General features: G+C 37.9%; 1 protein-coding gene across 1 annotated transcript; it reads left to right on the top strand.

Moving 5' to 3' along the window:
- The first annotated feature begins 28,235 nt into the window (after nt 1–28,235).
- RIPK2 (receptor interacting serine/threonine kinase 2) lies at nt 28,236–59,861 on the top strand. The gene is made up of 11 exons (XM_057735471.1): nt 28,236–29,041; nt 35,287–35,440; nt 37,833–37,988; nt 45,640–45,797; nt 46,632–46,681; nt 47,509–47,670; nt 51,962–52,047; nt 55,402–55,491; nt 56,648–56,741; nt 58,339–58,494; nt 59,059–59,861. The coding sequence occupies exons 1-11, from the start codon at nt 28,869–28,871 to the stop codon at nt 59,394–59,396; spliced, it is 1,617 nt and encodes a 538-aa protein (XP_057591454.1). The 5' UTR covers nt 28,236–28,868; the 3' UTR covers nt 59,397–59,861.
- The last annotated feature ends 12,228 nt before the right edge of the window (nt 59,862–72,089 follow it).

Below are 72,089 nucleotides of genomic sequence, written 5' to 3'. Positions count from 1 at the left end.
TGGATACCCTTTACCAGCTTTTCTTTGCTTGTCCTTGGAGCCGGATGGGCCATGAGGATCCTACACTGTCCCTTGCCTATTTGCACAGAGCCAAACCCAAGGAGGCAGCTGAAAGGCAATTTGCAACCAGCAATCTTTGTATGGAAACTGGTCTGTGTGCCTGGGGGTCCCTGTCACCACTCAGTACACAGCTCTAACCACAGGAAGCTCTAGAGTACCCTCCACAGGCCATCCCACCCTGAAGGTGAGCCATTTTAACTCACAGAGGGTGCAGAGCTTTCCTGAGGTCATCTTAACTCCATAGTCTCTGGAAAAAACCTTTCTTAAAGTTTTCATCATACAATCCAAAACAGTCAGCTTAGAGGAACATCCCCCCATGTTGACAAGTGTAATCTACCCCTTTGACCGGGGAAGAGAGGGGCACACAAGGGAAGGGTCTTGTCTTAGGGCCTTATAACCCAGGTAGTGCTGATTTCACTACTCCTGGAAAGCCCAGTATTCCCAGACAGCACAAGTACGTGCCTCCTTAAAGATGGCCCTGATTGTTAAATGTCTCAGGGAGACAGGGCTGTAAGGAGGCGGTCTCTTGTAATGGGGTTTGTGGAGGAATAACTTCAGGTGGGGCTCTGGGGGGGGGGGTTTGGGGTGATTGACCCTCTTGTGGGCACTGAGCAGGCAGAGGAAGCAAGTATGCGTACTCTTTGCCGAAGTGAAGAGCCTGAAATCCTTGGGGAATCAGGGGATTATGAAGGAAAGGTGACAGAGGAAAGCAGCCTAGTAATGTGAATTCCAAAGTATATAAGAACAAGTCAGAGTGTGCCGCTCTGCACGGAGTGGTCCAGGGGACCAAGAGGGAGGGAGGTACAGATCTGTCTGGCAAATGGGGAAAGTCTTTCAGGGAAAACCTAATTTCTCAATAAGTCAGCTCAAAGAGTCAGCTGACGGAAGGGGAGAGTGAGCTGTAAAATTTTAAGAAAATAATCTTGGCAGAGGGCCCTAGGGCAAAAGGGCCATTTGGACATACACAATTGCTAAATCAAATCAGTAATCAATTGTCTCCCCTCCCCCCCCGTCTATCCCACCCTGTGTCAGTGTCGCAAAAACAAACAAGGGTGGGTGCCCCCTCAGAAGAGAAGATCATTCAGGTGCCTGCCTGGCTGTGTCCCTGTGGGGAACTTAGGTGCCTCTTAGCTTCAACGGGTGGTATAGAGTCCCAACTTGAATCTGACTTGCAGGGAGGGACTGGGTCCCCCAGAGACAGACACCACCCTGAGCCGTATGAGGTCACCACAGAACCGCAACTTAGGGCCCACTCGGACTCCGTAGCCACGAAGGCCATGTTGCCACACAATTGCCCTGTAATGAGGACCAACCAGGGCGCTCACTCACAGACACATTCACACCAGAGTTTATCACAGTGTCTCCCCCCTCTGGGAAGGTCCCTAACTGGTGGGTGCCTCCCACCTCTGGGAAGGTCCCTAACTGGTGGTCTTCTTACTGAAAACCATAGGAGATGATCAAGCTCCTCTTCCATCTGGAGACAGGACCTGACTGGGTTCAGTGTCCTGGGGCCTTACCTGATCCTGTGGCCGTTCCTGGTGAGGTGGTCCATCCCTCCAATGACTCTGGTTGGGGCCCGGCCGTCCAGAGTCAGAGCACCGGTCCGAAAGAGAACCTGGAATACTATCAGGTGGTGCACCTCCTTGTTCTTCTCGGAGCTCCTTTGCTCTGACTGGGCCAAGCCACCGGTCTGGCGGCTCAAGGGGCTGGCATGGTTGAAATCTAGGTGGGGCCTCCAGAAATGTTGCAGAAATCTGTCCATCAAGAAACCAAGCACCACACTTGGAGGGTTGGAGAACTCAGGTTTATTAAGCCAGCGGCCCCAGACGAGCTAACACTCCAAAGTTCTGGGCCCCGAACTCAGGGTGAGCTTTACTTTTATAGTGCACGTGTTTACAGAGCATGGAAGTTTCCAAACAGAAACTTACAAGAGCAGGTGCAGAACATTCCATTTTTTAGCAAAACATCTTAAAGTTACATTGAATTGTTAGGTCATCCTGTTTTTCTGTTTTTCTCAGCACAGCAAGCATATTTCACAAAAGCAAAACAAGCATGGAGTTGTTTTTAGCTGAGTGTAGGTTTCTAATTTTCCCCTTCAAATGGACTCTGAATGATTATGATGTGTCAATGTAGGTTAATCTGTTATAAGAAATGAACCACTCTGGTGGGGGGATGCTGATAATAGGGGAGGCTATGCATGTGTGGGGGCAGTGAGTATACGCGAAATTCCTGTATTTCCCCCTCAGGTTTACTGTGAACCTCAAACTACTCTTTTAAAAATTATAAATAAGTAGTAAAAGAGAAATCATATTCTTCAAGAACAAAGAAGCAGGGGAAGTAGGGGTACGTATCTGTCAGAGAATTATTAGCACTACTTTCCCTTCTACTTAGAGCTCTAAGGCATTAGGGCTGTATGCTACAAAAAGCAGTCAAACGAAAATATTAAATGAAAGATCACCACTACTAAGATAAGGAAATGAATGTGTTGAGATGGGGCAGGGGTGCTGACTATATCTCCTTCCTTTCCCTGATGGTTCCTTTTAGGTGTATTAATTTTATGGTACCCCATTGTAAATTTTTATGTGAGTCACCAGTTTGTTCTATATGTCAAACAATTTAGTGTGTTCCACATATTCTTCTCCTTAAACTCAGAGCAGAACAAGTCAGGAAACCTGTACTCTCCCAGAGACTAGAGTCTGTCAACATAGGCCAACCTCCTGAGAAGATGAGGGTCCCCATATTTTTAATTTACTGGTAACTTATTGTAAGGGGAGGTTTATTTTGTTCTTTGTTTGTTTTGAGAGAACACCTAAGTTAGCATGAAACTGGCTTTGATTTCAAACTCAAGACTATTATCAGAGAGTACAGGAATCTGCCCAGTTCTGCTACTCGCTAACCATGTAACATTGGGAAAGATTAACTGAGTGTTTGCTACCAAAGCACTGTTCAAACTGCTTTATTTGGATTCATCCATTTAATCCTCAAAAAAACCTATGAGGTGAGACCCAAGGAGGTGAGGTAACTGAGTGACAGAAAAAGTAACCCACTCAAGATCACAGAGCTGGTAAAATAAAGAACTGGGATTAAACCAAAGTAATCTTTTTTGCTAGAGCTTGTACTCTTAACGACTTTATTGGTGGGTTTAAATTTTTTTTAATGTAACCCGCTATAAGAGATATTTTTACTATGACCCATAATAAGAAATAAGTTCTACAACACCACACAGTACATACACATTTTATCAAGATAAACTTGAGAGTCACTATCACTTGCATAAGTGAAACTAAAATTTTATGAAACTATACTTACTCATTTCATGCAGTAAACCAGTATTTTTCTATTGTAATTTATTGTTTAAAATTGCTTGTCAATCCTCCCCAAACTGATTTCAATTTCCATTGAGAATCATGACCTGAACTTTAAAAAACAAGGCACTATATTTCTTTTTACTACCATAGGAATTTTGTGAGGATTAAATATGACAATGTATACAAAAACATATACCACAATGCCCAGCACAGACTGTGTACTCAATACATGGTAGTGATTATTAATGATCTTATAAATTAGCAGTAATTAAGGGAGGCAAGAACATCAAGGGGGAAAATCTGACTGGGCTATAGATGAATTTATGGCCTGTTGGGATCTGCAGATCAGTCCCGGGCAGTGAGATAGGGTATTTTCCCAGTATTTTTAATTTATATTGCAATGGAAATCCACATTTAGAAAGAGACCTGGCTTGTGGCTAACTCTGATTTCCTCTTCTCTACTGAAAAGAACAATTTACAAGTTGCTGTGCCTCTCTGCTGGAACCCTCAGTTAAACCCACTTTATTCATTCATGTTCCCATCCCACGCTACTCTGGGCACTACGAGCTTTACAAACTTGGTCTTCAGCTGGGGAGGTACACTCATTTCCTATTGATGCTTTATTAATTGCCACTAACTTACAGTAAGCTTAGGGAAGTCACTCAGGATCCTTCTGAAAACCCCGCCCTTTTCCAGGCCTGGCTGGCAGACATCATGGGGAAATATACTAATCCAGACCCAGATACAGATGAAAGAAGGGCTATTCTTGCCAGTTCACTTCACAAGCCAGTCAACCCCTGACAGCAGACATAAGCTACAAAAACTAGAACAGGGTCCTCAGACTCCATTTCCTGTGCTACTTGATACAGCCTTCAAGGTCTTTAAAAACAGGGAAGAAATATCCAGGAAATGGAAGGAACAGAGAGAGGATGAAAAATTAAGAAAATAGGCCCAATACATGGCTCTTGATCTCTCCCAACCCCGCCCATGGCAGGGTACAATGGGGGCTCCTCCTACCAGTCAGAGGCCACTGATAACTTGTTATCAATGTGGCCAGCCAGGGCACATCATCAAAAATTGTCACACCCCACCACCTAACACCCTTTGTCCCATTTGCCAACAGATGGGCCTCTGGAAAAGGAGCTGTCCTTCTCACCCTCAAGTGAGTAGGCCAACACCTAAGGCTCCCAGTGGCAGAGGTATGATGGGACTCAATGCTCAGGGCAAAGGTCAGGCCCAATCATCATTATCAGTGATAGTTGATTACCAAGAACAGGAGCCAGACAGTCTCCTGGGTCTCGACCTCCTGGAGGCAGATGACTGATGGTGCCTGGGACTCAATATACAGGACCCCATGGTCCCCATAAGACTAGAGGAGCCCCGGGTGACCCTGGATGTGGCAGGGCCCCTATAACTTTCCTAATTGACACTGGGGCTACTCGTTGTTCCTTGATCCTCTTAACAGGAATAGATGTTGACAACCTAGGTTTGGCCATTTTACTGCCCCACTGCCATGCTCCCTTGAGAACACCCTGTTTACACATTCCTTCCTGGTCCTCCTGGCTTGCTCCATTCCCCTACTAGCAGGGACCTCCTAACAAGGCTCAGAGCCCCCCTATCTTTCACCCCAATAACTATGGCTCTCAATGTTGAATCTATTTCAGATACTATGCCACCCCATATCTACCATCAGGTACCTCCAATGGTGTGGGACACTTCTACCCCTGGCAGATCACTACTGCCCCCCCCGGTAATTATTAAAATAAAAGATCTCACCTCCTTTCCCCGAGTCCCACAATACCCTCCTGAGAAGGAAGCTTTAAATGGACTGCAGCCTCTGATCTCAAAATTTCTCAAAAACGGTCGTTTAATTCCCTGCAGCTCCCCATGCAACACTCTGATCCTGGCAGTAAAGAAATCTGATGGTACATACTGTCTAGTACAACCAGTCAGGCTGTGGTCCCCATCCGCCCTATCATCCCAAACTGCTACACCCTCCTAATTCAAGTGCCACCAGGAACCCAATGGTATTCAGTGCTAGATTTAGAAGATGCTTTTTTTTGCATCCCAGTCCACTCAAATTCTCAATTCCTATTTGCCTTCAAATGGAGCAACCCAGACACTAAACATACCCAACAGCTTACATGGACAGTGTTACACCAGGGATTTAGAGATAGTCCCCACTTATTTGGCCAAGCGTTAGCAAAAGATCTCTTACCCTTACAGTTAGAAGGCAAAAGTTGCCTACTCTAATACATAGACCATCTCCTGAACTGTAGCCCAGATGAACAAACCTCAGATAACAATACCATTTTAGTTCTCAAGCATTTAGCAGAACGAGGATATTGAGTATCCCCATCCAAAGCCCAGATTACTTCCCAACACGACACCTTCCTTGGATTAATACCGACCCCAGGAAAAAGGAGTATTGCCCCACACCGAAGGACTTTAATCCTAAATATGACTCTGCTGACCACTAAACAACAGCTCAGGACTTTCCTGGGTATGACTGGCTTCTGCCAAATCTGGATCCCAACCTATGGCCTCATGGCAAAACCACTCTATGAGGCTCTTAAAGGACCAGAAGATCTCCCTCTTGAGTGGACCACTGAGATGGAAATGGCCTTTAGACAAATCAAAGAGGCCCTCGTCACAGCCTCAGTCTTAGCCCTGCCAGACCTGACCAAGCCTTTTTCTCTTTTCACTCATGGAAGAAAGGGAATAGCTCTTGGAGTACTAATTCAATCTCTGGGGCCATCCCAGCACCCTGTGGAATACTTGTCTAAATCCTTAGATGTGACATCCCAGGGTTGGCCTCCCTGTCTTAGGGCACTAGCAGCCACAGCACTACTGACAGAAGTTACTATGAGACAACCCCTTACAGTTTATACTCCCCATCAAGGTCCTAGATATCCTCAATTCTAAAGCCTACCACTGGGTCTCAGACAACAAGATCCCCAAATACGAAGCTTTATTTCTAGAAGGATCTGAAATATCAATCAAACCCTGTAACACAATAAACCCTGCTAGCTTTTTGCCCAGCCCAGAACCTGATGCCCTCCCATTACACTCCTGCCTAGAGACATTAGACCAAAATTACAGTGCTAGAGTAGATCTTAAGGACACACCTTTGCCCAATCTAGATGTAGAATTGTTTACGGATGGTAGTAGTTTCATAACGGAGGGACACAGAGTTTCAGGCTATGCCATTGTCAGTCAAAACGAAGTAATAGAATCTGGTCCACTCCATGGGGCCACCACCTCAGCCCAAAAGGCAGAAAATATGGCTTTAAGCAGGGCTTTAACACTAGCAAAGGGACTCTGAGTTAACATTTACATAGACTCAGCTTATGCCTTCCTTTTAGTCCAACCACATGCCGCTATCTGGAAGGAAAGACGACTTTAACACATAATACCCCAATTAAACGTGGACCAGAAATTTTAGACCTGCTAGAAGTGATAAAACTACCAAAGGAAGCAGCAATCATCCACTATGCGGCACATCAAAAGGATTCCTCATAGGTAGCTAAGGGCAACAATAAGGCTGATGGGGGAAGCAAAAAACACTGCCCAGAAGATCCTGCAAGCTCCCTTGATTCCAAATTTAAATGCTACCCCACCCTGGTACTCAGACTCAGGATTAGAAGATGGAAAAAAAGTCGGGGGTTCACCTTAACTCCTGAAGGATGGTTGCAAGGCCCAGACAATAAGTTCCTTAAGCATCTCAATGGAAGGTCTTAAACCATCTCCACCAAGCCACCCACCTAGGAGCCAAATCTCTTTTTAAACTAGTTGAGACCATCTTCTCTGGAAAGGGAATCCTTTTAACCCTTCAGTCCATATCACAGTCCTGCCCAATATGTTGCCAGGTTAACCCAGAGGAAGCCATAAAAGCCCCTATGCTATTACAGCCAGTCCAAAGATGGGAAAACCAGCCAGGAAAAGACTGGCACATAGATTTCACTCACATGCCCACCTGCAAAGGTTACAAATACCTTCTGGTTATGGTAGACACTTTTACTGAGTGGATAGAGGCCTTTCTAACTAAGACAGAGAGAGCATCTGAAGTCACCATGGCCTTAGCAGAACACATGATACCTAGATTTGGACTCCCCTGGTCTCTACAGTCTGATAATGGGCCCGCTTTTATTTCCAGTTTAACCCAGGGAGTAAGCGAAGCTTTGCAAATTAAATATCTCCTCCATTCAAACGGGCACCCCCAATTGTCCGGAAAAGTAGGAAAAGCCAATTAAACCCTCAAAAGATATTTAACCAAACTAGCTATGGAGACCCACCAAACATGGCTCTCTCTTCTCTCTATCACCCTCTTAAGAGCCCGAATAACCCCAAAGTCTAGGACCCATCTGATCCCATGTGAAATCCTATACAGAAGGCCCCTTTTTAACTACAGATATCTTAGTCTATCCGGAAACCCAGATATTGATATCTAGCTCAATATCTCCCAGTGTTAGGACTAACCCTCAAATATGTATGGGAATACCAAGACCAAAATAGTCCCAAATCTGGCCCTGAATTTATAGAGACACACAGAGACTAACTGCCTGGTAATTGGGTATATGTTAAGTCTCTTCCATTGGACCGAAAGCCGCTCAGCGCAGTTTGGACAGGACCACACCAAGTTCTACTGACCACCCCTGCAGCAGCAAAGGTCAAGGCTTCACCCCTTGGATACACATATCTAGACTAAAAACAGCTCCTCTTCCCCCTGAAAGACAAAGGCTTCAAGAGACAGAAAAATTGCCAGACCCAGAGTACAGCTGTGAACCTCTGGAAGGCCTCCGATACATTTTCAAAAAATAATCAAGTGATACCCCCTCCTTGCAGCCTGAGGCTCGACAAGCTGATTTTCAACTTTGTTATTTTTCTTGATAACCTCTGGGCCATTTCATTTTTAATTACACCTATTGCCCTTCCCTGTGGCGGGATCCCCTGGTACTACAGAGACTGTTTTGCTAAAATACTCCAAAAGTGGCACCGAAGGGGGTACAGGTCTGATCCTAAGAATTTCACTAACATACACCTAACACAACTACTGAACTTACTCTTTCCACAGACTCCCATACATGAACTTTCCATTTCACCTTTCGGATCCGACTTCTACAGGGCATTACTGAAAGACATAAATTCCCAAGAGCCCCAACTATATTTATGGCCCCCACACCACCAAAGACAACACATATTACAGCTAACATGAGACAAGATCCTCCAAGGGGACTTCCAAGACTACACACCACAACCGGTCTGCTTCCTTCTAAATTTAGGTCCTCAAAAATCCTGATTTTCATATTAATGATTATAACAAACTGCCAGAAAAGACACTAGGAAAATGGGCAACTAATTCCTTAGTGAATATTTCTACCATTATAACACAGGGAGGACACCCCAAGAATTGCTGAGTATTTCATCAACACCCACAAAGGGGCCCACAAATTCTTTCTTATTGCCCAGCTTCACCAGGGGCCCACTATCTAAATCTGAGTTTTTCAGTTTTTCACCTGGTCCTTCCCCCGACACCTCCCCCACCCCACCCCGGGCTTCTTTTCATGAACCAGAGACTTTCCCTTGTCTACAATTAACTCCACAACTTAACAGGAAGCCAAAGGGAGGTCTATTAAAGTGCACCCAAGAGGGCAGTTGCTCCCACTGTTATGGCCCAGGGCCCAGCGGAGGTCCATGTAACAACTCTCTTACATACAAACACAAGTTCGACGCTTCCCAGATTTCACCTCTATCCTTTAATCATACACACTGTAAAAAAGGGTTTGGGTACAGTAATCTGACTCATTGGTGCCCAGTGTCTACTACCCTCACACTGTTATCCACCACCCCTTACAATCAGTGTACTTATTGGGGAGGAACACTCAGGGTTGCCTGGCACCTAGCCTACAAAGTCCCCAAGGCCTATGGAAAAGATTCAAACCCACAGGCCCGCTTCTCGTTTGGACATCTTTTGTACCGTGGCAACAGCTCTCCAACTCGGGAAAGCCAAATACTGCATTGGTTTAACTCCTCACAAGTAAGACAGGTTTGTGCTCCAGCCAGTTCTGTCTTTCTCTGCAGTCTCCCCATTTAATCAATTGCCACATGATGGACATCCACAGCACCCATCTCCGCCCCCCCCTCCCCAAGAAGACCATGATGCTCAAGTGTCTTGATAACGCATGGTGTCAGGAGCAATACACGCTGGGAATTATACAAGAACACTCCATAAGTGTAACTATTTACGATGCCACCGTAACACACTCTGAAAGAGCCAGAGGGCTTATTTTGGCAGGCGTGGGAGCTGCCACTGGATTGGCAGCACGATGAGGAGGCTTCACCTGTCATGAAATGACAACATGTAATTTATCGGATACTTTATATGATCTCAGCCAATCAACCAAAAGATCATTAGGAAGACTATCTCAATCTTTAGATTCCCTAGCAGGAGTGGTAATGGACAACTGACAGGCCTTGGACTATCTCTTGGCTGAACAAGAGGGAGTATGCACAGTTATTAATAAAACGTGTACATATATCAACAACAGCGGGCTGGTGGAAGAGGACATAAAAAATACATAGGAATGAGCTAAATGGCTACATTGTATACAAACACCATCTGGCAAACTATAAAAGGGGCTCTACCTAGTGTTACATGGTTTTTGCCCCTCCTCCGACCTGAAATCACTCTCCTCTTCATATTACTATTTGGCCCTTCCATTATTAACATATTATCTAAGTTCATCTACTGACAGGTTCAAAAGATTCAATTTCAGATGGTGCTACAACAAGGATACCAGCCACCAGCCAGTTGGCACACAAACTACTTTGGAACAAGCCACCTTATCATTCGGTAGGCTCTCATCTCCCTCCAAGAATACACCCTGACAGAGACCAGGCATTGGGACCCAGGACCCCATGATGCCCCTATCCAACCTGAAGAAGCCAGAGGGGTCATTGCCCCTTTCCCCAATGACCTGCGTCCCCGAGAAGGGGATAGGTAGATAGTTACTCATCAGCGGGGTATAAAGGGGCCAAAGATTTGGCCCATAAATAAAAAGAGGGGGGAATGTGGAGCCCTATCCCAGTCACAAGACAGAATTCCGGAGTTAACCTGACCCTCATAGCAACCAAATTCAGGAGTTATCTCGATCTGCATAGCAATCTTTGACTCATGACTTGGGCTAGCTGATAACCCAACCCCATATTAGGGAAGGTATCCACCATACAAGGCCCTAGCCTGTTACCTAACACTACCTTTCACCTTATGGCACACTGACCAAACAATTAACATCATTTTCTTTGCAGCAATTTTCCTTGTCTTGAGGTTATAAAAGTTGGCTGCGAGCCCACGAAAGGATAGGCTCTCCCTGGTCTGCCAGCAAGTCGGCCTGCTATTTTCCTCAGCACCCTTCCCACAATCTCTGTTCTTTGTTCTCAATAAACTTGCTCTTTCCTACACTAGCTTGTGTCTGGAAATTCTTTTCCAACTCATACTTGGACCACGACATGTACATTTAGTGATTTGCAATGCCTCCCCAGCTAGTACTCCTTTTTCTCTTTCTCTCCAGGGGCCATATTTTGAAAATTTTTGTATGTTAATTTTTTTTCACTAATCAAAGATAATTGTAACAGTTGATGGCTTTGAGCTAAACTCTTTGCCTCTTTGGATTTATATAGTTCCAGCCAAATAATGCAAATTAATATTTTTTTTTCCAAGCTTTCTTTATTTTATTTTGGGGGGGGGGGTACACCAGGTTCAATCATCTGTTTTTATACACATATCCCCATAATCCCTCCCTTCCTTGACTCCCCCCGCCTCGAGTCCCCCCCACCCTCCCCACCCCAGTCCTCTAAGGCATCTTCCATCCTCGAGTTGGACTCCCTTTGTTATACAACAACTTCCCACTGACTATTTTACAGTTGCTACTCTCTCACTTCGTCTCAGTTTCCCCTTCACCCCCCGCCCCCTCCCATACCTCGAGTTCTCCAGTCCATTCTCTGTATCTGCATCCTTGTTCTTGTCACTGAGTTCATCAGTACCATTTTTAGATTCCGTATATGTGAGTTAGCATACAATATTTGTCCTTCTCTTTCTGACTTACTTTACTATGTATGACAGACTGTAGTTCTATCCACCTCATTACATATAGCTCCATCTCATCCCTTTTTATAGCTGAGTAATATTCCATTGTATATATATGCCACATCTTCTGTATCCATTCATTTGTTGATGGGCATTTCGGTTGCTTCCATGTCCTGGCTATTGTAAATAGTGCTGTAATAAACATGATGGTACAAATTTCTTTTGGGATTATGGTTTTCTTTGGGTATATGCCCAGTAGTGGGATTACTGGATCATATGGTAGTTCTATTTATAGTTTTTTAAGGAACCTCCAAATTGTTTTCCATAGTGGCTGTACCAACTTACAGTCCCACCAACAGTGCAGGAGAGTTCCCTTTTCTCCACACCCTCTCCAACATTTGTGGTTTCCAGACTTTGTGATGATGGCCATTCTGATTGGTGTGAGGTGATATGGAAACGCAATAGACCCCGAATAGCCAAAGCAATCTTGAGAAGGAAAACTGGAGTTGGTGGAATCAGGCTTCCTGACTTCAAACTATACTACAAGGCCATAGTGATCAAGACAGTATGGTACTGGCACAAAAAGAGAAAGGAAGATCAATGGAATAGAATAGAGAACTCAGAAGTAAGCCCAAGCACATACGGGCACCTTCTCTTTGACAAAGGAGGCATGCGTATACAATAGAAAAAAGACAGCCTCTTCAATAAGTGGTGCTGGGAAAACTGGACAGCAACATGTAAAAGAATGAAATTAGAACACTTCCTAACACCATACACAAAAATAAACTCCAAATGGATTAAAGACCTACATGGAAGGCCAGACACTATAAAACTCCTAGAGGAAAACATAGGCAGAACACTCTATGACATCCATCAAAGCAAGATCCTTTTGGACCCACCTCCTAGAATCATGGAAATAAAATCGAGAATAAACAAATGGGACCTCATGAAACTTAAAAGCTTTTGCACAGCAAAAGAAACCATAAACAAGACTAAAAGGCAACCCTCAGAATGGGAAAAAATAATTGCCTATGAAACAACGGACAAAGGATTAACCTCCAAAATTTACAAGCAGCTCATGAAGCTTAATACCAAAAAAGCAAATAAACCAATCCACAAATGAGTAGAAGACCTAAATAGACATTTCTCCAAAGAAGACATACAGATGGCCAACAAACACATGAAAAGATGCTCAACATCACTAATCATCAGAGAAATGCAAGTCAAAGCCACAATGAGGTATCACCTCACACCAAGCAAATTAATATTTTGCTTACCATATTTTGGCATCATTTTGGAACACTGAGGCAGATAACCCACTTTGTAGATGCCTAGGAATGCAGAGAAGAAGGAAAGGGACTGGGTGGAGCAGTCAGAAGAAATAGGGCCTGACTTCCGTCTCAAAGAAGCAGAAATTTCAAATGGACTAAAATAGAGTGAAGATCATGAATGAGAAGTGAAAACAAGTACATATAGGAATGAGATATAGGAATTTTCTCAGGGAAAACTGGAGAAAAAGAGATTAAAGGAGAATAAACAAAGCATTGAGGCTTTGAAACACAGGTAAGTAAAGTTAAATTTAACCAGACAGGAAAATGCAGAGGCTGGAAAATTTCTGAGCAGGAGTTCTTGGGCTTCGGGAGGTTAGTCAGCTAGAACAAAGAGCATGAAAGGAGGAAGTGAGAGACCTGCCAGTGTAATTCACATTTCAGGAGGGAAATTGATGGCTGGGAGGCATAGAAAGGGGTAGAGACTAACTTTTCACTCTACCCTTTTTGATTCTTCCAAATTTTATACAATGTACATGTATGAGCTAATGTAACATAGAGATACATATATGTACTATGTATATATTATACAAATGTAACATATAGAAACAGACAAGTAAAAGACTATCATTACTGACCCAAAATACCATACAATAAAACCATGCTGGGTAGAGTATTCTTGGCTGTAGCTTTTTCTCTTTCAGGACTTTCAGTATATCCTGCCACTCCCTTCTGGCCTGCAGAGTTTCTGCAGAAAGATCAACTCTTATCCTTATGGGTTTTCCCTTATATGTTATTTGTTGCTTTTCTCCTGCTGCTTTTAATATTTTTTTTCTTTGTGTTTAATTTTCATTCGTTTGATTAATATGTGCCTCAGTGTATTTCTCCTTGGGTTTATTCTGTATGGGACCCTCTGCACTTCTTGGACTTGATTAATTATTTCCTTTTCTATGTTGGGTAAGTTTTCCACTGTAACCTCTCCAAATATTTTCTCAGACCGTTTCCTTTTTTCTTCTTCTTCTGGGATGCCTATGATTTGAATGTTGGTGCACTTATTGTTGTGACCAAGGTCTCTGAGACTGTCTTCCATTCTTTTTATTCTTTTTCTTTTTCCTGCTCTGTGGCAGTTATTTCCCCCATTCTATCTTCCAACTCACTTCTTCGTTGTTCTGCCTCAGTTATTCTGCTGTTTATACCATCTAGAGTATTTTCAATTTCAGTTATTTTGTTATCTATTACTGTTTGTTTGCTCTTTAGTTCTTCTGAGTCCTTATTAACTATTTCTTGTATTTTCTCTATTTTGTTATCGAGATTTTTGGATCATCTTTACTATCATTACTGTTAATTCTTTTTCAGGTAATTTTCCTATTTCCTCCTCATTTATTTGGTCTTGTGTATTTTTATTTTATTCCTTCAACTGTGACATATTTTTTTGTCATCTCATTTTCTTCGCACTTTGGATGGATGGGATTCTGTTCCTGTCCCACTGGGTGTTCGGCCTGAGGTTTCAAGCACTGGAGTTTGTAGCCTGTTGAGTATAGCTGAGGCCTGGTGTTGAGGTGAGAACCTCTGGGAGACCTCACTCTGAGGAATATTCCCTGGAAACTGGGTTTCCCTTTTGCTCCAATGTTTTGGACTCAGAGCTTCCACCTCAGGAGTTCAGGCCTGACCCTGGGCTTGTGAATGAAGATCCCACAAGCTGTGTGGAGCAGGAAAACAACAAAAAAAAAAATTAAAAATTAAAAAAAAAAAAGTAGAAGAACAGCAGAACAATAGCAAAAATATATATATGATAATAGGAAACTAAAAAATGTGTTAGAAAAAATTAAAAAAAAAAAAGATGGAGCAACAACTGGAAGGTAAAATAACTGCTATAGCCTAAGTGAGGAGGTGGGAAGAAAAAAAAGAAAAAGAAAAAAAAAAGCCAGAAAAAGCCTTGGCTGTAGGGGTGGGGCTTAGACAAGGAGCGGGGCTGATGTTAGGCAATGGGCAGGGCCTATGCTTAGAAAAGGCCCCGGGGGTGGTGGGAATTGGGCTTAGGCCCAGTGAGGCAGAGGGGCCCAGGAATGCCTCTGGTCCAGAGGGCAAAGGACTAGGTCGAGGTACCAAATGGGCTCCCTGGGCCCAAGTTGGTGGGAGAAATGTTAGGCACCTCCCCTAGTCCTCCAATCTCGGAGATTCAGATTTGACAGAGAAATCAAAAGCTTTCCAGACAAGCAAAAGTTAAGAGAATTCAGCACCACCAAACCAGCCTTACAACAATTGCTAAAGGAACTTTTCTAAACCAGAAACACAAGAGAATGAAAAGACCTACAAAAGAAACCCAAAACAATTAACAAAATGGTAATATGAACATACATGTCAATAATCACCTTAAATGTAAATGGATTAAATGCTCCAACCAAAAGACACAGACTGGCTGAATGGATACAAAAACAAGACCCTTACATATGCTGTCTACAAGAAACCCACTTCAGACCAAGGGACACATACAGACTGAAAGTAAAGGGATGGAAAAAGATATTCCATGCAAATGGAAGTCAAAAGAAAGCTGGAGTAGCAATATTTATATCAGACAAATTAAACTTTAAAGTAAAGACTATTACAAGAGACAAGGAACAACATTACATAATGATCAATAGATCCAGCCAAGAAGAACATATAACAATTGTACATATCTATACACCCAACATAGGAGCACTTCCATACACAAGGCAAATGCTAACAGCCATAAAAGGGGAAGTGGACAGTAACACAATAATAGTGGGAGACTTGAACACCCCACTTACATCAATGGACAGATGATGCAAACAGAAAATAAATAAGGAAACACAAGCTTTAAATGACACAATAGACCATCTCGACTTCATTGATATTTATAGGACATTCCATCCAAAAACTACAGAATACACTTTCTTCTCAAGTGCACAGGGAACATTTTCCAGGATAGATCACATCTTGGGTCGCAAATCAAGCCTTGGTAAATTCAAAAAAATTGAAATTGTATCAAGCATGTTCTCTGACCACAACGCCATGAGACTAGATATCAATTACAGGAAAAAAACTGTAAAAAACACAAACACACTAAACAATACACTATTAAACAACCAACAAATCACTGAAGAAATAAAAGAGGAAACCAAAAACTACCTAGAAACACATGAAAATGAAAACACAACAACCCAAAACCTATGGGATGCAGCAAAAGCAGTTCGAAGAGGGAAGTTTATAGGAATACAATCCTACCGCAAGAAACAAGAAATGTTTCGAATAAACAACCTAAACTTACACCTAAAACAATTACAGAAAGAAGAACAAAAAAACCCCAAAGTGAGCAGAAGAAAAGAAATCATAAAGATCAGATCAGAAATAAATGAAAAAGAAAGGAAGGAAACAATAGCAAAGATCAATGAAACTAAAAGCTGGTTCTTTGAGACGATAAACAAAATTGATAAACCATTAGCCAAACTTATCAGGAAAAAAAGGGAGAAGATGCAAATCAACAGAATGAGACATGAAAAAGGAGAAGTAACAACGGACACCACAGAAATACAAAAGATCATGAGAGACCGCTACAAGCAACTATATGCCAATAAATTGCATAACCTGGAAGAAATGGATAAATTCTTAGAAAAGTTCAATCTTCTAAGACTGAACTAGGAAGAAATACAAAATATGAACAGACCAATCACAAGTACGGAAATTGAGACTGTGAGTAAAATCTCCCAACAAACAAAAGCCCAGGACCAGATGGATTCATAGGCGAATTCTATCAAACATTTAGAGAAGTGTTAACTCCTATCCTTCTCAAACTCTTCCAAAATATAGCAGAAGGAGGAACACTCCCAAACTCATTCTACAAGGTCACCATCACCCTGATACCAAATCCAGAAAAGATGTCACAAAAAAAGAAAATTACAGATCAATATCACTGATGAATATAGATGCAAAAATCCTCAACAATATATTAGCAAACAGAATTCAACAGCACATTAAAAAGATCATACACCATGATCAAGTGGGGTTTATCCCTGGAATACAAGGATTCTTCAATATACAATAATCAATGTGATACAGCATATTAACAAACTGAAGGATAAAAACCATATGATAATCTCAATATATGCGGAAAAAGCTTTTGACAAAATTCAACATCCATTTATGATAAAAACTCTCCAGAAAATGGGCATTGAAGGAAATTGCATCAACATAATAAAAGCCATATATGAGAAACCAAAAGCCAACATCGTTTTAAATGGTGAGAAAGAGAAAGCATTCCTTCTAAGGACAGGAACAAGACAAGGGTGCCCACTCTCACCATTATTATTCAACATAGTTTTGGAAGTTTTAGCCACAGCAATCAGAGAAGGAAATGAAATAAGAGGAATCCAAATTGGAAAAGAAGGAAAATTGTCACTCTTTGCAGATGACATGATATTATACATAGAAAACCCTAAAGATTCTACCAGAAAACTTCTAGCACTAATCAATGAATTTAGTAAAGTAGCAGGTTACAAAATTAATGCACAGAAATCGCTTGCATTCCTATACACTAACAATGAAAGAGCAGAAAGAGAAATTAAGGAAACTCTCCCATTTACCATTGCAACAAAAAGAATAAAATACCTAGGAATAAACCTGCCTAAGGAGGCAAAAGACCTGTGCACAGAAAACTATAAGACACTGAAGAAAGAAATCAAAGACAACACAAACAGATGGAGGGACATACCATGTTCTTGCATTGGAAGGATCAATATTATGAAAATGACTATCTTACCCAAAGCAATTTACAGATTCAATGCAATCCCGATCAAATTACCAATGGCATTTTTCACAGAACTAGAACAAGAAATCTTATGACTTGTATGGAAATGCAAAAGACCCCGAATAGCCAAAGCAATCTTGAGAAGGAAAGATGGAGTTGGTGGAATTAGGCTTCCTGACTTCAAACTATACTACAAGGCTACAGTGATCAAGACAGTATGGTACTGGCACAAAAATAGAAAGGATGATCAATGGAATAGAATAGAGAACCCAGAGGTAAACCCACACACATATGGGCACCTTATCTTTGACAAAGGAGGCTAGAATGTGCAATGGAAAAAAGACAGCCTCTTCAATAAGTGGTGCTGGGAAAATTGGACAGCTACGTGTAAAAAAATGAAATTAGTACACTTCCTAACACCATACACAAAAATAAACTCCAAATGGATTAAAGACCTACATGTAAGGCCAGACACTATAAAATTCCTAGAGGAAAACACAGGCAGAACACTCTATGACATACATCAAAGCAACATCCTTTTTGACCCTCCTCCTACCATAATGGAAATAAAATCAAGAATAAACAAATGGGACCTCATGAAACTTAAAAGCTTTCACACAGCAAAAGAAACCATATACAAGACAAAAAGACAACCCTCAGAGTGGGAAAAATTCTTGCCAACGAAGCAACTGACAAAGGATTAATCTCCAAAATATACAAGCAGCTCATGCAGCTTAATACTAAAAAGAAATAACCCAATCCACAAATGGGCAGAAGACCTAAATAGACATTTCTGTAAAGAAGACATGCAGATGGCTAACAAACACATGAAAAGATGCTCAATATCACTAATCATTAGAGAAATGCAAATCAAAGCCACAATGAGGTATCACTTCACTCCGGTCAGAATAGCCATCATCAAAAAATCTAGAAACAACAAATGTTGGAGAGGGTGTGGAGAAAAAGGAACTCTCCTGCACTGTTGGTGGGAATGTAAGCTGGTACAGCCACTATGGAAAACAGTTTGGAGGTTCCTTAAAAAACTACAAATGGAACTACCATATGACCCAGTAATCCCACTACCGGGCATATACCCAGAGAAAACCATAATCCCAAAAGAAACATGTACCATAATGTTCATTGCAGCACTATTTACAATAGCCAGGACATGGAAGCAACCTAAATGCCCATCAACAGATGAATGGATAAAGAAGATGTGGCACATATATACAATGGAATATTACTCAGCCATAAAAAGGAATGAAATTGAACTATATGTAATGAGGTGGATAGATATAGAGACTGTCATACAGAGTGAAGTAAGCCAGAAAGAGGAAAACAAATATCGTATGCTAACTCATATATATGGAATCTGAAGAAATGGTACTGATGAACCCATTGACAGGGCAAGAGTGGAGATGCAGATGTAGGGAATGGACTTGAGGACACGGGGCTGGGGGTGGGGATGGGGGCGAAGGGGGAGCTGGGATGAAGTGAGAGAGTAGCATAGACATAGATATACTACAAAATGTATAATAGATATCTAGTGGGAAGTTGCTGTATAACAAAGGAAGATCAACTCCATGATGGGTGATGCTTTAGAGGCCAGGACAGGGAGGGTGGGAGGGAGTCACGGGAGGGAGGGGATATAGGGATATATGTATAAATACAGGTGATTCACTTTGGTGTACCTCAAAAACTGGCACAAGAGTGAAAAGCAATTATATTCCAATAAAGAGCTTAAAAAAAAACAAAAACAAGCATCTACTTTTACAACACTTAAGAACTAAGGATAAAGCACTCCTCAGTTTGGCTCCCTTACCCCTAACCCCTGCCCTGAGTAGAGTAACATCAGCAATTTTCTCATTAGTTTAAAAAATTGCTCCTTTGGTCTCTGTCTACTTACCTCTCATCCTAAGCATCAACTCCAGGTTGGGCTGGTGCTCAAGCATTTTATATAGCTCTTATATGTTTGCCCAACTTTGATGAGAACCTACTTCAGAACTGACTCAGAAATCTCACAGGATGCTGTCATTCACCCCTAGAATCAATGATCAGTAATAGGTCTATACCTCCCGACCCAGCTCAAGGTCCTGCCTCAGACAATGCCTGCCAGCTGCCCTCATTCCCACACCCTAGGCTCCATTTCATCAACAGTGTATTGGCATCAATATTTATCTTTTCAAAGGAAATTTTTTATCTCATAGATCAACAGGTATCTTACTGTTTCCCAGTTGTTTTGTTTTTAAGAGCTAATTAATGAAATAACTGCATCAACATTTTTGTGGGAAGATGTTGAATCTTTGTACTTTCTGAATATTCCATATTTTATTTGTAATTTTAGAAAGCTCAACAGTCAAAGGAAGTACCCAATAATGCCTAGGTACCCAACCTGCTGCATTAGTGCTCTGAGCGGTAACTGAGGCAAATGGAGGACTTTAGAATTCTTTAAATGTTTTGAGGTTTAAGGAGAGTTGCATTAGAAAACAATTCCTTAATCATATTGTGACTTAATTACATGCAAAGCCATAGTGCCTAGCTCCTGCAAACAGTTTGGAAGTTATACATAAAGATTACATAAATAAATGCAAGTTATAGCAGGCAGAGGAGAGATAATAAACCAAAACTTACTGGCACAGCTAGATCCTAAAAGCCAGTTTGGTTACTCTGAACATTTTGCCAATTTTCATGGCTAGGATGACATGCTATATTGTATGAATGAAAGTGTTACATCTAATTACTTGAGTTGCCTGTGTTATGTTAGTCAGTGGAGAGATATTTACTGAGCTCCACACAGATGAAAAATTTTAGAAACCATGTTAGCAGGAAAACATCCAAGTGTTAAGCCTCTAAAAACTGTTCTCTTCTCTTAAAACTCCTCATTAACAAGGGCCCTCCGATGTAATAAACCTAAAATAAAGCATCTGGTTTACTCCCAGCTCTATCACCTTTTATTTGTAATGCTTAAGAATAATCAATCTACTCAGACTCAGTTTTCCCATTTTTAAAATGGAAATTATTGGGGAGAACACTTACCACCATCCCCTCATTCTAGATATTTTCTTCCTGGAGGAGTTCTTTAACTTTAAGAAAGTTCTTTCACCTTAAGAAAAGTATTACTTTCACTATTTAATAGATGAAGGAAGTGAGACTCACTGAGATTACAAAATACCAAAGAGGTCAAAACCCCATGTTTTTCTGCTGGAATCAGATCAGTTAATGCCAATTATATCCCAATTCCAAGTTGCTATTATAATAAGGAAGATTTCTAAAGGATAAAAATGATGTATATAAAGACTTTAGTCGTCACTTTGGTAGATAGCAATATAGAGCTTATTTATCTTGTGTGTCCCAAACTATATAACAAAGAGCTATTCACATCATAGACAGTCAGTAAATGCTGAGTTAAATGTTAATATGTAAAAGAAAAAGCAAATTATAGCCAATGGAGTTAGTTCCATAAAGTTTAAATTATTCCTAACAGACACCATTATTAAAGAGACACATCAACACTTTTAAGATTGCAAAACTGGACTTCAAGATATCCTTGCTCATATATAAAATAACTCTTCATATAAAAGTGTGTTGAGTGGTGCCAAATCATTCACAATCCATCTGTCAGTACTCTATTCCTTTGTGAGAACAGTTGAACTGATTTAGAATACAGCAATATAATTTCTTTGCTTCAATTGCTGGCTCTGCCTGCCTCTTAATAGCTGTGGGACCTTACACAAGTAATTAACATCTCTGTGCCTCAGTTTCTACATCTGCAAAGTGATAGTGATAATAGCATCTATTGCATAGTGTTGTTGTACTAAATGAGTTACTCAATGGAAATTGCTGAGAAGAGTCCCTGACACATAGCAAGCATTATATGTGTTAGCTGTCATTGCTGTTGTTGTTGTTGCTGTTTTAGAAATTCAGTACCTCGTGTCCATATCCCCATAATCCACAAAGGACTTCAAGGATGAGATTATGGTCAACCAGAATCTCTTCCTCAGGAGTTCTGGGCTATGAAACAGAACCGACACCACAGACAAGACCCTACAGAAGTTAGAGTCGTCAGCTTTTTATCTGAGATGCAGATAGTGAGAGTTCCAGGCTGAGCAATAACTACTCTATAAACCTGCCAATGTCCTCTATCCAAAGACCACCAGGAACACATCTGCAGTTCTATAAAGCTGGGTTTACTGACTCATTGCAAGCAGGATTTATGTGTACCATGAGGAATCATAGGACATCTCAGTAAGAAGATGTTAGAAATAATTTATTATAGGATTTGGGATTGTTGTAGGTGATTTTGAGGAGCATTTAAGTAAACAGTATCTTCCTTGCAATGGATGCTGTCTGGAAGCAGGAGTGATTCTCTGATCAGGTACCTTAATAATTTATATCTAGGCAGTGAGAATAGTGAAATCAAGTTAAAGCTGTAACTGGTAAAGAAACAGCAGGCACTCATTATTAGCCAGGAAAGGGCAACGTTTGCTCATTTTTGTGGTTTGAACAATGTTTTTACCTCCGTCTGTTCAAACATGATCATGAAGTGGTCTTATCTTTTCTTGTCCATTACACTGACAAAGTTGTCTAGTCTGAGGTTGGTATTCTATGAAATTGTTTATATTGAACAGGAGAATGTCACAGACTCACTAGGAGTGTCAGGCCAGCTCCCAGCTAATAGGGACTGCTTTTCTTTCTCAAACTAGGAAAGAATGTTTTGCCTGAAGGGCCAGGAAAATAACTATTATTATTATTTACATAGATTGACAGGTTTATAATTTCTAAAGTTCTTTTACATTCATTTTATAATTTGAGTCTCGCAGAACAATCCTGGGAGATAGGTAGGCTATAGGGCCTCCTCAATGCACAACTCTAGGGGGCCCATTCATAATGTATTCCATGTGAACGGCACCTCCTCAGTGTGAATAGTGTCCCCTGGAGTTGTGCAATAAGGTTTCCCTAGCAGAGCAGACATTTCTACTCCTTTTCACAATTATAAAAACTGAGTCAAGGAAGCTTCCTGAGTGTTCCTTAGTTCCCAATAAACCTTAGAGTTCTCTCTGACAACCTGTTCAGCTGCTGACATTGGATCCCTGCTTCAGTCATAGTTTCAGATTCCACACAATTGCACCAGCGGGCACTGTTATGACCTAGACCAGGGGTCCCCGACCCCCAACCCCAGTCTGTGGCTCGTTAGGAACAAGGTTACTTAGCAGGAGGTGAGCGGCTGGTGAGAAAGCAAAGCTTCATCGTCACTCCCCATCGCTCACATTACTGCCAGAACCATTCTCTCACCCCCCCGCCCCCTGCCCCGCTATCTGTGGAAAAATTGTCTTCCATGAAACCTGTCCCTGGTGCCAAAAAGGTTGGGGACCATTGAGTGCTAGACTATATTGGCTACTACAATAAGAAAAACTCTGCCTTCTTCCACCATTTTGCGCCTGCCCAAAAACAGGATGCTAAAAAGGGTACTGAACTTATAATCTTTCATATAGCCACTGCCTAAAGCAAAAAAAAAAAAAGAGCGTGTGTGTGTGTGTGTGTGTGTGTGTGTATACCTTAGTATATTCTGCATACAAGCTAGGAGTGACAGATGAAGAAAATGATTTTGTGTTTTGAAGACATTTTAAAAAGCAAAATATCCTGCTTAATTCAGGGGTTAAAATTTTTAAACGCAGACAGAACTACTAGTAACATATCCTTCCACACTCTTGGAAACCAGCCAAGTAAAATGTCAAAAGAAAATGGAATTTCCCATGAAATGTCCATTAATAATAAATTTTTGTCCCCCAAGGTCTATTTGTAGCTGGGAAATTCCCTCTTGCAACTAAATTCCTTTCTTGAGACATCATATAAAGTGAAACTGAAAATGGAATACCCTAGTGATACAGAAAGCAGTTCCTGGAAAGAATATGAGCTTTAATTCAAATAGATTTGTGCAGGAATCATATCTCTGTAATTTAAAAACGCTATGACTTTGGGCAGTTTGCCTTATCTCTCTTCATTAAATTATCACGGATGCTTGTTCCCCTAATATTTAATGTACCCTGGATTTCACTATCAGATTCTGGACTTTCCTATCAGAACATTTATCACACTCTACTATAATTGTATGCTCAGGTTTATCTCCCTTAGAACACTAAAAGCATTTTAAGGACAGAGACCACACTTTTGTTATCCTTGTATTTCCAGAACCTAGGATTATGGCACATAATGTTTGTTCAATTTATTTGTTGCCTTAGGGGGAGGTGGACTGGAGATCTGAAGAAACAGGAAGGCTTACTTCTCATTTACATACGTTTTTATAACTCTTGTGGTTCTTTGTTATGGCAGTCCCAGGAAACTAATACACCTAGGTACAACTTTTTAAAACTCTTTATTTGGAGATAAAATAGACTCACAGGAAGTTGCAAAGATAATACTGAGCGGTCCCACTTATCCTTCACCCAGTTTTCCCCAGTGGTTACCAGATGCTTTTAGACAAAAAATAGAAAACCTTAGAATATGAGATGTTCTTAATTCTTGCATTTATACTTTTTTAAGTGGTTTATTTTTCAACTTTTCTGTCTTGTTTTTATTTAAGAAGACTATGTGATATACCCCCTCTTTTTTTGGATTTCCTTCCCATTTAGGTCACCACAGAGCATTGAGTAGAATACCTTGAGCTATACAGTAGGTTCTCATTAGTTATCTATTTTATACATTGTATCAATAGTGTATATATGTCAATCCCAATCTCTCAATTCATCCCACCCCCCCATCCCCCTTTGGTGTCCATAAATTTATTCTTTACACCTGTGTCTCTATTTCTGCTTTGCAAATAAGATCATCTATACCATTTTTCTAGATTCCACATATGTGCATTAATATATGATATTTGTTCTTTTGTTACTGTATGACAGTCTTTAGGTCCATCCACATCTCTGCAAATGACCTAATTTTGTTCCTTTATATAGCTGAGTAATATTCCATTGTATATATGTACCACATCTTCTTTATCCATTCCTCTGTTAATGGACATTATATGTGTATGTATAGTTGATTTACTTTGCTGTACAGTAGAAACTAACACAACATAGTAAAGCAACTATACTCCAATAAAAATTAATTTAAAAAATAAAATAAAATTAGAAAAATAAATAAATAAATAAATAAATAAAGAGCACTTACAGGAATAAAAGGCATTGAAACTTAAAAAAAAAAAAAAACACAAAAATCCCAAGAGACTGAGATTTCAAGCATGTCATTTCAAGCTACCATGTCCCTAAAATACCACATGCAAGTATAAATAACCTTTATTCTCTGTAAATGGAAAATATGTCAATATTATTTTACAGAATTTTGAATAAATTCAACATACAGATGTGATGCTTATTTTTTAGCCTAATTTACATAATTATTCTCATTTTTTTGTTTCTCATTTAGTTGATGTACTTTAGCATCAGTATTCTTTAGGTTTTCGGTCTTTAGCCATTCATTATGGGCATTAATTAAACAATATACGTATCACTAAGAATACATATTTTTTAAAGTGTACAATGGTGAAACTATCATGAAAGCTAAAAGTCTGAGGTTGTGATAAGTAATTTGAAACCAGATATTTAGAAGATTTGCAATAAAAAGAATCTTAAAATTTAAATGAGCTTAGAAGCACTGAAATCCAGGAATCAGCAGACCAACATCATACTATCTATCTCAAAAAGAAATAAAAGAAAGTGTGTGGAGAAACAGCACTCTCATTTGTCTGCAGAAAAAAAAAAATGGAACAACCTCAGTGAAGATCAATTCAACAATATAAACCAAAATTACAAATGAACATAACTCTTTGGTCCAGCAATTCAGCTTCTAGGACATATATATGTGGATAAACTTGCACACATATGAAACAACATATGTAATGATTATATATTGCAGCATAATTTGTAATAGCAAATAGGTGGAAACCAGCTAGGTGTCCACCAATGAGGGATAAATTATGGTATATCCCTCATTTAAAAAAAGAAAAAGATGAGAAAGCTTTTTATGCATTCATATGAAAAGATATCCAAAACAGATTGCTAAGCAAGGTGAACAAGTGTATAGTATAATACTAATTAAATAAAAGTAAGAGACACAATATATATCCATATATTATTTATGTATTTAAACCTATTAACCTTTTATTGAAGTACAACATACATGCATAGAAAAGTGCACATTGTGTAACCTCAAAGAAGTTTCATAACTGAACATATTCATGAAACTGGCACCAAGAGTCTAGGTCCTTGATCAAGAAAAAGAACATTTCTATCACCCCAGAAGCCTCACCATATCCCTTCTAGTCACTATGACCACCCTATAAGAGTAGCCATTATCTTGATTTCCAAAACCATAGGCTAGTTTTATTTATTTTTGTACTGAACAGAAATTAACTCGTAAAATATATACTCTTCTGTCTAGCTTTTTTCATCTAATATTATATTTGTGTGATTCATCAGTATTGTACATTGTTCAATATCATTGCTGTTTAGTATTCCATTGTGTAAATGTGCAACAGATCATTTACCCATTCTACTATTTATGGCTATTTGGGTAATTTCCAGTTTGAAGCTATTATGAGTAGCACTACTATGAACATTCTAGTATATGCATATGCATGTCCATATATCTAGGCAAGGAATTGCTGAGGATCTTTTTAATTTTAGTTATTTTTGTATTTGTATAGTGATATTGCACTGTGGTTTTAACTTGTAGTTCTCTAATGACTAATGATGTCGAACACCTTTTCACATTCATTTCCTATTTGCTATTTAGATATCCCCTTTCATGAAGCATCTAGGTCTTCTGCCTAATTTTGTCTTGGATTATCTGTCATACTTTTAAATTTTGAACCATGTGAATATAATACTAATTTTTAAGAATTTAAAAGTAATGTACTTAAAAATATAAATAAATTTTATAGCATTCTATGCTGCATGTTCTCTCCTTCTTAGAGATTTATAATATACTAGTATTTCAGAAGCTCTAAAAAGTCTTGAACTTTTCACCACCACAGAACAGTTTGGAGAAATGCTGTTTCCATTCTTGTATATTTTTTATTTTTTATGGAAATAATAATTGCTTCTTTTTCACTTGCTTATATTTTTTAAGTTCTCTCTCAAACTGTATCACATATTTCATTAGATCTACCAAATACCTATCACTATAACTACCCAAATACTCTAAATTAATCTAAATAAATTCAATTATTTTTACTAGTTTTCTTGGAGTCTGCCATCTTCCTGCTTCAGTGAAAACAATTGCTAATTCTGCCACATATCTTTCACCCTGGCATTTCCCTTCACATTTTCCTGCTCCTGTTTTCTGGATCCCACGTCCTTCTCTTCCGTCTTGCTCTCTTCTTTTGTTGGAGCACATCCTCTAGCAGCTTTCTTAACAAAAACAAACAAACAAAAAAGGTGGATGAATGGATGGAAGATAAATGTTTGCATCCTTGTGTATGTGAAAATGTTTTTATTATGCTCTTATACTTGATGGATTGTTTGACTATGGAATTCTAGGTTGGAAGTTATTGCCCTCAAAACTTGAAATTTCACTGTAGTGTTTTAGCATAAAAGTGTTATTGTTGAGAAACCCAATGCCATTCTAATTCCCATCCATTTATTCTTGCTTCTTCCCTCTGAAAACTTTTAGAATCTTCTCTTTATTCTTAGTGTTCTGATCATTTTAATGGTGTGCTTTAATATAGGTCTTGTTGCATTCATTGTGGGTAGCTGGTGGGCCCTTTCAATATGAAGACCTCTGTCTTTCGGTCTTGGCAAAATTTCTTGAATTATTATTTTGATCATTTCCTGCCTACTTATTTTTTGTTCTCTTTCTCTAGAACTCAGTTTGCAAACTGACTGGATGAATGAATGAATGAATGAACGGGAAAAGTTTTCTGAGCACTTTTTGTAGCAAAAAGCTTATTAAGGAATAAACCACAGATTATCAGACCGTATCTTTAAAGCTAAGCGTTTTATTTTAAATTTATCAGGTTTTAAAACACTTTCATTACAGCTTCCATTTATTATAAAATGTAACATTGCTACTCTCAATTCAAGCAATACAAAAATACAGGAAGCACTGATTTTCCATAGGCAGAAATCCCTGATTCAAGTCAGGCATTCCCTGTTATTTTTGGTTTACAATCCATTAAATGCCTAGCATGGACTTGCTATTGCGTATAATACTGGCACCACACTTTGCAAAATAGTCATTTCAGGTGTAGAAAGGTGTTTGTTTAAGGTAAAACGTTAAAAAGATGTTTGCAGTCTTTTTTGGTTGGCATTAAACACTGTATTCTTCCCAGACCTATAAGAAAGAAATGTTTGCAGTCTTACCTGGAATCAGAGGCAGGGACTCTCTCAAGGTTATTTTTCAATATCTGTCTATAATTATGGACGTCCAGAAAGAAAAAAAAAAAAGAGGGAGAAAAATACTTCCCTTGTAGAGAAGCACTCAACAGGAACTAAGCTAAACATCTGAACATTTAGACAGGGTTAACCTCTGACAGGGTTCATCATCCACCCCGATACGACTCACGCAGCTGGAAGTGAGGAAAGACTGGAGTCCAGGTGAGCAAGTGAACTTACACGCCTACGTGACCTGCTGGGCTCAGAAGCACGGAGACCGCCTAAATGCCCCCGCACGCCGCGCAGGCGCGAAGTCGGGACTCGGCGGCCGCCACACCCACCCCGCAGCCTCTGGGGTTTGGCGGCTCCCGGAAGGAGAGCGGGCCCCACCAGAGGAGATTCGTCCGGGTCGGAGGGCCCGCACCCTGTGTGTGAGGCTGCGGAGAGGAAATCTCCACAAAAGATAACTTTCCAAACCTAGCGGGTGGGGAGAGAGAAGACAAATTGAGAGCTCCTGGCCCGCTTCCCCACTGCCGGCACCCCGCCCGAGCCGCGCCGGCGGGGCACACGTCGTCGGCGGGGCGCCGCCAGGTGGAGCCCTCGGGTCTCAGGCCGAGGCGTGAGCCAGCCGCGAGGACCGCGGCCCCGTGGGCCTCATCCCCGCCTCTGCGTCAGCCGCTGACGTCGCCTGAGAAATCTAGGAAGGGAGGAGCTCCGAAAGGCGGGCCCGAGCTGCTGGCAGCGCCCGGGAGGGCCAGGTCGGAGAGGGGAAGCTCCTCTTCCGCGCGCCCCGCCGCCGCAGCGTTGACCCGTCTCGAGAAGAGAAGAGTCCGCTCCGGCCCCGATAAGCAGTGGCTTGGCTAGCGCTGCGCAGGGGATGGACGGCCTCGTGACCTAGGGTCCGGCAGCCGGGAGGGCCGGCCAGCCCGGCTAGAGCAGGGGTGGGGCCGCGGGATCGGCGGGCACTTCCGGAACCGACCGGCGGCCCGAGTGCCCGCGCCGCCGGCCACCATGAACGAGGGGGCCATCTGCAGCGCCCTGCCCGCCATCCCGTACCACAAGCTGGGCGACTTGCGCTACCTGAGCCGCGGCGCGTCCGGCACCGTGTCTTGCGCCCGCCACGCAGACTGGCGCGTTCAGGTGGCCGTGAAACACCTGCACATCCACACCCCGCTGCTCGACAGGTAGGGCGTCCCGGCGGTTCCCCCGCGGAGCCCCGAAATCTGCGTCCACCCACCCGCACTGGCTCTCACCCCAGGCAGGCGGGCTCTGAAACCCAAACGACGGTGACCGCTTGGGGTCGGCCCCACCCCGCGTCATCTCTAGGCAGCCCTTCAAGTTTTGGGCTAAGATGGTGGAGAGAGCTGGCTTCTCTGGAGATGCAGCAATCGCGCTTTTCACTGCCCACCCCTTATTTCTTACTCCTGGGCTTCCTTTCTCAAGACACCAGAAGTCAGCAATCACAGCCCAACTCTAAACGTCCTCTTTTTTTAAATTGGGTTTTGTTTGCTTTGTTTTTTACTTTTTTTTTTGAAATCGAACTCTAGGGCTGCATTACCCAGTAGGTAGCTCTTAGCCACAGGTGGCTACTGAGCGCTTGAAATGTGGCTGTCTGAACTGAAATGTGTTATAAGTGTAAAATACACATCAGATTTCTAGCACTTACTATTTAAAAAATTATAATATCTTATTAATACTTTTATAGGATATGCTGAGATGATATTTTTGATATATTGGGATAAATGTGTTGTTAAAGTTCACGTTTCTTTTTAGTTTTTTTTAAAGTGGCTACTAGAAGATTGCAAATTGTATATGTGGTTCACATATTTTTATTGAACAGCACTGCTCTAGAGTCTGTGATGGTTTGGTTTGGGCTTTCTGTTGTTTGCGGTTTACTACATGTAGTCGTGAAAGTTTAGATATCAAACTCAACTCAATTTAGTTTCTTCTCTTAGTCTCACAGGGAAGGAGGCCTGTCTCTAGAGGAAATTGTATTATTTTTGCTAGCAATAAACTGAAATCAGAAGACTGTTAAATGACCAAAAATTTTGAATATCTCTCCCATCCTGGAACAATATTAGTGCAATGTCCAGATTTCAAGGGAAGGCTAGCATTAGTTTCTGTTTCCAGAAAAATCTTTCAACCATGTGTATTAGTCAGTGAGTCTAGTCACTAGTCTTGTGTATTTTTCTTCCAATAGGAATTTAACCAGGCCCTGCTTTCAGTTCTTAGTGAGTTAACATCCATGATTGCAACATTGTCCTCTCCTCCCACTATATCTAAAGTGAAAATACATCATTCTAGATGCCCGATTAGCTAGAGGCCGACAGTATCAAACAGCAGATAAATTCCTCAGCTTCAGCCCTGCTAATGTTACTGACTTTCATCTGCCTGTGGCTTTTATTTGCTCTCTTGCTATCAGGCTTGGATGGGCTAGATCTCACAGTAAGTTTGAGACACCTCTAGAGATTGTTCCCATTTCTTGTGTGCCATAATCCTGATTTAGTAATATACAGGGTATATTTACCCTGAGTCTTGAATTCTTTGGAGTAAGTACTGGCCAATTATATATATGTAGTCAACTTTGAAGGGTGGTGGTTGATTAGAGAAGATGGATGTATTTTAGAATCAACTATTAAAATACACGGAAATCTAGCACTGATGGACTCATTAGGTATTTTAAAGCAAATTGATCCTCCCATTTTGGATGCTGCTACTCCAGATTTTAATTTACATAAGTTTTGTGCCATTTGGGACCAAGAAATGAAGAAGGAGTTCCCTTTCCATGCTCATTAACAATTTTCATAATCTAAAATTCTTCACTAAATCAGGTAAGAAATTAATTCTGCTACCAAAGAAGCCATAAGGACCAATGCAACACTCTGACATTACTGCATCACATTTTTCTCTAGGTAACAAGTGTTACCTAGAATGTTAACATTAGAAGTATTTATTTATGTAGTCTGAGCATAGGACTGGGCTATGCAGTTGACTCACAGGGTGTCTATGTCCTCACGTATAAAGTGGGAATAACAGATACGTGTACTTCTTGGGCTCTTGTGTGGAGAATGTTTGCATTGTTCTTTGGGATCACGAAAGAAATAATACGTGTATGTGCTATTACATGTTCTTATTTTAGTGATTGGTGAGTCATTCTCTATTAACCTGACTTCTGCCCAATGAGTGGACCCTCTCCAACAATCTCCCAACTCCTTATGAATAGATGAGTCTGATTGGTTGTTCAAACACCTTGTGTAAACAACGTAACTGTTTTGTGACTAGAATTTGCTATGGCTAATTTTAGTGATATGTCTGTAGAAGCTGTATTTTACATTTTTAATTTTTAAAATATAAAAACCTACTTTTAAACTATTTTTGGCTTTTTCTGTTTTCCCACTCACTCATTCTTCCCAAAATCTGACTTTAAGAATTTTACTTCTCTGATTAAGCAGTGAATGGAAAAAACAAAGGCTTTGGAGTCCCACAATTGCAATTCAAATCTGACTCCAAACCTGCCACTTACTGTTGTCGTGACCATTGGAAAATTATTAATTTATCTGAGCCTTAGTGTTCTCATATATAAAGTAGGGATAATGAAACCAACTTTAGTAAAGCGGCTGACACATAATAGGATCACAAAAGAAGGAAGAATGCCTCATACTCTTTTTTTTTTTTTCCTTCTTTTTTTTTTTTTTATTATTTTTTTTTTGGGGGGGGTACACCAGGTTCAATCAACTGTTTTTATACACATATCCCCATATTCCCTCCCTTCCTTGACGCCCCCCCCTCGAGTCCCCCCCACCCTCTCTGCCCCAGTCCTCTAAGGCATCTTCCATCCTCGAGTTGGACTCCCTTTGTTATACAACAACTTCCCACTGACTATTTTACAGTTGGTAGTATATATATGTCTGTGCTACTCTCTCGCTTCTTCTCAGTTTCCCCTTCACCCCCCGCCCCCTCCCATACCTCGAGTTCTCCAGTCCATTCTCTGTATCTGCTTCCTTGTTCTTGTCACTGAGTTCATCAGTACCATTTTTAGATTCCGTATATGTGAGTTAGCATACAATATTTGTCCTTCTCTTTCTGACTTACTTCACTATGTATGACAGATTGTACTTCTATCCACCTCATTACATATAGCTCCATCTCATCCCTTTTTATAGCTGAGTAATATTCCATTGTATATATATGCCACATCTTCTGTATCCATTCATTTGTTGATGGGCATTTAGGTTGCTTCCATGTCCTGGCTATTGTAAAGAGTGCTGCAATAAACATTATGGTACAAGTTTCTTTTGGGATTATGGTTTTCTTTGGGTATATGCCCAGGAGTGGGATGACTGGATCATATGGTAGTTCTATTTGTAGTTTTTTAAGGAACCTCCAAATTGTTTTCCATAGTGGCTGTACCAACTTACAGTCCCACCAACAGTGCAGGAGAGTTCCCTTTTCTCCACACCCTCTCCAACATTTGTTGTTTCCAGATTTTGTGATGATGGCCATTCTGATTGGTGTGAGGTGATACCTCATTGTGGCTTTGACTTGCATTTCTCTGATGATTAGTGATGTTGAGCATCTTTTCATGTGTTTGTTGGCCATCTGTATGTCTTCTTTGGAGAAATGTCTATTTAGGTCTTCTGCCCATTTGTGGATTGGGTTATTTGCTTTTTTGGTATGAAGCTGCATTGAGCTGCTTGTATATTTTGGAGGTTAATCCTTTGTCCGTTGTTTCATAGGCAATTATTTTTTCCCATTCTGAGGGTTGCCTTTTAGTCTTGTTTGTGGTTTGTTTCGCTGTGCAAAAGCTTTTAAGTTTCATGAGGTCCCATTTGTTTATTCTCGATTTTATTTCCATGATTCTAGGAGGTGGGTCAAAAAGGATGTTGCTTTGATGTATGTCAAAGAGTGTTCTGCCTATGTTTTCCTCTAGGAGTTTTATAGTGTCTGGCCTTACATGTAGGTCTTTAATCCATTTGGAGTTTATTTTTGTGTATGGTGTTAGGAAGTGTTCTAATTTCATTCTTTTACATGTTGCTGTCCAATTTTCCCAGCACCACTTATTGAAGAGGCTGTCTTTTTTCCATTGTATACTCATACTCTTAATGGAGGAGGAATTAGTATATTAAGTATCACTAAGATTTACCCTAGCATGCCCTCTCTATAATTCTTTCTCAGAGTATCCAGGAACCTTCCCTGCAAAGTTGGTACTCAATAACTGTCCTGTTGATCTACATCGTATGAGGCAAATACAAAATACAGATCTGTTTCAACTTAGGAAATATAAATTTAATTAAAGCTGGTCTCACAAACTGGTATAATTGGTTGCCTCACAGTTGTGATATTAAGTGGCTGATAAACAAGGAGAGATGTTCTTTACTATATGCATTCTTGTAACTCTTGAGTTTTGAAACATGTAGGTATGTTACCTATTCAAAACATAGATGACTAAGTTTTTTTTGCTTTATTTTGCTTATTGTTTGTTTTTAAAGGAGGCCACATAGTCTGGTCTGGAATGTTTGTTGCTTTTCTTATTTCAGCAGCGAATCATCAAGAGCTTGGGTGGTTTAAGCACCAACTAATCATCAATTACCTAATAAGTTTCTCCTAGAGACAATTCTCTTTCTGTTACTGCTGCTACCAACACCAGATCACCCATGGTAAAAGTTGATGACAAATCCAATTCCTTTCATACACACACACACATACATACATGTATGTATATACACACACACATATATACCTCCCTTAGTCAATCAGGTCAGTCAGTCAGTCACCACAGCCTGGGCATTCTATTCAGCTAGTGTTTTTCTTAATGTTTCCACTGCAACCTTTATAGTTTCAGACTCTACATTGCTTCACATCTTAACTACAATTATAATCTCCTGGCTTTCAAACTCTACCTCCTTCTGCCAAGTTAATCATCCTAAAAGTTTGTTCCACTCATGTCATTCTTGTGCTCAGTAACCTATAGTCACAACTCAGTGACTACCAAATAAAGTATAAACACCCTCACCTGGCTTTAAGGCTCTGAGATGAGGCCCTGCCCTACCCTATTCACCTTCACTGCCTTTACACACTCTGTTAAACATCCTGATTTGTATTAAACAATTTGTCATTTTCCAAATATAGCCTGCACTTTAACTTCCTTGAATTCATTTAATACATATCTATTAGGTATATTTTGTTTGCCAGGTACTGTTCCAGATCCTAAGGATACACAGATGATAAAGAAAGGCAAAATCTTCCCCTCTTGGAGGCCACAACCATCTTGGATGCCCTCTTTCCAATGGTTGAAATTCTCTCCATCCTTAATGTACTGTTGACATCTCTCTCTAAAGGCTGTAGTAACTCTCTTAGCCCAAATTTACTAGTTCTCTGAGCTCCCTATAGTTATTTATGTATTTATTTATTTGTTTGCTTGTTTATTTACTTGTTTTTGATGGCACTTATCACATTTTGCCTTATATTTTAAGTATTTGGTTTTCTTTTTTATTTGCTTATTTTTTAATTTTATTGAGGAATACTTGACAAATATAATTATATATATTTAAAGTGCACAACATGATTATTTGCTGTACATAAACATCATCATGGAATAATTACCAAGATCAATATAATTAGCACATCCAAATACATACAAATGACCAATAGGTATGTGAAAAGGTGCTCAACATCACTAATAGTTGGAGAAGTGCAAATCAAGACCACAATGAGTATTTATTTTTCTTAAAAGGATTTCTGGACAGCTTGAGGTCACAGACTTTTTTTTTTAATTTAATAGTCTGTAATGCTGAGCACAGTTCTTTACTCATAATAAAAGTTCAATATTTATTCGTTATATGAATGGCTAAGCAAATGAACCTGGGATCCGTTATAAGCATTTACCTGTTTTCAGTGTTGTTTCCCTCAGTTCCAGTGTATAATTTCTAAGCATTATTGACCCTTATGCAACTATTATCATCTAGTCATTAAAATCCACAACATTTAAGTGTTTTAATATTGAGGATATTTAGAAAATTTTTGTTATGCAACCATAAGGTTTAATATAACAGTCTAATCAAATTTGATCATTTTAATACAACATAAACTTAATGTAATTTAGTTCAAGCACCTATCATTCTAATATAGATAGACTTTATAAACTTAAACATTGTGTTCTTTCCCTTTCCTAGGAAGAGTGCAATAATAATATGTATGTAGCACTTTTTTCTATCAGTAGTTTATGTAAGTTATTTTGGTCTCTAAACAGACCTATGGGCTATATAGGGTAGCTATTATACCTACTTTAAATACAAAGAAACTAAGAGAAATTACATAATTTACGTGGGGTCAAAAGCTAATGAATGAAAAAATCCAGGATTAATATTTATAGGCATGATAATTATGTATTTTCATTACTTTGAAATAATTATGAATTTTCTTTCTTTAGTGAAAGATATGATGTCTTAAGAGAAGCTGAAATTTTACACAAAGCTAGATTTAGTTACATTCTTCCAATTTTGGGAATTTGCAATGAGCCTGAATTTTTGGGAATAGTTACTGAATACATGCCAAATGGATCATTAAATGAACTCCTACATAGGGTAAGTATCATGTTACACATTTTCAGTGGCTGTAATTCTGTTATTCAGCCTATACAGTGCTTTGGTTTTACATATGATCAGATTATTTGGGGATATTATAGATGAATCAAAATAAGAATAACGAAAAACAATTGCAGTGGTAAAGTTTCACCATTTATGGCTTCTTTTGTGTTGTTAAAAATACTGTGGAGTTAGCCCCTGCATTCTAAGTGACCTAGATTATTTTGCTTAGGTTACTGTTCCTGAGGTTTATACTGAATTCCGTTATCCACATGTATGTATATGTGTGGGTGAGGAATAGGAGAGAGAAAAGATAAACTCTGCACACTATACAATTTATTGTTAGTTTAAGCCAGATTTCATTTTATGTTGAAGACAATTTAGGACTCAAATTAACTGTTAATGATACCAGTTCATGAAGTTCTGAATTAATAGGCCAAATCTATCTCTGAGTATCAAATACATGAGCTTTTCCAGTAACAGACAATGGCATGAGCCATGTACCTTTTTCGCAAGGCATCAGTTACTCTGGCTTTAATTGTGAATCCCATCAATAAACAGATTTGGGAGGGGGTTCTCATTCTCAAAATATGTATATTCATCTAGTGTTGTTTGCTTGATCTTACATCATTATCTCTCGCCTGCAGTTTCTGTCAAGAAATATTTTTAAATAACTTGGTCTATTTTGTGAGGGTTGCTTTTTAGTTAAAACTCAATAGTAACATAATCTATAAAATCCAATCACTGGACACTCCTAACTTCTGATACATCACAGTGTTCCATAAGCAAACAAGGAAGAATGGGTGCCACTGTCAGCACTCATGGAGTGACTTCCTCTTTATTTCAGGATACAACACATTCTGTTTGTGACAGGGCCGTCTGAAACAAGGGCAGAGTAAAGTAACTAGTGTCAGTGTATAAGATTTATGTAACCATCACAGCAGTGAAGATACAAATACTAAATAAACACAATTTCCTTTTTTTAAATGAATACAGTATAAGCATAAATTCTAATATTTTCTTCCCATACCCCAGCACCCCAGTAGATGCTCTAATACCCAAATTTGAAGCCCATTAGAAATTCTAGAGCCTCCTGCAGGGGGATTGCTAGCTCCTGGAAGGAAATGATAAAATACAAAGTGAGTGCTCATCAACTGTCCTCTCCATGATCAAAAGCTTCCATATAACACTATGCTGCAGAGAGGCCTTGTTACTTCTTTAAACTATATAATTTTCAGAAAAAAGTTTTCTTTTTACAGATTAAAAGATTCAGTTACTCAAAGGGTTGGGAATCTGTATACAAGAGGCAGTAATGCTCAACATTTGTGTTTCTTTTGGTGTCCTGTATTATTACGTTAGGATTTGTCTTGAAACACCCTCCCCCAACCTCACAAAGGATTGTTGAAAAAAATCAAAATACTATGTAAAAGCAAAGTATTTTGAGCCATTCCCCTGCCAGATTAATCAGGAAACTATAAGCTGATCCATTTGCAGAAAAATATTCTCAAGAGCAGTTTAGAGCTTTCAGTAGAAGCATACTTTTTCATATTATTTAGTAAAATGTACCCAGTGGCATGGTGCCTGAAGATTCATTGCTGAATTTTCCCAAATTATCTAATTTTTCTGGGTATGTTCATTCTTCTGGGAAGCTGTATTAACTTTTATGTTTAGAAAACATTTCTTAAGAAAGTTCAGATGATTATTACTTATAAGTACCAGGAAATAGAAAGCATTACATTTTTAATGTTTCTATGCTGTATATATTTAGAAATGAAGATGATTTTTGTTGCCTTCACAAAAGCAAAGCTCCCAAAGGCTAATTTTTCAAGCTGAAATGCAAATAAATATATGATTTAAAAATATGAAGTATTAATGCTTAGTAAATAAATATAATGTAAAAATTTAACTGATGCAGTGATTATCATCATAATAAAGTATGGTTTTATATTAATAGAAATTTAAAATATAAATTTTGAATAGAAATAAATTGCGTGTGTACACATTCATGGGCACAAGTTATTTGATAGAAGCCATAGAATGGCAAGATGGATATGGGTATAAATATATGTCTGGGTATTATGCAGATAAAAAAATTAAAAACTGTCTCAACTGAAGAAAGACCCCATACCATGTAGTTGCATTACCAGAATAAACTAAAAGGAAGTATCAGTACTGTAAAGTTATTATTTTCTCTAAAAATTGAGGAAAATAAGATGCAAGGATGTTAATGTCAAATTTATACTATATAATAAAATGAGTATAATTTTTGCCCTATATTTAGTTATACTGGATATTTAGTTTAATACCATATTTCCTCATGGAATATTTCATTTCTAAGTGGAAATAAATGTGGCCACTAATTTTGGTTTTGTTTCTTTCCATATACATGAAGAAAAATGAATATCCTGATGTTCCTTGGCCATTGAGATTTCGTATTCTGCATGAAATTGCACTAGGTGTAAATTACCTGCACAATATGAATCCTCCTCTACTTCATCATGACCTGAAGACACAAAATATCTTATTGGATAATGAATTTCATGTTAAGGTAATTACTTTGAAAAAAAAAAAAACTTATCTGCATCCTGTGTTTAATAGTTTTAAAGACTCTTTAGTTATTTCTTCTACCTTGCCAATTTAATATCTCTGCCTTTTCCATAGCCCCTAATTCAGTGCCACTTCTTCCTGCTGCAGTGGGTTAGTTATTCCTAGACTACAGAGATTGATAAAATTATGGTTCAAAATACAAAGTCATTATGTTCTTAATTTAAATTGTCAATAATACCTTTGTTTACTTTTTATTTTGAAATTATTATAGATCATAGGTGGTTGCAAAGAAGTCCCATGTACCCTTCACCCAGTTTCTGCCAGTGGTTACATCATGTATAATTATAGTACTATATTAAGACTAGGAATTTGACATTGGAACAATGCACGTATGTAGTTCTGTATCGCTTTATCATGTGTAAATTTGTGTAACCACCATAGCAATCAAGATATAACACTATTCTATAATGGAAATAAAATCTAGAATAAACAAATGGGACCTCATGAAACTTAAAAGCTTTTGCACAGCAAAAGAAACCATAAACAAGACAAAAAGACAACCCTCAGAATGGGAGAAATTACCTGCCAACGAAGCAACGGACAAAGGATTAATCTCCAGAATATTCAAGCAGCTCATGCAGCTTAATAACAAAAAAAGCAAATAACTCCACAAATAGGCAAAAGGCCTAAATAGACATTTCTCCAAAGAAGACATACAGATGGCCAACAAACACATGAAAAGATGCTCAACATCACTAATCATTAGAGAAATGCAAGTCAGAGCCACAATGAGGTATCACCTCACACAGGACACAATGGCCACATCAAAAAATCTAGAAACAATAAATGCTGGAGAGGGTGTGGAGAAAAGGGAATTCTCCTGCACTGTTGGTGGGAATGTAAGCTGGTATAGCCACTATGGAAAACAGTTTGGTGGTTCCTTTAAAAACTAAAAGCAGAACTACCATATGACCCAGTAATCCCACTCCTGGGCATATACCCAGAGAAAACCATAATCCCAAAAGAAACATGTACCATAATGTTCATTGCAGCACTATTTACAATAGCCAGGACATGGAAGCAACCTAAATGCCCATCAACAAATGAATGGATAAAGAAGATGTGGCATATATATACAATGGAATATTACTCAGCCATAAAAAGGAATGAAATTGAACTATATGTAATGAGGTGGATAGATGTAGAGACTGTCATGCAGAGTGAAGTAAGCCAGAAAGAGGAAAACAAATGCTGTATGCTAACTCATATATATGGAATATAAAAAAAAAAGAAATGGTACTGATGAACCCAGTGACAGGGCAAGAATAAGGATGCAGATGCAGAGAATGGACTGGAGGACACGGGGTTGAGGGGGTGGGGGGGCGAAGGGGAAGCTGGGATGAAGTGAGAGAGTAACATAGACATATATACACTGTCATCTGTAAAATAGATAGCTAGTGGGAAGTTGCTGTATAGCATAGGGACATCAACTCGATGATGGGTGATGCCTTAGAGGGCCAGGACATGGAGAGTGGGAGGGAGTTGTGGGAGGGAGGGGATATGGGGGTATATGTCTAAATACAGCTGATTCACGTTGGCATACCTCCAAAGCTGGCACAGAAGTGTAAAGCAATTATATTCCAATGAAGAGCTTTAAAAAAAAAAAGATACAACACTATTCTATCACAACAAAGATATCACTTATGCTACCCCTTTATAGTCATACTCACCTTCTCCCCTCCATCATCCCTAACCACTGTCAACCACTAATCTGTTTTCCATCTCTATAATTTTGTCATTTTGAGAATGCTATATAAATGGAATCATACAGTGTGTGATATTGTAAGATTGGCTTTGTTCACTTAGCATAATGCCTTTGAGATCCATTTAAGTTGTTGCTTGTGTCAGTAGTTGGTTTCTTTTTCATTGGTGAATAGTATTCCATGCTGTGGGTGTACCAAACTTGTTTAACCATTCACCCATTGAGAGATATTTTGGTTATTTTTAGTCTTTGGCAATTACAATAAAGCTCCTACGAATAGTCCTGTGCAGCCTTTTGAACAAACATTAAGCTTTCATTCCTCTGAGATAAATGCCAAAGAGTGTAACTGCTTGGTCATATGGTAAGCATATGTTTAGCTTTTTAAGAAACTACCTAGCTATTTTCCATATTGGCTGTACCATTGTATATTCCACCCGTAATATTTGAAAGATCAGCTTTTCTGCACCCTAACCAGCATTTGGTATTATCAGTTTTTTATTCTAGCATTCTAATAGATGTATAGTGATCTATCACCATGGTCTTAATTTTCATTTTCCTGTGATGTTGAATATTGTTATTTATTTATTTGCCATATCTATATCCTCTTCAGTGAAACATCTCTTCATATCTTAAGACCATTTTCTACTTGCATTCTTTGCTTCTTTACTAGTGGGTTTTAAGAGTTCTGTGTATTTTTTAGATATAAGTCCTTCATCAGATATGTAGTTTGCAAAAATTTTCTGCCCATCCAAAGTTTGTTCTTTTATTCCTTTTAACAGGGTCTTTCACAGAGCAAAAATTTCAATTTTTTTCTTTTATGATCATGCTTTTGCTGTCATGTCTAAGCACTCTTCACCAAGCCATAGGTATTGAAGATTTACTTCCATGTTATCTTCTAAAAGTTCCATAGATATATGTTTTACATTTAAATCTATGATATGTGGTCTATTTTGAATTAATTTTTTGCATAAAGTATAAGGTTTAGATAGCTAAAGGCACCAGAGGAGTAGTGATTTCAGCTACCCTATATATCCAGCTGATGACAGCAAATAAAAAGTAGTTACTGAGAAATTAATACTAAATGTAACTAACTTTATTTTTACATAGTATTTCACTTATTAAAATAATATACATAATTGAAGAGTATTATAAGTATCCAAAAATGTTCAAATAAGTAATCGGGAAGTTGGAACAATAGAGAAATAAATATAAAAGATGTGAGAAAAGTTAAGTGAAAAAATAAACCTTTAGTGAAGGTACTTCTCTCTAGAATAAAATGGAAGGAAAAGGAAGAGGGAAGCAAGCTGCTCCCTCAATACTGCTTAAAAAAAGAGAGACTGGGCTTCCTAGGTGGCGCAGTGGTTAAGATTCCGCCTGCCAATGCAGAGGACATGGGTTCGATCCCTGCTCCAGGAAGATCCCACATGCCACAGAGCAACTAAGCCCATGTGCCAAAAAAAAAAAACTTAAAAAAAAGAGAGACTAATCTATTACATCAATTATAGAACCATATAAGCAGAAGTGACTTAATCTAGTCCCCTAATTGGCTAGTCCCCTGAATCCTCACTATGGCAATCCCTCATCTCCCAAGGCAGTTACCCTGTGACAGGGGAGTCTTTAACATCCATACCTGAATGACTGTGACATTTTTTTAAATGATCAGTCAAACCTCCTTCCCTGTTGCTTCCACTCATCTGTCCTAATTCCACTCTATGTGATAAAATGAGTTCAAGGTCCAATTTTATTTCCACCTGACAGCCCTTCTGAGATTTTAAGTTGCCCATAATCCCCCCACCTCTCACATACACTTCTCCCTTATACACATCTTTAGTTTATTCAACCAATTTCCTTATTGCATAGGTTTTAATCTCAGGTTCTGTCTGGATGCATCTGTGTTTAAATCTCTCTTAAATTTTGATCCTCAGAACTAAACAAAATACCTGTATTACCTAACACAAGTTCATGTGACCAACACATGGTGAGGTCAAATAAACCAAAATGTTAGAGTTTGGAGCAGAGAAAGGTTTATTGCAGGGCCAAGCAAGGAGGAGTAGCTCATGCTGGAAAAACCCTAACTCCCCAAAGGGTTTCAGCAAAGCATTTTTAAAGGCAAGGTGAGTGGGGGCCACACCTTGGGTACGTGGTCAGCTCTTGCACAGGTTCTCGGATTAGTTGATGGTGGTCAATCCTTAGGTGCCAGATGGTCTGGGGGTTATGTGCCCATGATCATCAAGTAGTTAATTTCTTCCATTTAGTGGTGGTTTTAGCATCTGAAAAACTCAGGAGATATGCATCAGATACTGTTATCTAGGTACTTTAGAGAGGAGCTAAAGCAGAAGATATGGGGAGGAGGTCTATCCCAGGAAGGCCCCATAGGGTCCTGCTTGTTTACACCCTTGATGTAGTCTGATAAATGTAGAATTGAATGGAGATGTCGTTTCCCTGAATACTTTGTATTCATAGTTCCTTAATAATTGGTCTTTTGAGAGGCAGTCCTATAACAGCATTCAAATTGGGCCGTGTCAACAAAAAGCACAGAAAGGTTTTCTTTTTTTTTAATGTATTTTTACTTAAGTCATATCTCCTTGACATGTACTTTACAGAATATTTTCTGGACATCATCAAAGTTTATCTTGTTAGATTAGGTCTTACGCTCTTAAGACCTATTTTGAATGGTTTTTCTGTAGTTCAAGGATTTTTAACTTTGTCTTCCAGCTTTGTGTCATCTTCAAATTTCATTAATGGTTTTCTTGTATCTTCAAGTAGTGATTAACTATTAACCCAATACAGAGTTCAAATCAGAGCTACACAACATGGTGCTAAAAACCTCCCTTCAGGTCAATATCAATCCTTTTATTAATTAGGACTTTTGGAGAATAAGCATTTATTTCGTTTGGAATAGCCCTAAAAGAGCTGTTATACAGCCCATATTTCTCCATTTTTTTCCATAAGAATCTTACAAAATTCCTTGCTTGACTATTTTCCCAGGTGTCCTTGTTACCAAGTCCAAGTTCATACTGCTCACTGAAGGACAGGGCCAGTAGATCAACAGAGGAGGTGTTGGGGCAAGGAATAGCAGCTTTATTCAGAAAGCCAGTAGACCAAGAAGATGGTGGACTAGTGTCCCAAAGAACTACCTTGCCCAAGCTAGAATTCAGGCTTTTATTTTTATACTAAAAGGGGAGAGGGTATGGTTGATTGTCGCAAATTTCTTGGAATCCTTTGTTCTTGCAGGTGTCCATGTAGGTCAGGTCATGATGTTCCTATAAACCTCCAACAAGACAAATGTTATTCTCTGTTCTGTAACTTTTTATCTCTATGTGAATACAAAGGTGCTATACCTTTAAAGGTCAGAGCCTTGAAAATGGGCTTTCTTGTATACTTCAGGCAACAGGCAACATTCTTAGCTTGCAGCAAAAGCAATAGAATACAAAGGTTAAGGTAAAAGAAACAGATCCAATACTGTCAGATATATTCTTCCCTGTTACATACTCATGGCTTACTCCCCCTCCTTCTTCACCCTCATTATCAGAGTGGCTTTCCCTGACAACCCACCCAGTTCCTCTGTATCCTCATGCCTTGATTAATGCCTCTCCATTGTATTTTTCACCATCTTACATAACACTTTTTATTAATGTGTTTATTGACCATTTCCCCCAATTAGAATATAATAAGCTTCATGAAGACTCACATTTAGTCTGTTTTATTTACTACCACCTGCTTAGCATATGTCAAAAAATGAACTTGATTTCTTTATGAGGTCAATTGGGTGAGTGGGACAATAGTTAAATATATTAGAAATCATTATTTTTTCAATATTTTGTACGTAATCTCAGAGACTCTGTCCAGCTGATGAGAAATTTGAGATCTGTAACTATGATTACCTATTGATTTAGAGCAAATGCCTATATTTGTGATATGTTTGTCTTTTTTAAGAGTTAATTAAAATAAATTCTACAGCCAGAGTGCAGATAATTTTTGATTCACCCTCGTATTCCAGATAGGCCTAATAATTTAATAGTCAAGGATGTTATTTAAGTACCTCAGAATGTTTTATCATATACAAACTGTTTTAACGTTTACTCTTAGACAGTAGTACTACTACCAAAAGAGGAAATGAAGTCTGTCATTCCTTTATAATTTGTTGAGCAACAGTGTTGTGCTAGACATCCCAAGTACTTGGGACATGTCACATAAGGTCTGAAATTGATCACTGGGCTGATATAATTTTTCATTAGTTCTTTCTGGCTCTTTCATTAATTACTCATAAAGTGTCTCTTCATTACAGTTTCTAATTTTTTAAACCTGGGATTAAGAATAGACTCTACCAATATGTAGATTTGCAAAATCAGTTGTTTTCCCTTTTTAAAAATCAGAATGATATTTGCTTTTCTCCTATCCTGTAATACCTCTCCATCACCATGGAGGTATTTGCAGGTATTCTAACTAAACCTGAAATATATGTAAAATGACCTGAGATTTGTACTTTATAAACTTTTCAACCTCCTTGGACGTTTTTTTCTTTATTGCAGTCCAGAAACTATTCTTGATAGAGAAGACAGAAGCAAAGTAATAGGTGATGATGATCCCTGCTTTCTCTTTTTCATTGATCAGTAGGGTACCCATGGTCTTTCCAGAGTTTAAAATAGTTTGGCTTTGTGTGTTTTTTTTTAATTTTTATTAGTTTTAGCACATATAAAACTGTGACCTTTCTAATACTCTTTAGTGACACTCTTTTATATGCATCCAGTGTATCTCTACTTTTTATTTTATAAATGTCCCTTAAAAGTCAAAGTTTATCAGTGACTCATGAGAAAGTAACAGTTATCTGATCTACCTATCTTCTTGGAAGGGTCTTTAAATGAAGTGCAAAAAATCTTTTAAAATACTTAATGAAATTAAATGGAAACTCATACCTTTCTACAGTTTTTTAAAGTAAATTTTTTCACTAGAATGCTAACTAGAAACATAGTATCTAAAAGAAAAACATATACTACCAATTAAGATCAACCAAGACTTTGCTGCTTTATTTTTTTATTTGTTATTACATAGTATTGGAAATACAAAGATAATACCAAAAGATGTTGCTAAAGTATTTGAAAGTGGATTTAACCATTTTCCTCTTTTTTTTGGAGTATAGTTGCTTTACAATATTGTGTGAATTTGTACAGCAAAGCAAATCAGCTATACATATACATATATCCCCTCTTTTTTGGATTTCCTTCTCATTTCAGTCACCACAGAGCATTGAGTAGAGTTCACTGTGCTATACAGTAGATTCTCATTAGTTGTCTATTTTATACATAGTATCAATAGTGTATATATGTCAATCCCAATCTCCCATATCATCCCCCCCCATCCATATGGTTGTTCTCTACATCTGTGTCTGTTTCTGCTTTGAAATTTTACTTCTTTCAAAATTTAAGGATACTATTTTTAGCACATTATAAATAAAGACATGTAAACCTGAGTTGTAAACAATACCCAGTGACAATCATATTAGATATGAGTAGTTTAGCAGTTCTGTGAGGTATAGGTAAATTTTGAAAGCACATGATATAAAGCTACTTGTCACAAAAAGTAGAGTGTATATACTCATTCAGAATAAAAGGCAAAAAATACTCCTGTTTAATTTTTCAAAACTTAGTCTCTTTTAAAATCTGTGTTATTATGCCAACTTCAGGTCAGTTTGTATTGCTTCTAGAGTTGTTGGGTTCAGCACTATGGAATCCAGTTTGTTAAGAAACTGGAATATATAGAAATAAATATTAATATATATAGCATTTACTTTGGTCTCATGTCTAAATACAATAAATATAAACAAAGACAATCAATTCTTGGATTTTTTAAAGAGAAAATTTAAAAATTCAATTACTCTTTTCCCTTCTAGATTGCAGATTTTGGTTTATCAAAATGGCGCATGATGTCCCTCTCACAATCTCGAAGTAGTAAATCTGCACCAGAAGGAGGGACAATTATCTATATGCCACCTGAAAACTATGAACCTGGACAAAAATCAAGGGCTACTATCAAGCATGATATATATAGGTAAGGTATGTTACTTTTGCTCAGAGTTGACCTTGCCTAAAAAAACAAGGTTAATCAATCAGAATTTTGAAGCTACATTTTAGAAGTATTATTTTTATGTTTCTCTCCTAAGTGTGGTGAAAATACATTAGAGACAGTGGTTAATCATTTTCAAATTAAAGATGCCTTGCTTTGGGAGTTCCCTGGTGGTCTAGTAGTTAGGGCTGTGGCCTGGGTTCAATCCCTGGTCAGAGAACTGATATCCCACAAGCTGTGCAGTGCAACCAAAAATAAAAATTAAAAATTAAAAATATAAAAACAAAGGTACCTTGCTTTAAGCTACTTTCAGCATCCTTAAAATTTATTGTCCTCTCAGTTTATAATAATCAACGGTTTTTATCATATGTGATCTTGATGGGGGAGGGAAACAGTGTGATTAACATTTAACAGTACCAAAAGAGATAGTACTTATACCAGAAAAAAAATCTAGAATAGGGCTACATGAGACAGTCTTTTTTATTACTCTTATTTTGTGTGAATAATAGAAGCATGTAATTAAAGGGCATAGCTTATCTAGGTAGTAAAGAATCACCCACAAGTTATCCTTGCCTATAACTTAAAGTTTTATTACAGTAATTTCCTATTTTTTCATATTAAATTAATTCCCCTTTAAAACAAAACCGTATATGAATATCCATCATCTCAGTTCCGTATAGTGATTCGTTAAGCGGCATTTCACTGTTATTACTTTCAAAAATGGTATCTCCACAGTCAGCTTTTAAAATCAGTACTATTTTAGTTTATTATTCATAGTTAGTTTATAATGTACCATATGTATATTTTTATTTTAAACAGCTATGCAGTTATCACATGGGAGGTCTTATCCAGAAAACAGCCTTTTGAAGGTAAGTGTATTTTGACTTTGTTATTCTAGATGACATCATGTTGGTAAGTCATACTCAGAACTATCTAAATAAAGATCACTTACTTTAAATATAGTGGAAAACACAATAGAAAAACATAACAGTTTATCTGTGTGAATCCACTGTATATTGGAAAGTACTGGGTTAAGGATCAGAAAAAAGTACATTCTTCTTGTACTGATAGTAATTAACTCTATTATTATAAGCCACTAAATCTCTTAAGTCCTCATTTTTTTCATCTGCAAAGTGAGAATTTTGAATTCTTAATTTCTAAGATTCATTCCAGCTATAAAATTATTTATATGAAAATTTAATTAGTGCTTCTAAAGACCAGCAAACATTGAAAAATAATTTTCATATTTTTTGATAATATTGTCTAATTCTTTATTTTGAGGTTCATTTAAGTCAGTTTGCTATGTAACAACCTCAAAATCTCAGTAGCTTCCAAACTAAACATTTATTTCTCATTCACATTAGGTTATTAGTTGCTGTGGCCCTTCTTGGCTCTGCTAGGTTCTGCTCAGCTCTGCTGAGCTCTGCTTTACGCTGCTCTCTTCATACTCCATTGGCCAAATCAGATCACATGGCTAAGCCCAGAATTAAAGAGGTGAAGATATAAACTCCTCCCACAAGAGGCAGCAAGTCTGGCAATAGCTGGGATATAAATATTCCTCTGACAGAAAGGGAGGTAATGAATTTATTCCTAAGATTTTAAGATTCCCTCATTTTCATTTGATTGGCTTTAGAATGTATTTAATATATTACATCATAATATATTTCTAATGAATGAAATATATTTATTTTGACAGAAGTCACCAATCCTTTGCAGATTATGTATAGTGTGTCACAAGGACATCGACCTGACACTAATGAAGAAAGTTTGCCACTTGATATACCTCATCGAGCACATATGATCTCTCTAATAGAAAGTGGATGGGCGCAAAATCCAGATGAAAGACCGTCTTTCTTAAGTTAGTGTACAGTTTTAATCTGGACCTTTTGAATTACAAAAATAGCAAATATGCCGTAAATAAGATATTTCTTGAACAATTACACAAGTTAGATGACAAGCTCAAAGTTTTTTTTTTTTTTTAAATTCAAAGTTGTTTTTATTTTATGAGATGAGATTGAAGTGATAAAGAGAGGCTGCTGGCTATCATAAAAAGGTTAGAAATTTATTCCAAGTACAGTGGAAAGCCATTAAAGTGAGTTTTTCAGGGGAATAACATGATTAAGTTTAGGAGATACCACTTGCTGTTATGTATAAAATTGATTGCAGAAGGGCAAGAGTAGAATCTCCAGACCAATCCTGGGGATCAAAAAATCAGATAGAATTAAGATTTATTTTAGAGATAGAATGGATCATCACCTGAATGTAAACATAGAAGAAAATCTTCATGACCTTGAATTAGGCAAAGAGCTCTTATATATATGACATCACAAACAAGATCTATTAAAAAAATTCTTTGATAATTGAACTTTAAAAAAAATGAAAAATTTTACACCTCAAAAGATGCTATAAAAAATGAAAAGACAAGCTACAGACTGGGAATCTTTCCAGCTAGAAAAACAATGAAATATATTTTCATTGAAAACTCATGTCTAGTGCTCATCAGCATTGTATTTAAAAAAATCAAAAGTTGCTATAATAATAAATTAACATTTTATCTCTTATTTCTCAGAGCAATGTGATAGGTTGTGGAGAATAGATGATAGATAGATAGTTAGATAGATAGATAGATAGATAGATAGATAGATAGATAGATAGATGATACTTGCTTGGCCAAGAAGTTCATTCAGGTTTTTCCATAAGATCTTACGAAAAACCCAAATGAACTTTTTGCCAACCCAATATATATCTCCTTTGTCCCCAGTGCCACTTCCAAACTTTAATTTCTTCTCCATTCCCTAAAATATAGGGAATACTTACTTCTCTACAGACTTCCTGGTTTATCCCTATTGTTCATTGAAGACATTGGCTTTTGGCTTACTGACTTCTACATCCTGCATTGATCAGTGCTGCAGATCTCTGGAGTTCTCTCTCTTATACCTCTCCTCTTTGGTACTCTGTTCTATGAACTCTATCTGCCTCAGTCTACCCTAACTCTCAGCCCTGTCTCTTCAACTCTGAGCTTCCACTGGTCCCACCTTACTTCCCTGTCCCTGTAGGAGAGCTGGAAAATCTCTCAGGCTGTCGTAAGGCTCACATCAATTGTTTCCTGTCACTCAGAGATCACTGTCCTTTGTTGCCTGATATCTAGTGTCTTGAAAACCACTGTTTCATGCATTTTGTCTGGCTAATGGTTGTTTAAGGCAGGAGGGTGAATTGGTCCTTGTTGTTTCATCTCGGCCAGAAATGGAATTCATTGGTTTCTCTTTAAATTAATGGCTAAAACTGGGCACTAACCACTACTTAGCAATTCTGTTATGTTTCTCAAATACATCTAATATTCCATTCTCATAGATCACCTCTTCTTAAGTTGTGGTACAGGGACCCCTGGAGGTGGGTTTGGTCCCTGAGACTTTTATAAGGGGTTCACAAAATCAAAACTGTTTTCAAAATGATAAATATTAAGGTATTAACTTCTCTTTTTACTCTCATCCTCTGGAAAAATAGTGGATTTTTCCGGAGACTAAATTTGATGTGATGATATCATTGCTCCAACAGATAATGGAATGTGTTTTCAGATACTCTGATGTTTTAAAATTTTCTCAGTTTTAATTTCTAATATAGTAAATGTCATTGGATATGATCAACATATACAAAAGCTCTTTGGGATACTTAATAATTTTGAAGAGTTCTGAGACCTAAAAATTTGGGAATTACAGTCTTAGAGGATCATCTTGTACTACTGTAGGAGATGCATAAGTCCCATACTTCATGTTTCCAAAGTGAAGATGAAATTCCATTTCAATCCCCAAGAAAGAAAGCATGGGAAGACCATTTCCAGCTTCTGTCTGCCCCTCATCACTCTTCCTCATTTGTTAATTTTAGAGAAACACTAAGCATACTTATCTAGTCCCTTCTTGGCTTTCTCCTACTTTTAGAAATAAGCTTGTCTAAAGGAAGCACATGTTTTCTGCTTCCCCATGTGGAAGCAGGTGAGGCCTGTAGCTGAGTGAGTAAAACTGTCAACTGAAGGGGCAAAGTATTACTAAGCCTATATGCTATAGATCTAAAAAGGGACATATTCCAGTTAGCTTTATCAGTAATAAAGGTGATATTTTGATCACCATCTATCATTATTGTGTGACTTTTGTCAATAGATTCTGAACTTAGAAAGAGCAGACAGGGTTAATGCATATTGTACCTTATCTTCCCTTCTTAAACCTCCTACACCCCGTGTTCCATATTTCTTTTGAGCATTGAGAAAATAGAAACCATGAGAGGGAACTCCCTCATAGTTCCACTACCAGATCTATAAACTTAGCTGTACTTGATCTGTCTTTCCTGCCTTATCTCTTTTACAGTGGAAAAAAAAAGTGTTCTTATTACAAATGTAAACAGTATTACTTGTGCTCTGGATGCCATTCCCTTTCATCTCTCCAACATTATGTTCCTTGTATTCTCTCTCTGCTCTTGCATTGCCAATCTCTGCCTGTCTACTGGATCGTTCATGTGTCCTACAGATCTACTCTATTATTATATCCTGTCTTTATATAGGAAAAAAATTCTTGACTCCTTATCATCCTTCAGCTATCACCTCATTTTTCTACTCCCATTTAGATCTACACACCTTGTAGGAATTGTCTGTAGTTGTCTCCATTTCTTCCACTCTAATTCATTTTTTAACAAACCTACATCAGTCTTCTGTTTTCATATCTCCACTAAAGCTGCATTTGTTCAAGTTACCAAGGATGGCAATGTTGAAAAATACTGCAGATTAGATATGGCTGACTCTTCTCTCTTTGAAACTTTCCCTCTGATAGCTTCCAAGACATAAGAGACCATACTCTATTATCTTCTCCTCCTCCAACTCTTTTTTTTCTTCTCCTGCTCAGTTTCTTACTGTTGGAATGCCTCAGAGCTCTAATATGGGCCCTTTACTGTTTGCTATCTGTTCTTTCCCCCTAGGTGATCCAGTCCAAACCATGGCTTTTATACCATCTGTATGTTAGTGATGCTCAATTGTATATCTGGAGCCCTGGTCTCTCCCTTGAGCAACAAGTCCATATATTTTTGTAGTAATGGTAGTAATTATGATTATTTCTACTTGTTGGCTGTTATGAATCATGCTGCTATGACTGTTCATATGCAAGTCTGTGTGTGAACATATGTTTTTATTTCTCTCAGGTAACTATGAGTGGAATTGCTTGGTTTTATGGTAAATTTATCTTTCATTTTTAAGAAACTGCCAAGCTGTTTTCCAAAGTGGCTGCATTGTGATATATTTCCACCAGCAATGTGTGAGGTCTTCTGTTTCTCTACATCATTGTCAATATTTGTTATTATCTGCCTTTTTAATTATAACTATTTTAGTGGGTATGGAGTGATACCTCATTGTAGTATTAATTTGCTTTGCCTAAAGACTAATGGTGTTTAAGCATATTTTCATGTGCTTTTTACCATTCGTGTGTCTCCTTTGGTGAAATTCAATCTTTCGCCCATTTTTAAATTGGGTTGTCTTAAGTTGTTAGAGTTCTTTTTATATTTTAGATACAAGTTCTTTAGCAGATACATGATAGGTAAAAGTGTTCTCCTAGTCTGGGGCTTGTGTTTTTGTTTTTCTTAATAGCATTTTTTTTTAAATGCAAAAGTTTTCAATATTTTTGAAGTCTAATTATCAAAGATTTTTTATGGATCCTGTTTCTGATGCCATATCTAGGAATTATTTGCCTAACTTAAGGTCATGAAGATTTTTACCTATATTTACGTTTAGGTGCATAGTCCATTTCAAGTTAATTCTGTGTATGTTGTGAGGTAAGAGTCTAAATTTATCTGTATTTGTATGGATATCCAACTGTCCTAGTACCATTTGTTGAAAAGAGTATCCTTTCCTCATTGAATTGCCTTAACAACTTCGTCAGAAAACAATTGCCCATACTTGTAAGGCCTTATTTTTTAGACTTTCAATTGTATTCCATTGATCTATCTTTAGATATGTCTATCTTTATGTCTGTAATAAACACTCTTAAGACAGTTGAATGTCATCAGTTTGGGGGAAAATTTACTTAGGGCCTTATCAGTTAAATAGTAGCATTTATGTTTTTCATTTTAATGGTTATAAGCAACCTGAACTTATTTTTTTTTTTCTTATTTAGAATGTTTAATAGAACTTGAACCAGTTCTGAGAACATTTGGAGAGATAACTTTTCTTGAAGCTGTTATTCAGCTAAAGAAAACAAAGGTAAATTGTTAAATGAGATGCTGGAAATTAGAACTTTAAATCATGGAGAGTTTTAGTTTAGTTTAATTTATTTTTTTCCTATATACTTTCCACAGATACAGGATATAATACTGAGGCAGTAGACAGAGAGTATGAATGCTGTCTTGAATCTGTCACCAAAGAACTTTTCCATTTCATTCAAACAGCTACCTCCAGATTTCAAAGACATTTTCAAACCTCCCATATATCAAATGTAAATTTAAAATGTGTAATGAATGCCAGTTGTGTACACTTAATCTATGTTTATTTCCCTAATATATAGGGAATAAAAGATGTCTCGGTTATTGCATTTCATTGCCAAGAAAAGCTATAGAATTTTTGTCAGTAATTGAGACCAAACTGTGTCTTTTTTATTGCTTGTTTTGTTTGTTTTCCTACTCAAAACACTCCACATTGCATAGACCAAAGTAGCAGTTGATATGAATTACCTAGGACAGTTGTCTTATTCAGAATGATATACTCATTCTGCTTTTGTACATCAGAAGAACAGTGGAAGAGACGTATTAACGCAAGGTTTTCTGACTGTTATCAAAAATTGTTTAAAAAGCAGCTACAGTCCTTTAGAGACAGAGTTAGCCTAGTTTAACACTTGCTGGGTTTCATTAAATTGCAGTTGAGATAGGGTAATAAACACCATCAGTTATGAGCCAGCCTCTTAGGGTGTGAACAGGTGTAAACTATAATTGATCTATCAGTAGATGACCTTGCTTGCCTCTTGCAGTTTGCTGGATCTGTTAACATAATCTTTGGTTTACAAGGGAAGTGCATAAAGGAAACAACTGCCATTAACCAAACTTAAAATTGATGGTGGCAGTGTTAATGACTGAGATTTTTAAGAAACTAAGGAGGAACTGTCGTTTAATTTTTTGATAAGTTTTGATTGACTTCCTCACTTCGAAGTCAGTAGTCTTTTCCAGAACATTCCAGTCTCTCCACTTAGTAGATACACACTTCCGATAACATTTATTTTTGCTTTGTGTTTTCAGTTCCATTTTCTCTTCTCACAACTTTCTCCTCTGCTGCCAAGCAAAGGTGGATAGAAGGGTCTGTTTTCTTGGTTATAAGAAACTGAACTGGAAGAGAACCAGTTCAGTTCCTTTTTTGTCCCCAACTTAAATACTAGGATCTAGAACCAACAACAGAATGGGTCAAAACATAATAAAATTAATAGTCATAGTTATGTTTCCCTGGAATCTCAGCTGTAAGTGTCCTTGCACAGACCTTGAGCCACAGGCCACCTCCACCTCTCCAAGAGGCCCTCCTCTGCCTCTGGGTTGGTCTCTGGATCTGCTGTGGGCCCTGGGGGGACCAGTCTGACTCTGATCTAGCCCAATTTCTGCGTGTGCTTGCCCCCAAAGTCCACAGCTGCCAGAGCTAGACCTTTTTCATTTGTGGGAACACTCATTGTCTGCTCAGACATTCCATAGATGCAGGGTCTGCCTAGCTGATCGTGGAGATTTAATCTGCAGTTTGTACAGCTGATGGAAAGATTTTTAATCCTCTTCCTTAGTCCCCCCCATCCCTGGCGTTCAGCTTTGCTTTTATCCCCACCTCTGCGTGTGGTCCACCCACAGGAGCCTGGTCCTGAGGCTACCTTGGAGCTCTTGGGTCTGCCTCAGGACAGGGTGCAGAGGTGGTATGACTGCTTGGGTCGTGCAGTGGTGCTGGGAAGCCAGTGGCCACAGGTGCAAGAGATATGGCCCTAGTGAGGGCCAGCCCTAGCCGGTCTTTTTTTGGTGCTCGGCAGCAGGCATGCTGGTCTGTTTTTAAGCTGCTATATTGTTTTCACTCAGAATTGTTGTAGTTATTTTTTTTTTTAACTCCTTGTATCAATTCTGTAAAACTGTTAGGGAAAGAATATCTTCTCCATTTTATAGACAGAATAACTGAGGTATAGGGAAGTAAGTCACGTAACACTCTACACAGCTAGCTAATGGCAGGGCCAAGAGTAGAATACAAATTTAATAATAGGATTTTTCATAAAGAAATTTCTGAAAATAAAGATTACCATTTCGGGTGACTTGTTTCCTACAATTTTTTCAGTTCTTGGAATTGACTCCTACAATTCATGTTTTCACAGATAGCATCTCTTACATCTTGAGTAGTAAAAACTGAATCAAAAAAAGTTTTTTTTTGGTATGTCATTTTATTTCTTTCTAGAGACTGACTCACTAGTTCATAAATAATTTGAGTTATTAATTGGTTATAAAAAGTGATGTTAGTTATTAACAATTTGCATAATCAGAAATGTTTTAATAAATTTAAAAGCACAGAAAAAACTTATATAACAGAAATGGATCCAAAGATGAATTTTAAAGGTTCATATAAAAATGTATTTAACAGATGTTCATTGAACTGCTGTGTGCAGAGTACTATGCCAGATAGATTATATACACAGATGAATAGTGATTTTTTTTCCCTAAAACTTCTTGGACATGTATGGAGCAGACAGTCGTTAAGTATGAATAATGAAGGGCTGGGTGTGGAGGTCACCAATTTCTAAAGTTCTGTGGAGCAGTTGACATTATGTTGGTTTGGGGAAGAAAAACATGATGACAACTATTCCAAGTCTGGCTTAAAGAGACAGGAGTGAATCACTAAACAGTTTTACAAAGGCATAGCATTTAAATAAATCCTCTGCTTGATAGCTACCATTTATTGAATGCTCACAAAATAATCTAAGGCCCCTACATATATTCCTTCTAATCCTTCTTACAGTAATCCTGCAAAATAGGTATTCTCATCTCTAGTTTACAGATAAGTAAACTAAGATTGTCTCATGCCCAAAATCAGTTAGGTATCCTGGGATTCTAAACCAGATCTGATTGGCCCCCGTCATTCCATTAGGGTACTCTGTCTCCTTTACTTAGTCCAGCCCTCAATTTCTTATCTATAAAATGATAATAATTATAGTACTTAGAATCATGGTGCCTAAATTATAGTAAATGCTTAATAATTATGTATCGATAGATACGCGCACACATTGAAATATATTAAGTTCCTAGTTTGAACCGAATACCTTATATTCATTATCTCAGTCTCTAGGATGACCCTGGGTGTAATAGTATTGCATTTTAAAGGGTCAATTTGCACAACGTAGCTAGTTAATATGAGGCAGGATTCAAGGCCTGTGTCTCTAAAGTTATTTCCCCTCTTCTACACTTTCTTTCCCTTTAAGTTAGATGTTGTTAACTGATTGAGATTTTCTCTCCATTGATTTTGTATAAACATGTAAAATATGTTAAGTAGATTGTATTTTACTCATATAATTTTCCAATCACCTCTAATTCAACTGTATGTATGTATTCATTCCAGTTACAGAGTGCTTCAAGTATTGTTCACTTATGTGACAAGAAGAAAATGGAGTTACCTCCGAACATACCTGTAAATTATGGTCCACAAGAGGTAAAAAAAATTTATGTTGATTAAACTCAAAATGTGAGAAGAATATTAAAAATCATTTAGTCTATCTCTCTTTTTTATAGTTGGGAAACTAAAGTCCAGGAAGGTTTTAGGATGGCAATCTCTAATTTGAAATCCAGCTCTTCTAATTCTCAGTTCATTGTTCATCTCATCAAATCACAGTTCTTGCTGCTTTCTTGGGCATTGACTTCTGTCCCTGTAATTGTTTTATGTAATGAATGGTGTTCCAGGGTAGTACATAGGCAAATCATTGATACAGTTCCGCCACTGTATTTATACCTTCTTATTCAAATGTAAAGAATGCTATAATACCTGCTTTGTTCTTAATCTCTCATAATGATTAATAAAAGTAAAATGCCATTTGTGTGGCTATCCAAAAAGGATTTCTTTAGTAGTATTCATTCAGAATTATTTATTAATTAATAATTATGTAATTAATTTAATTAATTATTTAGTAAATAATTGACAATTACTTATTATTAACCATTACTTTTAAGAATAGATGACATGTTCTCTTTACAGATTCAGAAAAGTAATAATACCTTTAAAATAAACCTTAAAACACAGTATGTAGTCTTCGAATCACCTTTATATATACACTATCTCACTGGATCTTTGAGCCCATACATGCGCATTTTTAGATAAATATACAGTAAAAGAACCTGAGAGCCAGATTATTTAAATGCCTTGTTGAAGCTTAGGCAGTAATTCCATGACAGAGCTAGGATTGGAGCCAAGTTCTATATTACTTTTTCCATGGATTCCCATTCCTCCATGCTGAAGGAACCTGAGGCATTGAGAATAGGTATTTGCTCTAAATCAATAGGTAATCATAGTTGCAGATCTCAAATTTCTCATCAGCTGAACAGAGTCTCTGAGATTATGTAAAAATATTTAAAAAATAATGATTTCTAATATATTTAACTACTACCCCACCCACCCAATTGACCTCGTAAAGAAATCAAGTTCCCTTTATTTTTGTTACTACACGTGTTTAATTTTGTAAAGTATAATTTGTATTAGTTTTGATTCTTTGTCTATAATAAGCCAGAAGCAAGAAATGTTTAGAAATTAAAGCTGTATAACTTTTAAAATGATTTTTCATTAACCTACATCATTTATTTTCTGTTTATTTTAGGAATCGTGTGGATCCTCTCAGCTCCATAAAACTAGTGGTTCTCCTGGAACCTCAGGGTCCCTGTCAACTCCTCAAGACAATGATTTTGTATCTAGTATGTAAATGTTTCAGTCAGTATTACTTGCAAGTTTTCAGTTTTCTTTCAGGATCATATTCTTGCAAGCAGTCATGGTTTGTATGGAACATGTCTTTCATTTGCATTCATAACTCATTTTTTTAAAAGTGACAGTCTAAAGGTGAAAATAGTAGTGGGATGTTAAACAAATACATTTAAGTATTAAGTACAAGTATTAAAAATCTCTTCTAAGAAAGAGGAGAAACATTTCTACGTCACCATAGTATTGGATAAAGAGCAGTGTACTGTGAGAGATACAGGGATATAGCGCTATGGTAGTACAGTAGAAGAGTAACATTTTTTACAAAGTACTTTCACAGCAACCTTGTGAGGGAGATATTCCTCATTTTACAGATTCTTAAGATCAAGACTTCTGGATCACATAGTTAGTAGCTGGCAAATCCAAGATTTGAAGCCAGGTTTTTTGATAAATATTTTCATGTCACTCTACTACACCATGTTGTCATCATGAAGAAATTATTTCTGGCTGAAGGTTGGACCTATAGTTATAAAGGATGGGCATTCCAGGCAAAAGGAACAACATAGAGGCAAAGAAGCAAGAAAACACAGAGAAAGTGAGTAGTTGGGTTTAGCTGGTAAAGAGGGTGAATGAAAGGTGACAAAAGATCAGGAGGGTGGAGTCCTATCATGATGAATTCTAATACTAGGCTAAGCCATTTGGGCTCTTTTGCTTGGGTAGGGAGCAACTTTTTGAGCAAAGGTGTGACATGATAAAATTTTTTGCTTTAGAAATATTCATCCTGGCTGGAATATGTAGGATATTGTGGAAGGAAAGGGAGATTCAAGGTGGGGAGACCAGTTAGGAAACTATTGGTCTGTTACTGTACTGCAGGTGAGAGATAATGAGACCTGCTCTGGAGTATAAGAAGGGGAGAATGGTGTGAGAGATTTACAGAGGACATACTGATAGGACTACAACTTTTCGCTTGCAGGAGGGAAGGGAGAAAAAAAGGTAAAGCTGAATAAGTTAGCTGGAAGAACATTGGTGCTATTGATAGAAATAGGAGATGAAATGGGTTTTAGAGTTAAGATGAATAATTAAATTTTTAATCGTTTCTTACTTTGAGATGCTTAGCACATATGAGGGTAATATCCAGTGAGCTGTTAAAAATGTAAGACTAAGGTTCAGTGAAGATAGAAAATTTAAGTACATGGATTTGGGAAGGGAGGTGACAGTTGAGGACCTGAGGTTGAATAAGATTACCAAAGGAGAGTGTAGAAAGACACATCATATGTAAATTTAGAGGACACATTTGAAGTGCAGAAGGGGGAAGATGACAGAAGAAAAAATATGGTACTACATGAAGAAGCAAAATTCTGTGATTTTTAATTTACATAGGACAGACAGGCACAGACAGAAATATGGTAAAAACATTTGGCATAAAGCTTTTTGTTTTAAAAAATGCTTGTGGAATTAGGTTTATGAATCAGCTTATGCAGTGAAAAATTAAAAGACTTTGAAAACTACCCACTGTATGACCCGGTTGTTCATATTTTAGCTAATAGGAATAGCTAAGGAATATTCTACCTGAAATGAAAATGTTGTATTTTATAGGAAAAACTCAAGACTTTTCTATGCTGCATCAATGTCCAGTAAATCACAGTTGGGACAGTAACATTTCTGTGGCTCAGAGGGCAACATTCTGTGATCACAAGACTGCCCCATGCTCTTTAGCAATAATAAATCCACTCTCAGCTGAGGGAAATTCAGGTAAATATGTACTGTGAGACATTTTGTAAATTATGCCATTTACCTCACAACTATATGTTCAGTAGATTTGCTATACAATGTTTTATTTGTCTTTACTTCTTCAGTATGATATACACATGACATAAGTAGGAAAGCACTTCTAATCCCTGAAGACGTGAGTGTTGACATGTAATAATAGGCCTAAATGGTATTCCACGAACATATATCTAGGGAGGGGGTGCTAAGAGGAGGTGTGACTTAATATGTTACTAAAGGTAAATATATTTTTGTTTATCAAATATGCAGGTATCTTTTATGTTTAAAAAAACCTGGAAAAAGTGACATTTGCCTCCAGGATTTATAGTATGTAAAAATGCAGTGCTTTTTCTTGGAGGGGAAAGGAAAAAATAACCCAAATATCTGGATGTTTCCTGAAAATTAATAGCATCCCTCAAAATACTGGTGTTCCATATTAGCACAATCACAGTAAAATTAGGTTTTATGCCTTATTGTTCTTCATCTAATTTTACTCATAGTGTATATCTGTCCTCACCTTTTTACTTGTCATCCCTTGCTTTTCTGCAGAGCGATTTCAGCCTGGTATTGCCCAACAGTGGATCCAGAGTAAAAGGGAAGACATTGTGAACCAGATGACTGAAGCCTGCCTTAACCAATCTCTAGATGCCCTCCTGTCCAGGGATTTGATCATGAAGGAGGACTATGAACTCATTAGTACCAAACCTACAAGGACCTCAAAAGTCAGGCAATTATTGGATACCACTGACATCCAAGGCGAAGAATTTGCCAAAGTTATAGTACAGAAATTGAAAGATAATAAGCAAATGGGTCTTCAACCTTACCCAGAAATATTTGTGGTTTCTCGATTACCATCTTTAAATTTATTTCACAATAAAAGCCTATAAGTAAGAAAAGAAAAGTTCAAGAGGAAAAGTCAGTGCCTTGATAATGTTTTTATGTGATTCATATGGATATTAGAAACTTAATGAAGTGTCTTCTTCAGATAAATATTAGTCTCCTATGACTTTTTTTAATTAATACAGTAGAAAGTTTGCATTTTGCTACATAGTTCAGTTCTTTTTGTCGTTTTGGTTAATTGAAACTATTTTTTCAATATAATAATTATATTTTTATTGTACAAAACAGTGTCTTCGAGTTTCATGTGTTTCTCATGGAAACCATTTTCACATATGCTTTCTTTGTGGATTATTTATTACTTGTTTAAGATGCTTGGCTTTTTGAAGTGTACCCCTTGGACTTAAATCAGAGATGGTGTGGCATTCCTACTCTACAGTCCTAGGTTCCAATCCTCTCCAAAGTGTTGTTCGTTAAGCTCTGTAATCCACAATACACTTTTAAATGTTATTTTTAATTCTTCAGAAAATTCTTTCAAAGATAAAGCAATACAAAGTGTATGAAGAAAAAAATTAATCCTTCAACATGTGTTTCTACTCCTATTTCTAACCTTGACTGACAACCAAGGTAGCAACCAAACTTAACAGCATGATGTGTATCGTTCTGTCCCTTTCTTCCTGCTCATGTTTAAAGTATGTGCTCATCTGGGGAAGGATCTTTTCTTAATACTATCATCCTTATAACACATCATACTGTAACCTGATCTTTGCACTTAATAGTACATCATATGCAGCCTTCCAGATCACATACAAGCTTAACCCATTTGCTTTAATTGCTGCATAATATTATCAGGGCTGCTTTTTTTCATTTTCTGAACTCATTCACACCAATAATATACAGTGTGAGTTCTTTTTTTTTGGTTAATGGGTTATGTCACTAAAATGAAAACTTACAAGGAATAATAACCCTTTTCTGAAAATGTTTATTAGCAATGTCAGCAAAAAGTGTGGTACAAGATAAATTTGAAAGTACAAGCTTTCAGATTGGGCTATACAGTTTGACCCACAGTTTGATCTTTGTTGGTGCACACAGCAGGTGGCAGGTGGCATCACAGAGTTGCACTTACTAGCAAACAGCTCCTGGAGAGAATACACAGCAGCTCCTTTTCCAGAGGAAGTCCTCGAGTCCCGTTTACCTCACACTGCAGCTTAGAACTGTATCTGAGGGCTTCTACTCCAACAACTGGAGAGTAGACACTGACCCCAACAGGATTGTGACAACCACAGAGCGAATAGGAGGCCCTGTACAACATCCATTGCAGGCACTGGTCATCACAACACCAGTCACACCCCCTAGCAAGGGGATAAGGGCTAGCACACACTGAGGAAAGATGCAGCAAGCATCCACACTGAAAACAGCACTTGCACCAAAATATTGTACTCATACTGTCTACACAGGATCGCACCCATATAAAAACAGTCCTTCAAGTAAAATAACTTTCTGCTAAAGTCACAAGAGTCAGAGCAATGTAAGTAAAATAGAAAAGCAGAGGAACGACTCCCAATAAAAAGAACAAGAGAAATCCTCTGAAAGAACAAACAATGTAAGACTTCTCCAGTCTACCAGACCCCAAGTCAAATAGGAGGTAATAAAAATGCTGAAGGAATGAAGAAAGACTAGCAATAGAACTAAGATCACTGTAATGAGGAACTAGAAACTATAAAGAGGAGCCAATCAAAATTAAACAATTGCTGAGATGAAAACTGAGCTGATGGCAATAAATAGCAAACTAAATAATGCAGAAGGGAGAAAAAGATGGCGGCGAAGTAGAGGGACGTAGAATGCATCCCTCCACATAGATGCGTTGGGAATGCACCAAAAGAGGCAATAATTCCCACAGAGAACCAACTGAACACTAGCAGACGATCTCAGACACCAGAAAGGACCGCAAGGAGCCTGACATAACCGGTAGGGAAGCATCTGTGACGGCTCAAAGAGGGTGAGAGCTGTGGCAGACAGGAAGGAGTGAGAAACATACGGAGGGTCCGCCCCGCAGCTCCGCGTCCCCGGACTGAGACGTCGATTCACAGCTGAACAGAGGGTCCAGGAGCGGGAGCGTGGGAACCTGAGAGCTGGTTCAGGGTGAGAAACATTGTTGCCAGTAAGGTGACGAACCAAGAGGACAGGAGGGGACAGGTCCGCGGCAGGGGGGTGCCTGCCCCTGAGAGCGGCCCAGCCATAATGGCAGCTGGAGGCTGCAGGCTCACAGGTGGGGGGGTGGGGTGGAGGAGCCACACGCATAGCCTCTCTCTCTCTTTCAGCGCCTCTGCAACAGGCAGTGGAGAGACGCCCTGTGGGCCACCTACGGTGCTCAGGGATAACAAGTACCCTCGGGCACTCGGGCGGGACTGGATTAAAACCCCTTGGAATGCCGGCAGCAGGGAGGCTGCATAGAAAAAAAAAACCCCAGAGAGGCCCAACTCTGAGACTTTCTGTTTACACCTGAGCCACCGGCATGCCTCTGCAACAGGCACCTCCAAGCCCAACTGAAACAACAGTGCGCCGCTGTTCACTCATTCCCAGGGAAAGGAGCAACTATTGTACCCTCTCCCTTCGCACACACCGACACTTACAGACAAACAATAAAGGAAACTCTGCTGGCCACAGAATAATACAGGAAAACCCAAGGCGAGTAGAAGGACACTTAGAGCTGAGACTCTAAGGAAACAGAAATATTAACATTAGTCTGAGGATTGGACAGTCTTTTATAAACACCTCTATCACCAGGACAAGCAACCCCAAAAGTCTGGACAACCATGAAGAAACAACAGAACACCATGCAGGCAAAGAAGCAGGAAAAAAACCCACAAGGCCAAATACATGAGGAGGAAATAGGAAAAATGCCTGAAAAGAATTCAGAGTAATGATAGTAAAAATGATACAAAATCTCGATAACAAAATAGAGAAAGTACAAGAAACAGTTCATAAGAACTCAGAAAACAAACAGCAATGGATAACAAAATAACTGAAATTAAAAATACTCTAGATGCTAAAACCAGCAGAATGACTGAGGCAGAAGAACGAATAAGTGAGTTGGAAGACAGAATGGGGGAAATAACTGCCACAGAGCAGGAAAAAGAAAAAATAAAAAGAATAGATGACAGTCTCAGAGACCTCAGTGATAACATTAAGCATACCAACATTCGAATTATAGGCATCCCAGAAGAAGAAGAAAACAAGAAAGGGTCTGAGAAAATATTTGAAGAGGTTCTAGTGGAAAACGTCCCCAACATGGGAAAGGAAATAATTAACCAAATCCAAGAAGCACAGAGAGTCCCATACAGAATAACCCCAAGGAGAAATACACCAATACACATATTAATCAAACTAATGACAAACACAAAAAAAAAAATATTAAAAGAAGCAAGAGAAAAGCAACAAAGAGCATATAGGGAAAACCCATAAGGATAACAGCTGACCTTTCTACAGAAACTCTGCAGGCCAGAAGGGAATGGCAGGATACACTGAAAGTCCTGAAAGAGAGAAACCTACAGCCAAGAACACTCTACCCAGCAAGAATCTCATTCAGATTTGATGGATAAATCAAAAGCTTTCCAGACAAGCAAAAGTTAAGAGAATTCAGCACCACCAAACCAGCCTTACAACAAGTGCTAAAGGAACTTCTCTAAGTAGGACACACAAGAAAAGGAAAACACCTACAAATACAAACCCAAAACAATTAAGAAAATGGTAATTGCAAATGGAAGTCAAAAGAAAACTGGAGTAGCAATCCTCATATCAGACAAATTAGACTTGAAAGTAAAGACTATTACAAGAGACAAGGAAGGACACTACATAATGATCAAGGGATCCATTCAAGAAGAACATATCACAATGGTAAATATCTATACCCCCAACATAGGAGCACCTCAATACATAAAGCAAATGCTAACAGCTATAAAAGGGGACATCGACAGTAACACAATAATAGTGGGAGACTTGAACACCCCACTTACATCAATGGACAGATCATCCAAACAGAAAATCAATAAAGACAACAAGCTTTAAATGACACATTAGACCATCTCAACTTAACTGATATTTATAGGATATTCCATCCAAAAATGACAGACTACACTTTCTTCTCAAGTGCACACGGAACATTTTCCCGGATAGATCACATCTTGGGTCACAAATCAAACTTCGGCAAATTCAAGAAAATTGAAATCATATCAAGCATCTTCTCAGACCACAACGCCATGAGACTAGATATCAATTACAGGAAAAAAACTGCAAAAAATACAAACACATGGAGGCTAAACAATTCACTATTAAACAACCAAGAAATCACGAAAGAAATCAAAGAGGAAATTAAAAAAATCTAGAAAAAAATGACAATGAAAACACAACAACCCAAAATCTATGACAAGCAGCAAAAGCAGCTCTAAGAGGGAAGTTTATGGCAATACAGTGCTACCTTAAGAAACAAGAAAATTATCAAGTAAACAACCTAAACTTACACCTAAAACAATTAGAAAAAGAAGAACTAAGAAACCTCAAAGTGAGCAGAAGGAAAGAAATCATAAAGATCAGAGCAGAAATAAATGAAAAAGAAAGGAAGGAAGCAATAGCAAAAATAAATAAAACTAAAAGCTGGTTCTTTGAGAAGATTAACAAAATTGATAAACCATTAGCCAGAGTCATCAAGAAAAAGAGGGAGAGGATGCAAATCAATAGAATTAGAAATGAAAAAGGAGAAGTACCAACGGACACCTCAGAAATACGAAACATCATGAGAGACAAGCAACTATATGCCAATCAATTGGATAACCTGGAAGAAATGGATACATTCTTAGAAAAATACAATCTTCCAAGACTGAACCAAGAGGAAATAGAAACCACAAACAGACCAATCACAAGTACGGAAATTGAGGCAGTGATTAAAAATCTCCCAACACACAAAAGCCCAGAATCAGATGGATTCACGGGCGAATTCTATCAAACATTTCGAGAAGAGTTAACACCTATCCTTCTCAAACTCTTCCAAAGTATTGCGGAAGGTGGAACACTCCCAAACTCATTCTACGAGGCCACCATCACCCTGATACCAAAACCAGGCAAAGATGTCACACAAAAAAGAAAATTACAGACCAATATCACTGATGAATATAGATGCAAAAATCCTCAACAAAATACTAGGTAACAGACTGCAACAGCACATTAAAAAAATCATACACCATGATCAAGTGGGATTTATCCCTGGGATGCAAGGATTCTTCAATATATGCAAATCAATCAACGTGATACATCATATCAACAAATTGAAGGATACAAACCATATGATCATCTCAATAGATGCAGAAAAAGCTTTTGACAAAGTTCAACATCCATTTATGATAAAAAGCTCTCCAGAAAATGGGCATAGAAGGAAATTATCTCAACATAATAAAAGCCATATATGACAAACCAAAAGCCAACATTGTTCTCAATGGGGAAAAACTGAAAGAATTCCCTCTAAGAACAAGACAAGGATGTCCACTCTCACCACTATTATTCAACATAGTTTTGGAAGTTTTAGCCACAGCAATCAGAGAAGAAAAAGAAATAAAAGGAATCCAAATTGGAAAAGAAGAAGTAAAATCGTCACTCTTTGCAGATAACATGATATTATATATAGAAAACCCTAAAGACTCTACCATAAAACTGCTAGCACTAATTGATGAGTTTAGTAAAGTAGCAGGATACAAAATTAATGCACAGAAATTGCTTGCATTCCTATACACTAACAATGGAAGAGCAGAAAGAGAAATGAAGGAAACTCTCATTCACCATTGCAACCAAAAGAATAAAATACCTAGGAATAAACCTGCCTAAGGAGGCAAAAGATCTGTATGCAGAAAACTTTAAGACATTGACGAAAGAAATCAAAGACGACACACACAGATGGAGGGACATACCATGTTCCTGGATTGGAAGAATCAACATTGTGAAAATGACTGTACTACCCAAAGCAATTTACAGATTCAATGCAATCCCCATCAAATTACCAATGGCACTTTTCACAGAACTAGAGCAAGAAATCTTATGATTTGTATGGAAACGCAAAAGACCCCGAATAGCCAAAGCAATCTTGAGAAGGAAATATGGAATTGGAGGAATCAGGCTTCCTGACTTCAAACTATACTACAAGGCCATAGTGATCAAGACAGTATGGTACTGGCACAAAAATAGAAAGGATGATCAATGGAATAGAATAGAGAACTCAGAAGGAAGCCCAAACACATATGGGCACCTTCTCTTTGACAAAGGAGGCACGAATATACAATAGAAAAAAGACAGCCTCTTCAATAAGTGGTGCTGGGAAAATTGGACAGCAACATGTAAAAGAATGAAATTAGAACACTTCCTAACACCATACACAAAAATAAACTCCAAATGGATTAAAGACCTACATGTAAGGCCAGACACTATAAAACTCCTAGAGGAAAACATAGGCAGAACCCTCTATGACATTCATCAAAGCAAGATCCTTTTTGACCCACCTCCTAGAATCATGGAAATAAAATCAAGAATAAACAAATGGGACCTCATGAAACTTAGAAGCTTTTGCACAGCGAAAGAAAGCATAAACAAGACAAGAAGGCAACCCTCAGAATGGGAAAAAATAGTTCCCTACGAAACAACAGACAAAGGATTAACCTCCAAAATATACAAGCAGCTCATGCAGCTTAATACCAAAAAAGCAAATAACCCAATCCACAAATGGGCAGAAGACCTAAATAGACATTTCTGCAAAGAAGATATACAGATGGCCAACAAACACATGAAAAGATGCCCAACATCACTAATCATCAGAGAAATGCAAGTCAAAGCCACAATGAGGTATCACCTCACACCGATCAGAATGGCCATCATTACAAAATCTGGAAACCACAAATGTTGGAGAGGGTGTGGAGAAAAGGGAACTCTCCTGCACTGTTGGTGGGACTGTAAGTTGGTACAGCCACTATGGAAAACCATTTGGAGGTTCCTTAAAAAACTACAAATAGAACTACCATATGATCCAGTAACCCCACTCCTGGGCATATACCCAAAGAAAACCATAATCCCAAAAGAAACTTGTACCATAATGTTTATTACAGCACTATTTACAATAGCCAGGACATGGAAGCAACCTAAATGCCCATCAACAAATGAATGGATACAGAAGATGTGGCATATATATACAATGGAATATTACTCAGCCATAAAAAGGGATGATATGGAGCTATATGTCATGAGGTGTATAGACCTAGAGTCTGTCATACAGAGTGAAGTAAGTCAGAAAGAGAAAAACAAATATTGTATGCTAATTCACATATACAGAATCTAAAAATGGTACTGATGAGCTCAGTGACAAGACAAGAACAAGGACATGGATGCAGAGAATGGACTGGAGAACTCAAGGTTTGGGGGAGGCGGGGGATGAAGGGGAAGCTGAGACGAAGCGAGAGAGTAGCACAGACATATATATACTACCAACTGTAAAATAGATAGCCAGTGGGAAGTTGTTATATAACAAAGGGAGTTCAACTTGAGGATGGAAGATGCCTTAGAGGACTGGGACACGGAGGGTGAGGGAGACTCAAGGGAGGGTGGGGGGGAGTCGAGGGAGGGAGGGAATACAGGAATATGTGTATAAAAACAGATGATTGAACTTGGTGTACCTCCAAAAAAAATTAATTAAAAAGAATAAAATAAATAATGCAGAAAAATGCATAAGTGATCTGGAAGAGAAGATAAGGGAAATCACCCAATCAGAATAGCAGACAGAAAGAGAAATTTTAAAAATGAAAGCAACATATGAGATTTATGGGATAATATAAAGTGTGTCAATCTACACATAATAGGAATCCCAGAAGGAAGAGAGAGAGAGAAAAGGGGATCAAAACTGTATGTGAAGAAATTATGGCTGAAAACTTACCAAATCTAGAAAAGGAAACAGACATTCAGGTGCAGAAGGCACAGAGGGTCCCAAACAAGATGAACCCAGACACTTACTCCATGACATATAATTAAAATGGTAAGAGTTAAAGATAAAAAAGAAAAAGAAAAAAAAAAAAAGGATTCTTAAGGAAGCTAGAGAAAAACATTCAGTTACAAGGGAACACCCATGAGGCTATCCACTGATTTCTCTCCGGAAACTTGGCATGCCGTAAGGGATTGGCAAAGTATATTCAAAGTCTTGAAAAGGAAAAATCTGCAACCTAGAATACTGTATTCTATCCAAAAAGATTATCATTTAAGATAGAAGGAGACAAAGAATTTCAAGCAATACTAAACCTATCCTAAAGGAAATACTGAATGGTCTTCTCTAAATAGAAGAAAAAGCAAAAATCTATAGGAAATGAAAACATCTCAACAATGCATCAAAAAATAAAATAGCTAGGAATAAACCTAACCAAGGAAGTTAAAGACTTATACACTGAGAACTATAAAACATTGATAAAGGAAATTGATGGTGATTCAATCAAATAGAAAGATATACCATGTTTTTGGGTTGGAAGAATTATTATAGTTTAAATGGCCATACTACCCAAGTCAATCTGTAGATTTAATGTGATCCCTATCAAATTATCCATGATACTTTTCACAGAACTAGAGCAAATAATCCTAGAATTTATATGGGCCCACAAAAGACCCAGAATTGCAAAAGTAATCTTGGGGAAAAAGAACAAAGCTGAAAGCATGACCCTTCCAGACTTCAGACAATCAAATCAGCATGGTATTGGCACAAAAAAAAAAAGACACGGATCAATGGAACAAAATAGAGAGCCCAGAAATAAACCCACACACCTACAATCAGTTAATATTTAACAAAGGAGGCAAGAATACACAATGAAGAAAGACAATCTTTTCAGTATGTGGTGTTGGAAAAGCTGTACATCAACGAAGTTAGAACACTGGCTTGCATCATACACAAAAATAAACTCCAAATGGCATAAAGACTTAAATATAAAACATGGCACCATAAAACTCCTAGAAGAGAACAAAGGCAAAACATTCTCTGATGTAAATTGCAGAAATATTTTCTTAGGTCATTCTCACAAAGCAAAAGAAATAAAAGCAAAAATGAACAAATGGGACCTAATCAAACTTAATAAGGTTTTGCACAGCAAAGGAAACCAGAAACAAAATGAAGAGAAAGCCCATGAATTGGTAGAAAATATTTGTAAATGGTGTGACTGACAAGGGCTTAATTTCCAAAATATGCAAACAGCTCATGCAATTCAATAACAACAACAAAAACAAAAACATCTCAATCAAAAAATGGGAAGAAGACCTAAATAGATGTTTCTCTAAAGAAGATGTACAGATGGCCATCAGGCACGTGAAAAGAAGCACAACATCACTAATTATTAGAGAAATGCAAATCAAGAGTACAATAAGGTATCACCTCACTCAGATTAGAATGTCCATCATCAAAAAGTCTACAAATAAATGCTGGAGAGGGTGTAGAGAAAAGGGAACCCTCCTACACTGTTCATGGGAATGTAAATTGGTGCAGCCACTGTGGAAAACAGTATGGAAGTTCCTTAAAAACTAAAAATAGAATTACCATAGGATCCAGCAGTCCCACTCCTGGTCATATATCTAAAAAAGACAAGAACTCTAATTCAAAAAGATACATGCACCTCAATGTTCATAGTAGCACTATTTACAATAACCAAGTCATGGAAACAACTTAAGTGTCCATCAACTGACTGATAAGATGTGGCATATATGTATGTGTGTGTACATGTGTGTGTGTGTGTGTGTGTGTGTGTCTATATATATATTAGCCATAAAAAACTGAAATAATGCCATTTGCAGCAACATGGATGGACCTAGGGATTATCATACTAAGTGAAATAAATCAGAGAAAGATGAATAATATTATATGATATCACATATGTGGAATCTAAAAAGAACAGTGCAAATGAACTTATTTACAAAACAGTAACAGACTCACGGACATAGAAAACAAATTTATGGTTATAAAAGGGGGATGGGGGAGAGACAAATTAGGAGTATGGGATTAACAGACACACTACCATATATAAAATAGATAAACAACAAGGATTTACTGTATAGCACAGGGCACTATTTTCGATATCTTGTAATAAACTATAATGGAAAAGAATAGAAATATATATATATATATATATATATAAATATATATATATATGAATCACTTTGCTGTACACCTGAAAGTAACACTGTATTGTAGATCAACTATACTTCAATAAAAAGAAATTTTTTAAAAGAAACAAGATAGGGACTTCCCTGGTGACACAGTGATCAAGAATCCATCTGCCAAGGCAGGGGACACAGGTTTGATCTATAGTCCAGGAAGATCCCACATGCTGTGGAGCAACTAAGCCTGTGGCCACAACCACTGAGCCTGTGCTCTAGAGCCCGAGAGCCACAACTACAGAGCCCACATACTGCGACTAGTGAAGCCTGTGCACCTAGAACCCGTGCTCTGCAACAAGAGAAGCCATCACAATGAGAAGCCCGCACACCGCAATGAAGAGTAGCTCCTGCTCACTGCAACTAGAGAATGTCTGCACATAGCAATGAGGACCCAATGCAGCCAAAAAATAAATATAAATGAATAAATACATACATACATACATACATACATACATACATACATAAATCGTTAAAAAAAGAAACAGGATAGAATTGTGCATAAAATCATTTCTCTTTAGGTTCACAGATCTGTTTTTCTTATGTCTGGTTGCCACACTTGTCTTCAGAATGTAATCTCAGAACTGAGGTTTAATTTAAAATTTTTACTTTTTTTTTTCACCCAACTTGAATTTCTAATACAATTTTAGTCATATTTTGCATTTTCAAAAGATGACTTCACTTAAACATGATAATCAGATCAGTAGATTAGAATCTAAAACTCAGCTCTTTAACGAAGAACTTCAGAGGGGACAAATGAATTAGGATAGCAGAAGAGCAGAGCTGATGTGGTACAAGACAAAATGCAAGACTAAATTATGCTGAAAGTTATACTAAAGAAATTGACATAATTATGAGAGACCTAAGGTGTTGTATCAGCAGTATCAAGCAGTAGAGGGTGGTTTATATTTCCCTCCTTTGTCATTAATTCTCTGCCCACCTTTAGCACCCTCGGTCAAATACTCAATTTTCTAATTTAATGAAGAAAAAATAGGATCAATTGGGAGAACAGGAGAATCAGAAAACTTCCATGTTTAGCCATTCTCACAAGCATCTCATTAGTTTAAGAAATATTCTTCTTCTCTAAAATTTCACCTCTCATCTTTCATAGACTCTACTTCCCAAACTACCTCTCTACTGGACCTTTTTTTTTTTCTTCAAAACCCAGATTTCCTTTAAAAACAAAATTCCTTTGCTTGATCTGTTCTTCCCTTATAATCCTGTTCCTTGAAAAGTTATTCTACAATGCCTCCACTCTTGTTACCAATTTTGTCCTTAATTATTAAAAATTTGGTTTCAGAATTAATGATTCTCTAGGTTGAAAGAAAAAATTATGCATCAGATATGCCTCAAATTTTTCTACAAGGAAGATGTTAAATACACATGTATCTCATGATTTAAAACTTTCATTGATGATATGGGACCTTATTACCTATTAAGTCAACGTATTTCATCTCCAGACAGTTCTATCAGATAGTTATGTCCTATATGAATTAAAATTGTTAAGGCAGGAAAATAAAAAATTTTTTTCCAGATCTTTATTGGATTATAATTGCTTTACACTTCTGTGCTCATTTCTACTGTACAGCAAAGTGAATCAGCTGTATTTATACATTTATCACCATATCCCCTCCCTCTTGAGCCTCCCTCCCACCCTCCCTATCCCACCTTTCTAGGTCATCACCAATCAGAGTTGATCTCCCTGTGTTATGAAGTTGCTTCCCACTAGCCATCTATTTTACATTTGGTAGTATATATATGTTAATGCTACTCCCTCACTTTGTCCCAGCTTCTCCTCCCCCTGCCCCTGCTGCCATGTCCTCAAGTCTGTTCTCTACATCTGCATCTTTCTTTTTCCCCTGCCACTGAATTCATCACTAAGAGTTTTTTTAGATTCCAAATATATGCATTAGCGTACAGTATTTGTTTTTCTCATTCGGACTTACTTCACTCTGTATGACAGACTCTAGGTCCATCCACTTCACTACAAATAACCCAATTTCATTCTTTATTATGGCTGAGTAATATTCTATTGTATATATGTGCCACATCTTCTTTATCCATTGAACTGTCAATGGATATTTAGGTTGTTTTCATGTTCTGGCTATTGTAAATAGAGATACAATGAACATTGTGGTACATGTTTCTTTTTGAATTATGGTTTTCTCAGGGTATATGTCCAGTAGTGGGATTGCTGGGTCATATGGTAGTTCTAGTTTTAGTTTTTTAAGGAACTCCCATACTGTTTTCCATAGTGGCTGTATCAATTTACATTCCCATCAACAGTGCAGGAGGGTTCCCTTTTCTCCACACCTCTTCAGCATTTATTGTTCCTAGATTTTTGACGATGGCCATTCTGACCAGTATGAGGTGACATCTCATTGTGGTGTTGATTTGCATTTCTCTAATGATTGGTGGTGTTGGACATCTTTTCATGTGTTTGTTGGCCATCTGTATGTATTCCTTGGAAAAATGTCTGTTTAGGTCTTTTGCCCATTTTTGGATGGGGCTGTTTGTTTTTTTGATATTGA

This window comes from Hippopotamus amphibius, chromosome 5 (genome assembly GCF_030028045.1).
Source record: "Hippopotamus amphibius kiboko isolate mHipAmp2 chromosome 5, mHipAmp2.hap2, whole genome shotgun sequence".
Classification (NCBI taxonomy): Eukaryota; Metazoa; Chordata; class Mammalia; order Artiodactyla; family Hippopotamidae; genus Hippopotamus; species Hippopotamus amphibius.
The sequence above is the reverse complement of the archived record's forward strand: the minus strand, read 5'-3'. Positions and strand labels throughout refer to the sequence as shown.

Bases quoted from the DNA above. Each gene is read 5' to 3' on its own strand.
- RIPK2 (XM_057735471.1), top strand. From the start codon at position 28,869: ATGAACGAGGGGGCCATCTGCAGCGCCCTGCCCGCCATCCCGTACCAC. The intron at 47,671-51,961 runs GTTAGTGTACAG...TTTCTTATTTAG, and splicing joins TGAAAGACCGTCTTTCTTAA to AATGTTTAATAGAACTTGAA. The intron at 56,742-58,338 runs GTATGTAAATGT...TGTATTTTATAG, and splicing joins AGACAATGATTTTGTATCTA to GAAAAACTCAAGACTTTTCT.